General features: G+C 33.0%; 2 protein-coding genes, 1 long non-coding RNA gene and 1 pseudogene across 5 annotated transcripts; 2 read left to right on the plus strand and 2 right to left on the minus strand.

Moving 5' to 3' along the window:
* Positions 1-3,871: 3,871 nt before the first annotated feature.
* LOC145949977 (zinc finger BED domain-containing protein RICESLEEPER 1-like) lies at positions 3,872-6,161 on the minus strand (annotated as a pseudogene).
* A 95-nt stretch (positions 6,162-6,256) lies between these two features.
* On the plus strand, positions 6,257-9,412 carry LOC109796254 (aspartic proteinase-like). Its single transcript, XM_083060885.1, has 4 exons — positions 6,257-6,266; positions 8,607-8,755; positions 8,832-8,871; positions 8,996-9,412. The coding sequence occupies exons 1-4, from the start codon at positions 6,257-6,259 to the stop codon at positions 9,064-9,066; spliced, it is 270 nt and encodes an 89-aa protein (XP_082917011.1). The 3' UTR covers positions 9,067-9,412.
* A 21,601-nt stretch (positions 9,413-31,013) lies between these two features.
* On the plus strand, positions 31,014-32,623 carry LOC145949531 (uncharacterized). Its single transcript, XR_014427772.1, has 3 exons — positions 31,014-31,704; positions 31,992-32,048; positions 32,231-32,623. It is a non-coding gene; the product is annotated as an uncharacterized LOC145949531 (long non-coding RNA).
* Positions 31,923-36,541, minus strand: LOC109797599 (acyl-CoA-binding domain protein). Of its 3 annotated transcripts, none has more exons than XM_083059542.1 (6): positions 34,803-36,541; positions 34,080-34,191; positions 33,705-33,773; positions 33,297-33,355; positions 32,469-32,622; positions 31,923-32,332 (listed from the first exon to the last, which is right to left on the minus strand). In XM_083059542.1, the coding sequence occupies exons 1-6, from the start codon at positions 34,925-34,927 to the stop codon at positions 32,300-32,302; spliced, it is 552 nt and encodes a 183-aa protein (XP_082915668.1). In that variant the 5' UTR covers positions 34,928-36,541; the 3' UTR covers positions 31,923-32,299. The 3 variants fall into 3 exon arrangements, with proteins under 3 accessions (XP_082915668.1, XP_082915669.1, XP_020213283.2); XM_083059543.1 differs by having other exon boundaries at positions 32,523-32,622; positions 34,803-35,551; XM_020357694.3 differs by having other exon boundaries at positions 31,923-32,622.
* Positions 36,542-72,089: the final 35,548 nt, after the last annotated feature.

Genomic DNA, 72,089 nt, shown 5'->3' on the forward strand with positions numbered 1-72,089 from the left:
TTTAATTTTAATAATTTTTTATTTCTATTATTTATTAATTCTTTTCTTTTTTAATGTTTTATAACATTATTAAAATTTTATAATTTTATTTATAATTTTATCTTACTTTTTATTTTATAAATATAATTTGGATTATTCGTTTTATAATTAAATTAATTTTTTTAAAATTTTTTATGAGTTTACATTCCAAGAATGTATTAAAATCCCTCAATTTTTTATTATTAGATAGCAACAACATGGATATTCTGATTATTAGACATTATGTTATAATTCTACTGATCGTACTATATGTTATTTTTAAATTTGAACTCCTAAACTTTATTTGTTATGTATGACATTTTATTTTGTATGAATGAACTTGTTTTGATTTAAATAATTATAATTGATTTAATATCTTTAAATAGGATAATTATTTAATACAAATTTGAATTAAAAAAAAATTCACAAATTTCCCATGGATAAATCTGTGAGAAATTACCCACGAACAAATTCGTGGGAAATTCTGTGAAATTTTTTTAAATTCAAAATTATATTAAATAATTATCCTATTTAAAGATATTAAATCAATTATAATTATGTAAATCAAAACAAGTTCATTCATAAAGATTGAAGAGTTTCAATACATTTTTATAATGTAAATTCATAAAAAATTTAAAAAAAATAATTTAATTATAAAATGAATAATCCAAATTATATTTATAAAATAAAAAGTAAGATAAAATTAGAGAGATTAAAATTATAAAATTTTAATAATGTTATAAAACATTAAAAAAGAAAAGAATTAATAAATAATAGAAATAAAAATTTATTAAAATTACAATATAGAAATTCAAAAATTTAAGACAAAAAGACAAAAATATACTTAAAAAATAATTTAAATTAAAATATAGAAATTCAAATATTTTAAGTGAAAAGACAAAAATATACTTAAAAAATTATTAAAATTAAACTATTTAAATATATAACCATATTATTACAAATAAAATTAGAATATATATAAAAAAATCAGTTAAGGGTATGATTATCTATTATTTTTTAGACAAAATCAGTTACAAGATGACATATAACTTTATATTAAATGTGAATTTTATAAATTCAACCGTTAAATTAAAAATCTTTTACTCTTAAATCATATATACAAAATGTTATATTAATCGAAGATGATTTCTTATAAACCAAAATTAAATCTGTTGGAAAATTTATATTTTCGATGAGAAAATTTTTGTAGGAAAAACTATATTATTGATGAAATATTTCAGACAAATTTATATTTGTCGAAAAATGTAAGAATTGGTTTTAAATTTGATATGAAAATATTATTATATTATTAGATAAGATTTTAAGTTAGTATTTTATTAATGGTTGATAATTAAAAAATAAAACAAGGATAAATACATTTTTTGAGTTTTATATGTTTGATTTAAGATAACTTACAAAATAACTCTTGGTAAAGTTATTTCGTTCAATAACTCATGGTGTGTGTTGAATTTTATCGATCCAATTAATTGTTAAATTAAAAGTTATTAAATTTTACTAATAATTAATATAAAAAATTAATTAGTTTTGAAATAAATTATTTGCTAATTAACAATATAATTGAATCATTAATTATTTTAAATTATTTAACTAGAATCTTATTGACAATTTACTATATGATCTTAATATTTTTGTATAACTAATATCTTGTTTTAAAAATTGATATGAGAATATTATATATAATTACATAAGATTTTAAGTTAGTATTTTATTAATAGTTGATAATTAGAAAAGAAAAAAAAACAAGGATAAATACATTTTTTGAATTTTATATTTTTGATTTAAGGTAAATAAATATATTAAATTAATTAATAATTTATTTAAAATATTAAAATTTAATTTATAAGTATGTAATAAATAAATCTTTATAATTTTATAAATTATATTATCATTATAGATTATAAAATTAAATAATTTAAATTATAATTTTAAATAAAAATAAGTAGATATTACTTATAAAAGTAAGTAGATATAAATAAATAATAATTAAATATATCATTATTATTATTATTAATTATTATTATTTGTAATATAAAATTATATATTATTATTATAGTACAAATATGAGATTGTATATTTGAGGATGACTTAAATGAATTAATTTGTACAAGTTATACTGACAACATACATATACATTTCGGTAGCTTACTCATCAGAACTTCACAGTTAAGCGTGCTTGAGCTGGAGTAGTACTGTGATGGGTGACCTTCTGGGAAGTTTCCCAGAAATTGCACAAGTAAGGATAAAACACGCTAAACAATGAAATATCATGAAATATAACCCTTGAGAGGCCAAATATGAGGGTTGTTACATTAATAAATTTATTAAAATTAAAAAAAAAATTATAATTTTCGACGAAAAATTCCTTCAGGGTAATTTCCCACAGATAAACCCGTGGGAAATTTCTCACGGATATATCCGTGGGTAAATCCGTGGGTAATTACCCACGGATAAATCCGTGGGAAAATCCGTCGGAAAGTTACCCACGGATAAAAATCCGTCGGTAAATATTTCAGACGAGCAATTTACCGACGGATTAGTGTCCATCGGTAATCCGTCGAAAATGCACTATTACCCACGGATTTTTGACATTTCCCACGAATTTTGGCAGTCTGTAATAGCGAATTTTCTTGTAGTGAACACAATAGAATAATAGTGAAGCAATAAATTGTAATGAAGATTAATTAATAATAAAAGCAATCAGGAATTGCTACATTAACTATTCCTATATAAAATCTTATTATTTTTTATTCAACATTGTAAGTATACAGTTAATTTGAGAACCCACAATTGTATTTAAACCTTAATTCTTTATATGAGAAATAATGAGTTGTTTAATAAAAGCAGTCAGGAATCGATTCACTAACTATCCCTATGTAAAATCTTATTGTTTTTTATTCAACATTGCAAGTATACAATTAATTTAACAGACCACAATTGTATTTAAACCCTGATTTCTTAGGTGAGAAATTCTAGATTGTTTAAGAAAAATCTCAATTCCTTGGTAGTTTTTATTAAACAATCATGCATTAAGGTCAAGGATAAAAATAGATTGATGATGTTTATCACAATTCCTAGGTAATAAATGTTATTAGTGTTTTATCTAGATCATAATTTGAAAAGATTTTTTAACCTCAATTAAAAAAAATAAAATCATGACAAGGTTGATCAAGCCACAAGAATCATTAATATAAGACTAAAACAATGAACTAAATAACTATTTTATTTAATGAAAAAAAAGAGAAAATTACATAATTCAAAGTAACTACCTCAATTCCCAATAATGGAGAACTTAGTCACTCATGGAACATGATTAAGGATTACAACTCTAGATGAATCTTCGAGCAATTTGTAATTATAGTGTTGATCTTACAAAACTCTCTCTAATCTCTCTAGAATTATATTAAGAAGAATGTATTATAATTCATATTATTTATTTAGCTATAACAAAATTTATTGATTTAAAAAGATAACACAATTATTCAATACAATCAGTTTAATACTAACACCAAAATCAATAATTTAAAAGTAATTCAATAGAATCAATACTGACAATTTAATACTACCAAAAATAATAATTTAAAAGCTAACACAATTATAATATGACAACCAAAAAAAGTATATCAAGCAACACCAAAGTTGTGAAACCTTCAAGGTGATCTCTTCATGTCCTTCACCCACCTCCAAAATTATATATATATATATATATATATATATATATAGAAAATTAGAAAATACATTAAAAATAACTATTTTATTAAATGTAAGTAAAAATTCATGTAAAAATAACAAACTTTTACCTTTGACTTTCACTTTAAATTATATTTATATCAAGTCAATCCCCACCACAAATGAGTGTTTCAATAGATTCTTCATTTAATTTAGACCAAAATTCATTAATGATTCTCTCTATAGCACTAAATGTTGATTCTCATGCTATAGTTGAGATTGGAATGACAAGTATATCAGCAATCATCTTTAACAAAACCTGATATTTCATGTTGTTGTTCCTCCACTACTCCAAGGCACTAAATAAGTTATTATCACTAGTGGAAAACGAGGCTTTTACGTCACCTCTTTCTCATCGGACTTAACAAAAATTGACGTAAAAAAGATGCAGTGACATTTTTTGTAATTTTTGTGAACTTTTTTACGTCGGACCTGGTAGGGTCTGACGTAAAATGTAAAAAGAGTGCATGGGAGGCACACGCACGCACGCACTCACTCGGATCTCATCAGTTTTCTAGATTTTTCTCCGTATAAACCCTCTCTCTCTCCTTTGTTGCTAAATCATTTTTTCTATCTTCTGCAGAGTGGGGTGAACTCTTCGTTACTCATTCGCACATTGTTGCAGCTCAGGTATGAATCGCTAACACCTTTTATCTTCGCATTGCTATTGTGGCTATTTGTTCTATTCAGTCTTTATGTTGTTCTATTTGTTTAGGTTGTTGGCCTTTTCTTCTGGGATGTTCTATCAAGCAGAACGACCCGTTCTCCAAGCAGAATGGGTCGTTCTGCTTGCACTCATTATGTTTTTTTTGTTTACAACTTTTTTACGTTGGATCTTGGCAATGTCCGACGAATTTACGTCGAATTTCACAATCGACGTAAATTTACGTCTCCCGCTTTAACGTCAGACTTTTTTCTGACGTAAAAAGCTTAAAATAACCGACGTAAATGACCTCTTTTTGTACTAGTGTATGATCCCTTGGAATATAAACTCCGTCATCAAGATAAGTTTGTAATTTTGATTTCATTAGAAGAATAACTTCATTTTCATGCACCATGCTCATAATATGGTCAAATTCAATTATGATTGAAGAATTAACTCTAATAGAAGATGTTAAATTATTGTCACCATGACCTAAATTCAATTATGATTGAAGAATTAACTCCAATAAAAGATGTTAAATTATTGTCACCATGACCTATTTATACTGAAGATGATTCTCACAAACTCAAAATCATATACTCATCATATAATTGTTCCAATGACTTTTGAACCTTCACTACATTCTTTTTAGCAACATCCTTGGATTTATATATATATATATATATATATATATATATATATATATATATATATATATATATATATATATTATAAAGGGGATATATTTTGGTAACCACCCTTTTGGTCTCCATTTTTTAGTGGACGATTATACCTCTTGAATATAAAAAAAAAAACTTTCTTATATTTTTGCTAAATAATTATCCATAATTTATAATATTTATTTGTGTATAACTATTAGAGACACGAAATGTCTCGGCCCCTCTAGTATATATAAAGGGGAAACATATATCAACAATATGAAATTTGACCATAGGATCTAAAACACTTGTAATAGTCGTAAGTAAATTACATTACCCTCAATACTTGTCAAACTTCATTTTCATTGGAGCTATCATTTTTCTCATAAAAAGATCTTCAGCTGCCCATCAATAACCATTTTCACTCTCCGCACTTCTGTAAGATATAAATTTGTAGTAGGATACTCACTTCTTGAAATTATATGTGTAGCTAAATTAAATACTTCCAAAAGCTTACAAACTTTCTCAACTTTGTTCCAATCTTCAAGTGAAGGTGCATAATCATAACGTGGCTCCCTTTCCTTGTATGTTGCAAAAGCAATCTTAAACTTTAAAGTAGTTGATAACATTTGATATGTGGAATTCCATCTTGTTGGACAATCGATAATTAGTTTTCTATCTTTTAGATGCTTTTGTTAAACAACATCACAAAAAGCCTTCAACCTAGAATCATTATAATTGATATACTTAACACTTTCACGTACATTGAAAATAATAGCCTTAATCTTACCTAGTCCATCATGCACTAGTAGATTCAATATATGAGCACAACATTTAACATGAAATAATGAATCATCCAAAATTAACTTAGTACTTAATGATAAGTTCTCCTTTAGAGTTCTCAGGCATGAATCATTATAAAATGCATTATCGAAGGATATTGAAAAAACTTTACTTTCAATATCCCAAGCCTTTAAGCCTTTAAAAATTGCATCAGTCTCATCAATTCCACATCTTGGAGCAAGAACTTTCACAAAACTCAAATCTTTTTTGAATTTCCATGTCGCATCAATGAAATTACCGATGATAACCATACATTCAGTTATTAAATAGGTCAGGCTAGACCAAACTTTAAAGAGACCAAGCCATAAACCCTTATTTAAGGTCTAACCTATTCTCATTCCTAATCATGACATTAGGTAGCTTAACTAAACATCCTATGAGATTAGCCTACTGACTACCCTCCAAATACTATGTCCTTCTGATACTCAATTAGGAACTAAGTTATCGACTTTGTACTTTACTTGATCGGTCACTTATAATCAATATAGTTAACCTAGCCCTTATATTGTGGTTGCTTTATACACATGATTCTCGACCTTGTCCACACATGATACCAATAGTTCTAAAGGAGACTCAACATAACTATCCGTTTCAAGGGTCAAATTTATAAGAAAGGTTTTCAACAAATTCGACTCTCGATGCACCACTACACAATATCCACATGATATGCAACTTTCGAAGATATCCCCTCTAGTCCTTTGTTGGTCATCACAACTCAACAACATAATGCCAAGATGCTAGAAACATTCTCAGCATTCAACATCTCATCAACATAGTAACATCATACATATAACAATATTCAACACAATTACACAACTTACAACTCATTTCAACTTTCAAATAACAACTCACAAAAAAATTACACATACAACCACATCCATGCAACTCATTCATCCTTATATATCAATACACAAATTAAACAATAAGTAATTCAACAATTCAGCACATACATTAACAATTTTTCTTCAACTATCAGCGTTTCGTGCTGCACACTAATGTTTGACGCTATATAACCAAGAAACTCTCTACCTCACCCACGCCTAACGCTACACAATCCATAGTCGACGTGGCTAAGGTAGAGTCCTCTAAGACCTCACGTCTGGCATGGTGAAGTACCATGCCTAGCCATATCTTAGATATAGAGTCTTTTCTTAACATCATGCCCGATGTTGCCATACTAGCGCCCGACGTCACCTAGGCCGTAAGCTCTCTAGCTTGACCATGTTGGGCGCCACTCAACCTTAGGCTCAATGCCACCAAATTAGAGACCTCTCAACATTCTCATGCCCAGTGCCATTTAAACCATGCTCAGTGTCTTTCCAACCTGAGACAAATTCCTCTTCTCATGCTACCAATCTTATGCTCAACATAATCGAGATGTAAAGCCTCAAACTAGAACAACACTCAATGCCACAAAGTCATGTCGAACACAATACTATAATTTTGCATTTGTAGAACCTAGTTTTGAGCCACAACCTAAAACTCAACAAGGATCCAACATGCATCACTAACAACCAACTATATACATCATAACTAACACAAAAATGTACCCCATGCAACAACAAGAATTTAATTTGCCATATTCAAACCAACATGTTTCAAAAGCCCAAATCCCAACTTAGGTCATTGTACTTCAAATCATACAACTCAGTAGTAACTCGAATTAACATAATCCACAACAATGCAACAACTTTGCTATACTAACAAACTTTCAACTTTCCTTACCTCGAAACCGAAGAGAACCAGGGAAGGAGAAAAAAAATATTAAATGTGAAGACATATTGGTTTATTTTATCCTGTTATAGAAAGTTATCATGTCACACCAACTCCAACATTTGCTATTCTTTACACATTTATTAAAATAATATGTAAATATATAATAAATTAAAAAAGTTCATCCATATAATTCATGACAATCTATATTTATCAATATATTAAAGCAATGTTTTCATCAAAATAACGTGTTATTGGTTTCTTGTATCAATATTTTGTAGTGAAAACTTAAATATAGGGATTTTTTTCCCGAAAAATCTAAAATACTTTTCCTCCAAACAAAAATACAATTAAAAAATAAATAAAAATCAATAAAATCAAAGGATATGTACCGTATAAAAATGAAGATTGTAAAATGTATAAAATTCATATGCATGAAAAATATTGTTAATTATATTAAATTATTTAATTATAATTTATTTTGGTTTTGGTTTGAAACAAGATATGTCTATGAATAAAAAAACAAAACAAAAAACTTATCATAATTAAAGTTTTTCTTTAATAATATATATTTACATTTTTAATGTAAATTTCGATAATATAAATTTGCACATATTATCGAGATGTATTTGAAGAATAACACCGTAACTAAATTTTGTTCAGAAATATATGTTGTAGTTTAAAAATATTCTATATTTAATTTCAATTTGAATGGGCCTTCTTTTGGGTATAAATAGACACGAAGCCCAATCCATTGAAAAGTCAAAGTCCATCATTTAATGTAAGTCGGGGCTTTTTTTGGCAGATGATAAACACACCTCCACTCTCGTATAAATACACTCCCTTTTTAAAAAAAAATATATAAAATGTCTAAATTACCCTTAAAAAAAATTCCTAAATTTACACCCCCTTCCCCGCACTCTCTTTCCCCGCACCCCCTTCCCCGCACCCCACACCCCCCTTCCCCGCACCCCCGCAATAAGGTCTCATTAAGGAACCGGTATTTTCATTCTGGTTCAACCGCAACCCAGAGGAAGAGGAACGGGGTGAGATTATTTTTGGTGGTGTTGATCCTGCTCACTATAAGGGAAAGCACACTTACGTGCCTGTGACCAAAAAAGGATATTGGCAGGTTATACTTTTTTTTAATTCTTAATATTTTTTTTATTTACATTTTTCTCTTTGTTAATTTTCATTTTTGTTTTCAGTTTGATATGGGAGATGTACTTATTGCCGGTAAACCCACTGGTATGTGTAGAAAATGTGTTAGCAGAAGTGACAAGTTGTTCTTCCCATGATGTATTGTTGGCATTTTCATTAATGCGTTATAGTTTCAATTTATTTGGTCTGACCTGATCTAATTGTCTATCAGGATATTGTGCTGATGGTTGTTCAACCATTGCAGACTCAGGGACTTCTTTGTTGGCAAGTCCAACGGTATGAATGAATTCTTGTAGATATAGATTAATATTTATATAGTTTTCAATTTAACATGGTTATATTATATGCAGAACTGTCTCTGTCAGTTCATGATAATAATTTTTTTTAATAATTAGTGCATTGTTTATAATTTCCATATGAAAAAAGGTTAAACAAATGCTTCTGACTAACTTGTTTCTACGATCACATTTTTGGTTTTGTTCTTGAAGATTGTAATAACTATGATTAACCATGCAATTGGAGCATCTGGAGTTATAAGCCAAGAATGCAGGGTTCGGGGAAGGGGGGGTGCCGGGAAGGGGGTGCGGAGAAGGGGGTGTAAATTTAAGAATTTCATTTTTTTAAGGGTAATTTAGACATTTTATATATATTTTTTTTAAAAAGGGGGTGTGTTTATACGAGAGTGAATGTGTGTTTATCATCTACCGCTCTTTTTTATCCGTTACTCATGTCTAGGATTACTGCTAAAGACCGGTTGAACATCATGCAGAGAGAAACAAAGTAAGTTAAACAAGTCCAACTCAGGATATTATTTTATATAATAGTAATTCATGCATTTAAATTTGAATATTTAAACAAACCTTGCTTTGAATATTTTAAAAAAAGGATTGCAATAATTCATGCATTTAAATTTGTCAATGTGTAAAACAATTCAACCATCCTCAACCTATTGAAAAAATCTATCCAACACTAAAATAGTTCTACTACACAATCACAAATACATTTTGATAAATGAATAAAATATTATAACGGGTCAATTGGTTGAGTTGAACCCATTTTTACCCTATCTATATAAGAAAGAAATTGTGACAGTACCTTTTTTATTTTTACTTTTGTTGCATGTAGTTAGAATACACAGGGTCTAGAAAATAGTCCAACTATGTTTGTCACATGACCCTGGCCTTGTTTGTTATACCAAAAAGACACAAGGGTTTCTGTCACCGACCAAGAGGCAAGAGCACGCTTTGTCTGCATTTTTTTTTTCTCTGTCTTGTAGGATATGGTAGAGCTGTCAAACTGGGCTGGGTCTCAGTAAACCCGGACTATCACGGGTTTGAACTGGGTTGGGTTGAAAAAAAATGAAAATCTTAATATAGGTTAATTTTGAACCCAATTCATTAATAACTTGACTCATTCGGGTTAAACCTGTGGTGAATTAGACTAGCCTACCAACACATGATTAAAAAAAAATACAATAATTATTAGACTATAGTGCAGCCCAACACAAGACAATAATGATTTAATGTTGGATTATGATTTGTAATTTTTATGATTTTGGATTGTATTTGAAGTTTAAGATGATTTTAGATTATATTTATCTATTTGAGATTATTTAGATTTGATTTGATTGTATTTAAAATTAACGTTTAGGATGGATGATCCATTTATAAATGTCTTAATTAAGAATATCATATTTTAAAAATAGGTTTGAGTTTTTTTGGGTTTTAGTTGTATATTAAAAAAAAAAAAAGATGATGAAATTTTTTTTTTAATGTGAGCCAACCTGTTTAACTCACTAACTCATAGTGGGCCAGGTTGGGTTAATTTTTTTGAGCTCACTCATAAATGAGTCGGGTTGCGTTGGCCCACCAAATGATCAATCATGGTGGGTGTAGACACTTAATTTCGTCTAGACCAGTAAATTAAGAAACAAACATCTATTTTGTGAAGAAAAGGAACTCTTAAGTATGGAAATAACAGGATATGACACCAAGAAATCTAAAGCAAAACAAAAAGCTGACTAAGTAGCCCAAAACGGATGTTCCCAGGCCAGAACGGCCCGTTTCCACTCTGGAACGGCCCGTTTCAAATCTGGAACGGCCTGTTTCCAACCTGGAACGGGGTGTTTCCAATATGGAACGGCCTGTTCCCAATATGGAACGGCCTGTTCTCAAAGTGTAACGGGCCGTTCTAATACTGAAACGGCCCGTTCCAAGCTACTGAAAATGGTCTAAAATCCTCCTATGGAACGGGCCGTTCCAGAATAAACATTTATGTCTAAATCTAGACTCTAGAACGGGCCGTTCTACATTTAGAACGGCCCGTTTCAAATACGAAACTAATGCATAACTGAAGAGTCCAGAACGGCCGTTCCGGATCTGGAACGGGCCGTTCTGGTCACATCTGATGTCTATAAATAGCGGGCTCTGCCTCTTTCTCAGGGTCGAAAAAATTGCTTCAGAATTCCTTATAACTCGAAATTTTTCTCTCTTTTTTGTATTTCTGGAGATCTGTGAGCTATCTGTGTACTGTGCAAGGTTGTTATAAAGCACTTATCTCCTTATTTATTTGAAGATTTAATACAGTTCATCTAAAAGGTATTTCAATTAATTTTCTTCTTTCTCTTCTTTTATTTTCTCATTTCTAATAACATCATCATGCTAAAAGCAATCATGTAGATGCCTTAGGAACATTCGTGCAATTTAAATTTCAAATATGTAAATAACCATTCATAAAGGGGATTAAATATTTAAATTTTTAATTCTTATTATGTTATTTTCATCTTAGGATGCTAATTTAGAACGTTGTAGGAGTGCTTAATATTTTGCGTACATGTAATTGACCCTCAAATCCAATTTTGGGTTATTAAGGTCATTATTGAATATTTGAAAACCTTTTTTTTTTTTAATGTTAAGAGTAATGAACTTATTTTTAAAATTATTAATTAAGGATTAGTTTAGTTTCCGGGAATTCTCTAATTAATGAGATTTTCAAACGGTAGTCTAAAACATTAGTTGTAAGATTAAATAGCTTTCTAGCCGAAATAAAAAAATAAAATAAAAAAATATACAAAATAATTATAAAAAATAACTATTTACCATAATAGGTGATTTTTTCCACGTAGGGGTCATGCTGGCACAGAAGGCACACCTACTCCTGCGCCATCTGTTGTGTGTCAGTTTTGTATTAAATGTACAAGGGAGATGTGCGTTTTTAATGCGCAGCAGATGGTGCACGTAAATCCTGCGCCTTCTTCCTGTCACAATAAGTGTGGTTATAATAAATGTGCAGAGATATTATCCTAAATAAGCATAATCATAATTCAAATTTACTTGTTGATTAAGTTAATTTAAAATAGAATATTTAGTCTATTTGTTTACTGGTATAGTTGCCGCAGTACATGTTTTCATGAAAGGAAAAGGTAGGATAAAAGGAAAAACATAGTACATGTAATTAATTTGGTTTGGATGGTTATCTATACACATTTTGAACATGATGGATAAAAGGAAAAATCTTTCTCTTTCCCTCCACGTCTTTTCTCAACCATAAATCAAAACTAATCTTCCGTAGCTTCAAAATGGTTGTAAATATTTGGTTTAAATAATTTTTAAACCAAAAATTGTTATTTATACTATCTAATATAATATTTTATTTTTAACATTTTGAATTTATTTTATAATATAAAAATTAATATCATTATTCATTCCAAATTAATATCATTATTCATTCCAAATTAATATCAGCAACATTTAGGAACTTTTGATAATGTTTAAATTCATTATGACTTTGACAAGAAATATCTAATTTTATCGAGTGTAAATAAACGTAATATTTGACTTTTTTTTTTAAGAAACTTAATTTATTTTTTTAGAATTTATTTGATATTTATATAATTTGTATTCTATTTTAAATTTATTTCAAATAAACCTCAATTAATGTACTTTTATAATTGTCACTTCACAGTGAAAGTTTTTTTTTTAATATTTTTTGTAAAAAGTATTTAATTAATTTTTTTAGTGATATGAGTATACTTGGTACTTGACAAAGACGAAAATAAGACACATTTATTTTCATGAGGTGTGGGGACAAAAAAAGTGTATAGAATATGAGAACAAAAATGAGGACAAAGTAAAACTTGTACTCGTCACACTTTATTGCTATCCCTATTGATATTAATGATATTGAAAATAAAGAAATAATATTTAACATTCTTTTAAAATTAGAAATCTAAATTAAATAATTTAAAAATAGAAGAGTCAAATTAAATTATATAATTTTTCCTATCTTTATCAAAAAATTATGTAAATTTAAAAGTACTAAATTGAATAATTATTGATAAAATATTTTGTTTCTATATATATGTAACATTTATTTATTTTAAATTGTTTTAAATGTTTTTAATTACTGTAACTTTTTTTATTGGTTTTTGATTAATTTGATTGATTAATTACTTAGATGAAAGAAATGGTAACAAATAAGAAATAAAATGACACTTTTGATTTTTTTATATATGTAAAATGGTTTTTCTATTTTAAAATTATTTAACTTGGTCTTTTAATTTTAACAAAATGTTTCATCAACTTCACTAACGCGTTAATTTAAAAGAATATGACAATATTATTTTTTTATAAATTAGAAAAATAAATTAAATATTTTAAAAATAGTAAAAGGAAATCAAATAATATATAAATGAAAAGAGGGGAACTATAATTTAACCTAAATTTTTATCAGTATGCCACCATGACATGCTAAATCCCACTCTGTCTTTTCTTTTGTGAGCCACCAAACTGCTATCCCTGAGCATTTATTATAACCACACTTATTGTGATAGGTGAAGAAGGCGCAAGGTGTACATGCGCCATCTTCTGTGCATTAAACACGCACGTTCCCCTTACGCATTTAATACAAAACTGATGCACAATAGAAGATGCAGGGGGTAGGTGCGCCTTCTGTGCCAGTGTGGCCCCTACGTGGCAAAAATCACCTATTTTGGTAAATAGATATTTTTTATATTTATTTCGTGTATTTTTTATTTCGGCTAAAAAGTCCATAATTTTTCGAGTTACGACAGATGACAACTCCACTAGAGAAGCTCTAAAGAGAGTTAGACTGATATAAATGATGAAGGTAGTAAAATAAGAATTAATGATTTAAACATTTTTCCCTTTACCTTGTTTATTTTACTTGTTTGGCCTCAATATCTGTTTGTTTGAATTTTATGCATCTTTGAAATAATAATTGTACACAAACTATAGCACACAACAGTTCCCCCTACACCCGGGGGCATGAGAGTATAAACATAAGGAGTGGTTGACGTACGACCGGCTCAAGAACGACTGTAGAGCTTGCAAGTCTTGTCGAAAATTATACTCAAGGTGATAACTGGTTACTCTAGCCCGAAAAATTACGACAAACCTTAGAGTTTGCCAAGTTAAGGCGACAGAGACACTAGGTCCATTAATAGGGGCACCTTGGGAGCCTTTAATGACCAAGTGAAAGATATAGAACCATCATATACAACACACTTTCTTTGACAGGGACCTTAGACCATGGACTTTCACTACTCACGAAATTATTTGTTTGAGCATATGTTTGTTGCATTTGTTGTTTCACTTTCCGAATGAATGAGGATTAAAGGGACGGTAAAAAAAACAAAAAAAAAAGGTTACCCTTCCGTATACCTCGTTTTAAGTATCATGTGAGTTAGCCAACACGCGATCCCGTTAAAAAGAAATAATAAGCTAATGCAAAATTGATTTTCTCGTTTTAAATATGCTTGTTCATCAGCCTATACACTAGCCTACCTTAACTAGCCTTTCTTCTAAAGACCATTTTTGAAAATCCATTCTAATAAACCTTTTGCAAAGAAAATGTAAATATCCCCTCCTTTTCTCCCAAACCTACATGGCATTAAGATAAGTTGAGAGATACACAGAGTATGCACAGTAAATATTCACATGGAATGGTTAAAACCTCTTTGAAAATGAGGGTTAAGCGACATCTGAAACAACGTTGTTCACAACCAACAAGGAACGGTGAGACAAGGAACAAGGAATATCCCCTAGTAAATAAAAAGCAAAGGCACAAACAAGCGGTGATTTGTCCGATACATGGACAAATTAGATTTTTTGAGAGTAAAAATGAGGTTGCATTTAAAAAATTGCATGCATATTGCACGAAAATATGGAAAGGTATTCATTAAAAAAAATGGGAATGAGCCATTTTGAACCAGAATGCCCCGTTCCCATAAAAGTAAGAGCCAAAATGGGTCGTTCCAAACTGGAACAGGTCGTTCTCAATGAATGTCAACCTGAACGACCTGTTCCCAAATCGGAACGGGACGTTCTAGTTGAAGCACAGAGTAGAATGACCCGTTCTCCATCCAGAACGGTTCGTTCCAGAGGGAGAACGGGTTGTTGTAGGACCAGAACAACCGTTTTACTTGTGATGCCTATAAATAGCGCCGTTTCCCCTTCATAATCCTCATTCATTTTCCAAAGCCCTCTCACTCACTCTAGAGAATTTTTAGCATTTTCAGCATACATACCCATCACCATGCATAGAGGTGGCTCTTCCCATGGTCGAGGCAAGAGGCTTCGATTATCACCTTTACCACAGACGCCGATTGCATCGTTGCCACCGCCGGTCCCTAGATTGCCCTCTATGAGTGACGCTCAGCTCAGGCGGAGACAGCGCTTGCGCAACTTTGAGTTCAAGTTTGCACAACAGATTGACCTACCCATCCTCGAGCAGGTAGGCCTCTTGGAGAGAGTTCGAGACTACCTAGTGGCCATTGGATGGGAGTTCCTTTTGGAGCCACTCGGTCCAGCTTACCAGGCTGCCACCATCGACTTCTTGGCATCCGCTAGGATGTATACGGCCCTAGCACCAGAGGGACCGGACGTACAGATGGTCTTGTTTTGGATGGGTGGAGTTTTCCATAACATCACCTTGGCGGAGTTCAACCGGATAGCCGGCTTTGTTCTGGAGGATCAGTTGGCGACCCCGGAGTACACAAGGATGCTTCTTTTCCCCACATCCAAGATCTTTATTGAAGACATGTGGCAAGAGATCACAGGCCAGGCGGTCATGCCAAGGATCGCCAAGGCCTCAAGGATTAGAGACCCAGCGCTCCGTGTGGTCCACAAGCTGATGACGGGGACCATCCACGGACGGTACCAGAGTGTAAGCTTTGTCACACAGAGGGATCTCTTCCCTCTATACTGCATGACCCAGGGGATTCGATGTAATCCCGGAGCTTTCTTCCTTCGTCATGTGCATGACTACAAAGAGAGATCAGGCACAATGAATCGCATTGGATACATAGTGGTCGGCTCAATGCTCGCCCGAGTCGCTGAGCACTATAGAGTTGTTGACGTTGACTCAGAGATTGGTCCGCCCCCTCGCTCCATTGATGCACTCATCCTCAGTTCCATGGGCATCATCAAGCCCATTCCTGGAGGGTACACAGTCATAGAGAAGCTCAACATCGATGATATACTATTCGACGACATACCGACGTTGCAGCCACAACAACCGAAACCTCAACCACAACCTCAGCTGCAGCTGGGTCAGCCAACACATCCATCATCGCACGTAAGGGCAGATATCGAGGCCCTCCGCCAGCAGATCAAGAGCTTTGATAGCCGTCTCACGAACATGCATGAGGAGATGCGCCAGCAGCATCAACATCAACAGCAATGGCACGAGCAAATGATGGCTTGGCTTCAAAGGCGATTCCCAGATCCCCCTACCGAGGATTAGGCTAGTGATAGGATATTTATATTTTGTATTATATGTTTATCTCAGTGTTGTACCCCAAAATGCATATCTTATAAATGAGATTATCCTTTTTATGGACCCATATATCTATCCTTTTCAAATACATACATACAAAAAAGATAAAAAGCAAAACAAAAAAAAGACAACAAGATGAGAAAAAGGCAAAGCTTCCACACCCAGAAAAAAAGCCAAAGCTATAAGATAAAAAAGAGCACTAAAAAAATCTTCAGCACAGAGAACCAACTACAAGCAGGGGGAGAATTACTCATAACAATGATCTAGTCAGACCACACCCAAGCACCACGCTTGGAGAGGCATCATAATACTCGCCGGGTGAGAAAAACATGATTCTCACCACACATGCACTAATGGACCATGGGTCAAGGGCCCAACTACTAGAGCTATGGCCAGGAGCATACATGAGGGATTGGATAGCTTGAAGGTTAATGGGCTTTCTAAGCCCAAGGTAATCTTCATGTGGACCACCATATTTTGAAGAGAAGGCATAGTTCTTTTGTACATAGTTTTCCTTGTATAGGTTACTTTTTGTCTTTGTATTTGTGAGGTACTTTGTTTTCTTTTTATAGACTATTCTATTGTGTATTTAGAGTAGGTTCTTTGGAGACTTTTGTTCCATTTGACCTTGTATTAAAAGTCTCTCATTTTACATTTTTCAGTAATAGAAGTGGGGTGACAATTAGTAAGACTTGAGGGTGTAACTAGCAAATGGGCAGAGTTGAGCCTAGGCCAAATTTTACATATTAAACTTGTTTTACTCCATATTTTTTAAGAAATTGATTTAGCTAGGTCTCAACATCATTGAGTGAACCTAACTAAACCAATTCCAAATTATTTGGATTGAATTAAATAGACAAAACAAGCCAAGGCCGCCCCTTCCTAACCATGGTCGGATTTGCTTCTTACTCTTGAAGCCTTTGGGAAGCTTGTGCTACAAGCTTCTAACTTAGCTTGCTTTCCAAGCTACTAAGTTAGAAGCTTGCTCCACAAGCCTCCTAAACTAAGGTGGACGGTCTAGCTAAGCCAACCATGGTTCTCTTGAACCATGGTTAAGCTTAGCTTGCTTCACAAGCTACCTACTTCTATAAAAGTCTACTTCTTTCATTTGTCATCACTTTTGGATTATAATGGAAACATGTCAAGGCCAAGGAATCCAAGAGGTGATACATTAAACGAACCAAGAGGAATGGGATGATTTTGAAGACCTTTCAAATGTTTGTAAATATAGTAGTTACTTGTATAAGTTTATTTTGCCTTGGTATTTGTGAGACACTTTATTTCAGTTTTATAAATCATTGTATAATGAATTTAGAGTAGATTCTTTGGAGACTTTTACTCCTTTTGACCTTGTATTAAAGATCATTCATTTTTACTTTTTCAGTAATAGAAGTGGGGAGACAATTAGCAAGGCTTGAGGGTGTGTTTAGCAATTGGGCTAGAAATGGACCTAGGCAAAATTTTACATATTCGACTTGTTTTGCTCCATATTTTTCAAGGATTTGATTTAGCTAGGTCTCACCAGTTTTGGATGGACCTAACTAAATCAAATCAACAATTTTTGAAATGGACTACATGAGCAAACAAGCCCAAGGTCGCCTAGCCTATTTCCTTGGTCGAACTTGCTTCTACCTTTGGAGTCTTTGGGAAGCTTGTGCTACAAGCTTCTAACTTAGCTTGCTTTCCAAGCAAGCTAAGATAGAAGCTTGCTCCACAAGCCTCCTAAACTAGGGTGGTCGGTCAAGCAAACCAAACCATGGTTCTCTTGAACCATGGTTAAGGTTAGCTTCCTCCACAAGCTACCTACTTCTATAAATTCTTAAATCCTTCTTTTGTAAACATTTTTGACATTTATAAGAAGAAATTTTTTGAAAATTGTCTCTTCCTCAAGAGTCACAATCCGTGGAGAATTCCATTCTCCTTAAGAACACCACAAAGGAATTCGTCCTTTGTGCTTGGTTCCTTAAGTTTCTCCACTTTCAAGGAGAAACTGAACCACCTTGCATTGCTTCTCCAAGCTTTGAAGCTTGGTTCATTGCTTCTGCCATTGGTGTTCAAGACCTCAAGAGAAGAAAGGACGTCTCAAGGTGGAGCTTGGAGAGGAACATCAATCATCTCCTTCAAGTTCTTCCATCAGAATATATGAATCGGAATTTTCTCTCAAAATTCTCTCTTCCAAGAGCCTAGAATTGGTGGAGAATCACTCTTCCCTAGTAACCTTCACAAAGGAGTTCCTCCTTTGTGCCTTGGTTCAACCTTCTTCCTACTTCTCAAGGAAGAAACCAAGCACATCCTAGTTGCTTCTACAAGTTTTGGAGCTTGTGTTTGCTTCATCAAAGTCACCATTGAAGACCTCAAGAGAACGATTGGACTTGAAGATGGTGATTAGAGGAGAACAACCATCACTCCTTCTACTTTCTTCCATCATTTTTGGTATTAGAGCTTCTATGCTCTTAAGGTTATGTTTTCTTGTCTCTTGAATTGATTCAATCATGTCTCATAATTCCTTTACATGTCTTGTTTGGTTTGCTGTATGGATCTAGTTTTTCTACATATTTTGATGGATCCTTATGTCTCAATAGTTGATTGGTTCATGATTTTTCTTGTTTCCTAATTCCTTGAACCAAATTCGTGTGCTATAAGTTCCTTTAACTTGTGCGTTTTGATTTTATTGAGTCTTGCCTATTCGTAATTATTTTCGTGAATGAACAATGATGTGTAACATGTGTTTTGATTTTTAAATCCTAAATGTTTTGTCTAGAGTCATGTTTAGTCCTTTGTAGTCATTAAATCTTTAGACTAGCTTGTTGAACTTTTGTTGTTATTTGGTTTTGTGGCTGATTCGGTTTGTGTCTAATATACTATTGTGCCTGACCTATATGTGCTTTTATTTTACATATTTGAGCTCTGATTTGCTATTAGTTCTAGCAAATTCTTAGAGTTAGGTTTTCATGATGTCTTCTAAAAAGTTTGTCAAAAATTTGTCTAAAACAATATTTGCTTCCTAGGATTTCTTGTGTCCTCTATTGTGGCTGAACTGTGTGAACGTTTTTAGTCTTTTAAAATAGAGATAAAACAGAGGTATAAGTGTACTAAAGGCATTAGAAAAGTAAGAGAAAAGAGTACTTGAAATTTACCTAAAGTTTGTGCAAAAAAATTGTGAGCACTTGAAAAACAAATACACTTGTATACCTCTTGTTTTTGCTTCTTGTTTGGCATCATTTTCTACATTAAATCCGAGACTAGTAATTTTTGTAAAAGGCATTAAAACTCCTGAGTACAATAAAAAGAAAGTGAAAAATAATTTACAAAAAAAAAAGAATAAAGAAAGAACAAAAGAAAAAGCCAAAAGTAGTAGAAAATAGTGGAAAGATTGCTCTCGATTTTGTATTTTTGTTTTTTTTTCTAAATCTGTCCAGCCATGAACACTTGCTAATTGCTTCTTGTTTTACTTTTATAATCTTAGATTTTTTTTTTAATCCACTCTAGAGCCATTAGTAGGAGTCACTTTGATGTGCTAGCCTTCTTTGGTGCTTTAATTTTTGCTTGTCTTTTATTGGCAATCTTTCTTGTCTTGTCTCATTTAACTCTACCACTTGGTGTAGCTCTCCTTAATTGTTCATTTTCAGTTTTTACCAAATCATTCCAGCAACTTAAGGTGTGTTGAGTGCTTCTTTGAAGGTGTAGAAGACCAAGTTACAAAGGTAGCCTATTGGAATGTTTGTGGAGGCCTAGGAGATTTTTCTTCTCCTTGGAGGAAAATTCTTGGTGGAGTCCAAACACCTAGGAGCAATCAAAATAGGAGATAAACACTTGTGAGGTTTCTGCAAAGGAGTGGAGGCTGAACAAGAATTGAAGGAGCAAAAGATTTTGGACAAAACAATTTGAAAAAGGAATTAGTGATCAAAACTAGAGACGAAAATTTTGATTTCACAAAATTTATTCACCAAATCCGTCTCTAAATTTAGTCTCTAATTAGTGGCTGATTTTGTTTTCTAACTTTGGTGCAGCCACTTCATTTCATTTCTTGTGAATTTACATCATTTTTGTACAAGGCCTTTAGGAGTGTCTTGGGAGTGCCTTTGGGGCATTTTCATCTATCCTTAGTGTTTTCATTAGGTAATAACGTTTAGTAGTATTGGTGAGGGTGGTCCTTGGAAGCCTTTGGTGTTTTCCAAGCTCTCACATAGGTTTAAAGCTTTACATGCCTAGTTATGTTTTAAGCACTTAATGTTATCAACAATTTAGGTTTTCAAGTTATTTAAGTTTTCAAGCAATTTATGTTTTAAGCAATTTATGTTTTCAAGTCTTTATATTTTGATTGCATACACATAGGCACTTGCTTGTTATTTTCTTTTTTGAAAAATACTTTGTGAAAACCTTTTGTGCAAGACAAGGTACAACGGGGTTTAGAAATTTTTACTTGAAGAGGCTTGGTTATTAAGTGGTTCCTTGTAGCTCACCTCCCTCCAAACTTCAATTTGTATTCTTAGACCTCTAAGTGTCAAGTCTAAGTACTTCAAAAATATTATTTTCTTAAAAACTATTTTTGTTTGAAAAAAACTTTTTGTCTAAAATGTCTTAACATTCTGACTATAGTGGAAGTGATGACTCTCCAAAAAGTATTTCTTATCTTGCAAAAGAGCTTAAATCACTTAAACTATGGAGAAAGCAAGAGGTTATCCAAAAAGAGAAGGATAAAATTGAAAGGGAAACCCACCTTGCTCTTATAGAAGAAGAAATGGGACTTCTTAGACAAGAAGAAAATAAACTCGAAGAAGAAATGAAAAAGAAAAGGAGAAGTAAGAGCTCGCATTCCTAATACTCTTCTCTCAATGAGAGCCTAAACATGGGCGACTATTATCAACCCACACTTAGAAGAACAATTAGGCCAAGGGAATCCAAGGTGTTTCTCCCTCAATATGTGACATAAGTGATGCGTGTTAATTGACTCACTCATCCCACACCATGTCAGGGGCACGCTCGTCCTTGAAGCATCACTACTCAAGGTTCGTCTCATCCCTGGTCATTAGTGTGAGGTACCACAATCACAATCATAATCATATCCACACAACATCTCATCTCATATCTAAATTCCATATTACATGCACAACAGATAAGTCGAACAAAATAAAGGTTTACACACCCCTCAAGCAATTCACATCTAGATCATCAATTCTTATCAATTAATATAACAATAACATTCATAAATTAATAAAATAATCAATAGAATTATCAATTTAATATAATTTTAACATAAACGGTAAAACCTCCAATTATTCCAAAACCTAGCTCACAGGCACTTTTCTACAATTTCGTTCTCTCTCCCAAATTAAATATATATATTTCTAATCCTCAACACATACAGAATCTAATGGGATCATCAATTTCTTAAACAGAAATAATCCAATTTTTCCAAAACCTAATTTACAGACACTTTTCTATAATTTCGTTCTCTCTCCCAGAGCATCATTTTTACACATAAAATATATATTCATAATCTTAAATTCATACAGAATCACATAAAATCAATAATTCTCCAAACAGAAATAATTATAAAATTACTCATAATCTTAAGGGTTCTTCCTCTACCCAATTCCCTCATGTAACTCTACATATAAATAATTCCCTTTTCCCCCATACCTGGATAAACAGCAGTTGAAACCAAAACATAGATCTCTTGGTCTCCTCCTCTAAGTGCCCCTCAATCTTCAGAGAGTGTAGAAGGGAAAGAAGAGAATGTAGAAGAAAGAATTCAGAACTGAAAAAATATGATTTTAGGAGTGCTAGAGCACTCAATTTATAGGCATCAGGATTCACAGAACGGCCCATTTCAAATCCGGAACGGCCCGTTCTGAAATTTCACGTCATGTGTAAAATTCACATCCAGAACGGCCCGTTCTCAAATCAGAACGGCCCGTTTTGGGGTTTGCATTAACACTCTCAATGGTCATATTTTGGAACGACCCGTTCCGAAACTGGAACGACCCGTTCTCAAATAAGGTTCAAAGGCCATTTCTGAAATCTGGAACGGTCCGTTCCAGCTGGGAACGGCCCATTCCCAACTAAGAATCCTAGACAAATTTTATGGTTTGGAACAGCCCGTTCCAAATCCGGAACGGCCCGTTACGGGCTCCCAAAAGTAGGTCTATTTAGTAATTTGGAACGGCCCGTTCCAATTTTGGAACAGCCCGTTCCGGGCTACTAAACCACCTTAATTAGGCTCTTGGCCCAGTGAAAATTGGGCTATTACAATTCTCCCCTCCTTTTAGAAATTTCGTCCCCGAAATTCACCTGAAAACAGAAATAGGTAGGCTCCTCGCATTTTGTTTCCTAATTCCCAAGCAACCTCCCTACCTTATTGATATGCAACTCTATCAATTTTTCCAAGGAATATCTATTATCAACAAGGATAAGGCAAGTATACTTGATGAGTCTATCCACTATAACTCAAAAAGAATTAATTCTTTAAGCACCTCAGACAAACCTACAACTAAGGCCTATCCACACATTGTCTCGTTTCCAAAATGAGACGTCTAAAGGCTACAAAATTTCTAAAGACTTCGAGCATACTAAACACAAGTACACAAATTACTTTATTACTCTCTTTTTCGAAGGCCACTACACTTTCGCTGCACTACTCTGATATATCCTCCTAAGGTCCTGATACATCTTAGTAGCTCCTAAATGAATGTTAAGAGTACTCTCATGTCTTTCCTCTAAGATCATCTTCCTAGAATCAACATTACTAAGCACCCAAGTTTTATTCTTGAATTTCAAAACAACATCAACTCCTACTCGAAAAGGGTTATTTATACTCCTAGTAAACTTCTCCACTTGGTTCACCAAGAAAGGATCTAACTCCTGGTATTCTTTAATCTCATCTATTAATCTATTAGTCCTTTCCAACATACTCAATCCAATGCTCTTAAGGCTAATTTTACGCACCAAGCTTAAGTCTCTAAACTCTTCAATCAAATCCAACCTTAAAATCATCAAAGACGATAGGGGAATGGTCATCCTACTCAAGATATCTACTACAATATCAGACCCTCTCCAAAGATCAAACACGTAAGCGTAAGTTCACTAGGTATACATACCAGATCTCTAATTTCACCACTCCATCTACACCCAAGTCAAACTCTTATCCATCACCTTATCCTATCCTATAGCCTCATATCTTGTCACTAAAATGAATCAATTAATTATACGTTTCCAATTTCCTTCAACAATTCACTCGTTACTCAAGTTATACCTGTTTCATACTACTCGGAGTAATCTCAAAGTCAAACTTAAATCTTTAATTTCAGCCAAAAAGATCCATCTCTCTAATCATAAGGAAAAAATAATGTAGAGGGTTCCTACTCAAAGCATCAACCATCACATTGACTTTATGTAAATAACAACTAAGATTGAAATCCTAGTCCACAAAAATTCCAACTATCTCTTTTGTCTCATATTCAAGTCCTTCGGGTCAAACAAAATTTTAGGCTCTAATGATCACTAAATACCTCCAGCTTAGAATCATATAGGTAGTGTCTCCAAATCTTAGTGTAAATATCACGATTGCTCACTCAATGTCATGGGTAAAGTAATTCCTCTCATGAATTTTTAATTGCTTAGAAACATAAGCTATTACCCTTCCTTCTTGTATCTACACTACCTCCAAATTCATCTTAGAAGCATCATTATATACCACATAAGACTTACTAAAATCCGGTAACATTATCCAATTTTTCCTTAAGAGTTTGAAACCTACTCTCACATTTATTATCCCATACAAAGGCAACTCTTTCCTAGTCAATCTAGTCAAATAGTAAGAAACCTAGAGAAGTAAGCGACGAAATGCTTTGGGGAGTTGAAAATAAGCATAGATTCGGGGATCCTCGATATAGGTTAACCTTTCGAACTACTGTCGAATTCATGGGTAGGCAAAAGACAACTTAGTGAACTGAAACATCTTAGTAGCTAGAGGAAAAGAAAGCAAAAGCGATTCCTGTAGTAGAGGCGAGTAAAAATGAGAGCAGCCTAAACCTCGAATTGCTATCTTAGAAATTTACTCAGTAAATCTCCTATAAATTACCTACGAAAACTCTTAACCTCACTAATTGACTTTTAGTATCTCCCACTTAAGCACAACTTTTACCTTAAGTAGATCTACGTTATACCTCCGCTAGAAATTACAGGGCCAAGAACACTCACCTCATACAATCAAAAATCACACTTAGATAACTAGCATAAAATTGTCTAGCATCCTCAACTCTAATTTGATGATATCACATCCTAAGGTCAATCTTACTAAACACACAAACACCCACTAATTGATATATAAGATCATCTATCCTCATATCAATATACATGCATATCAAATCATATTAAAACACCTAATTCAAACATTCATGTATATACTATACCTAATCATGTACGAATCCATCATCGTTTACTCCATACAGCATGTACATGAACCAACTTTACCACATAGCATCATACAACCTTAAACTACCTCTCAATCTACATGAAAACACCTCAAAACATCATAACCAAATCAATTTATTTTTTTATCCTTGCATTGCCTAACGACTCAAAACATCATGACACGTACATATCCCTTCAACAACTGGCAAGAAATGATACCTAGAGAGTTACACTCGTCCAATGATCTCAATCCTATCTCAAAAGAAAGATAAAAGAATAAGCTATAACTCTTATGAAGACATGAGATTCTGAATAGATCCTCTTCTCAGCTAACAATTCAAAAATCACAACAGATATATTTAACGCTTACAACTAGCCTCTGATTACCAAAACAACTATAACTGGAGTTCTAAACCTTCATTTTACCTGATTCCAGTGCCATTGAAAAGATCGCATCCAAGACTACAACTTTCATGCAGACCACAAAATCTAAATCTTTCAATACAGTACTCCTACTGTCATAACAAAACTACAACGACTCCTACACTAGACAACAATAGTGCACTAACATCCCACAAAATACCTCAACCCTTCCAAACTTACTTCTTTCTACCTTAAACTCATATCCAAGCTTCCAACTACAATCCCTAAACGAAAATAACTCACCTATTCCACAAAAGACTTAGAGCTGAAATAAAATCCTCATGCAACCTAACCCCAAACAAGATTAATATGCAAGCATCAAAACTTAAGGAAATCCCCAACACTTTGATCTTTCATCAAGAACACTCAAAGCTCTAATGCTCGACACATAACCTCTTGGATTCAATCACTACAACTATAGCTTTCAGAAACGCCACCAATTGTAAACTCTTAATACCTTCGATAAGTCAATTTCTCACCCACATCCAAGGTTTCACTAGTTCTAGTTAGTTAGCAAGATACCTTGTCTTCTACCACCTATGCTCGCAACACGAGCGATGCCACCTAACCACTACTTCTTACATAAGCAAGAAGTACAAAAACAATTAAGCAATCATGAGAATAACAAAGAGCAATCAAAAATAGCATCATCAAGTTATATCATGACTATCAGACAAATCCTGAGAACACAATCCACACAAATAAACAAAAAACAACATAATCAATCATCACATTAGCACATCAATAAGTTCAACAATCAATTCATCACATTATTAATCTACCAAACAAGCATAGTAGACTCATAACTCACGGCCGATTGGATCGACCTGCTCTGATACCACTAAATGTGACACCCTTACTACCTCAACACATATATAAATAAATCTTGTAATAAGCTAAAGAATAAAATATTCAACAATGGTAAAAAGGGTTCACATAAAACCTTCATAAATAACCAAAATAATTAAAAATGAAATTTAGAAAGTAAAACTTGAGAGTTTACAAATTGTTTTCAAAATAGAAGGTATAACTCTAAATACATATAAAAATTTATCCTAGAATCCTCTGCCCCGATGTCACAATATCATAGCACACCCATAACTCAATGGTTGGCATTCTAGATGCCACTCAAAGCCGGATCTTCCTCACGTAAAACATCCACAAATTATACAGTAAGAAAAGAAAACATCTATATGGAAAGCACACAAGGAAAAACACAACATAATCCATCATAACTCCTTACTGAATGAAATATTCACAAGCATTTATATATATCATAATTTAACAATCATTAATCATCTTCACATCTCAATTACACCAATCCATCACAATCCACACAAATCTTATAATTAACACTATGCCAAGGCCACGCCACATCTGACACAAGTGATACGGGTTAATTGCCTCACTCATCCCACACCATGCCAGGGGCACGCTCGTCCTTGTAGCATCACTTACTCAAGGTTCGTCTCATCCCTGGTCATTAGTGTGAGGAACCACAATCACATTACAATCCACACAATCTCTTGCAATTAACCCTATGTCAGGGCTGCCATATGTGACATAGGTGATGCGTGTTAATTGACTCACTCATCCCACACCATGCTAGGGGCACGCTTGTCTTTGAAGCATCACTACTCATGGTTCGTCTCATCCCTGGTCATTAGTGTGAGGTACCACAATCACAATCATAATCATATCCACACAACATCTCATCTCATATCTCAATTCCATATTACATGCACAACAGATAAGTCGAACAAAATAAGGGTTTACACACCCCTCAAGCAATTCACATCTAGATCATCAATTATTATCAATTAATATAACAATAAAATTCATAAATTAATAAAATAATCAATAGAATTATCAATTTAATATAATTTTAACATAAACGGTAAAACCCCCAATTATTCCAAAACCTAGCTCACAGACATTTTTCTACAATTTCGTTCTCTCTCCCAGATCATCATTCTTACAAATTAAATATATATTTATAATCCTCAACACATACAGAATCTAATGGGATCATCAATTTCTCAAACAGAAATAATCCAATTTTTCCAAAACCTAACTTACAGGCACTTTTCTATAATTTCGTTCTCTCTCCTAGAGCATCATTTTTACACAAAATATATATTCATAATCCTAAATTCATACAGAATCACATAAAACCAATAATTCTCCAAACATAAATAATTATAAAATTACTCATAATCTTAAGGGCTCTTCCTCTACCCAATTCCCTCATGTAACTCTACATATAAATAATTCCCTTTTACCCTCGTACCTGGATAAACAGCAGTTGAAACCAAATCAGAGATCTCTTGGTCTCCTCCTCTAAGTGCCCCTCAATCTGGATAAATAGCAGTTGAAACCAAAACAGAGATCTCTTGGTCTCTTCCTCTAAGTGCCCCTCAATCTTCAGAGAGTGTAGAAGGAAAAGAAGAGAATGTAGAAGAAATAAGTCAGAACTAAAAGAAGTTAGAACTGAAAAAATATGATTTTAGGAGTGCCAGAGCACTCAATTTATAGGCATCGGGATTCGCGAAACGGCCCGTTTCAAATCCGGAACGACCCGTTCTGAAATCTCACATCATGTGTAAAATTCACATCCAGAACGGCCTGTTCTCAAACCAGAACGGCCTGTTCTCAAACCAGAACGGCCCGTTTTGGGGTTTGCATTAACACCCTCAACGGTCATATTTTGGAACGGCCCGTTCTCAAATAAGGTTCAAAGGCCATTTCTGAAATTCGGAACGGCCCGTTCCCAGGTAAGAATCCTAGACAAATTTTATGGTTTGGAACGGCCCGTTCCAAATTCGGAACGTCCCGTTCCGGGCTCCCAAAAGTAGGTCTATTTAGTAATTTGAAACGGTCCGTTCCAATTTTGGAACGGCCCGTTCCGGGCTACTAAACCACCTCAATTTGGCTCTTGGCCCAGTGAAAATTGGACTGTTACAATATAAGTAAAAGAAACTTTTAATTTAATAGTTAGATTGACAAAATTATTATTTTCATATAAAAAATATAAATAAGTTATTATTATTTCTAATTAAAAATAAAAAGATAAAAATATAAATAGAAAAGAACTTAAATTGTAATTTAGAAGAAAAAAAATTAGTTATAGTATATCACACATCTTGTATTACAAATTTATCACACATCTTTAACTGATAAAACTATTATTTATGTTTTAAAGAATATTAACAGATCTAATTTTATCGGTTAAATAAAAAAGTAGATTGTTTAAATTAAAAATAGTAAACAATTATATATATATATATATATAATTTAATTGATTTATAAAATATTTTAATTAATTATGAAATTTATTAGCGTGTATCTTTAATTTTTATATTTTGTGAACAAAAGCATGTAACATTGATTTTTATACATAAAAAAAAAAAAAGTGTGTCAGTCATATTTTTTTATTTATTCGCTTCCTTCCGAACAAAATGTACACGATTTTTAATATCTATCGATTTTGTTGTTCTTCATCGTATTTCGCCATTATCAGTAAAAGTGATAGAGTGATTTGACCCAAAAATTATAATATCTAAAAAAAAGTGAAAAGAAATAAATATTTAACAACAGATTTATCATTTATACAAAATTTCATGAGAGAAAAACATGATGACTACATTATAACAGTTTAAAAGTAGAAAATAAAATAAAATATAAATAAACTATAAATTTAATTTCTAAAGTATTTACAACTATATAGTTCATACAGTAAACAAATTAAATAAGTATCCTATCAAATTTTAGAAATCAAACTAAATAGTTTTCAAGTATTAGAAAATCCTTTAAAAAAATTGGTGAATAAAAAATCTTTCAACATAATTAATAAACATTAACAAAATATATGAACATAAGAATTAAATTCATTGATACTTAATACTTTAAAAAATGCTATATAATTTAATTATTTTAAAAACTATTTAAAGAGAAAATAATATTTGAGAGACTGAATTCACATAATATTTTAAGAAACCAAAATTTCAATTTAGTTGAGAATAAAACCTTATGAAAGGACAAAATGAAAATTTGAAATAAATTACTCCCCAATCAAAATATCTTTAGTAAAAAGAAGAAAAAATATAAAAGGATATATATAACTAAAGATAAGAATAGGTTAAATCTTAAATAGGGATCTATAATTTGACATCAAGTCTTATTAATTTAATAAAAAATATTAGGTTTAAGTTTTTAAAAAAAGTCTATTTATTTAAAAAAAGTTGGACTTAGAGTATAAAAAATCTATTAAACTTAATAGGTCAACCTATTTACATGTATAATATGATAATAAAAAAATACATATATTATTAAAATAAATAAATAAATATATTTATAAAACAAAAATAAAATTATCGATATTTTTTTATCACTCCACTTAAACGTTTTACGTATCTTATTTATACAAAATCAAGAAATCGCAAATAAAAACTCTAGCAGTCACATCTGTTGTAATTATTGTACATGAGTGCACGACATTGTACATGAGTGTACATGAACTATCCCTTTAATAAAAAATGATTCCATTTATTTCCTATTTGTGACATTATATATGTATCATTAAGATCACCTCATGTACAATATGTATTTTTTTTTAATTTGTTATCATAACTATTTTAATTTGTTAAAATAACAATTAGTTATTTAGAATATGTCAAATGAAATATAAGAAATATTTTTTTAAAATTTATCAAAATAAGATTAGCCTTTTTCATTAAATGCTTACCGTCTATGCATGAGTTTACATCAAAACATAAGTTGGTGTACATGAATTGTCCCTGTATCAATTTTTTTCTTTATGAATTTGTATATATTTCTTTTAAAATATAAATTTTAATAATATTGAGTAAATTATTTTTTATCACGTAAATTAAAAAATAACTCATAATAACATATTTAAAAATAGATTTGTTGATTTTTAAAAATTATGTTTATTAGTTTAATTAACTTTGTTAATATAAAATAGATTTTTAAATAAGCTATTAAACAACTCTAAGTGTGTGGTTCGGCGGTAGGGGTTGATCCATGTTTAAGTAAGATCAGGGATTCGAATCCTGTTTTGTGAATGGAGCCACGTTAAATCTTGAGACTATCTATCTCACTCTTTCAAGTGACTCCCTCGTAACAAGGGGATTAGTCACTACTATCGACCCTAGATACTCCAAAGATAAAAAAAAAAAAAAAAACTATTAAACTATAATAGACTTTTAAAATGATCAGGTTAAACATATAAAAAGACATGATAGATTAGACTTATATTTTAATTTTGAAGAACATCTATGAGCAGTGTTCTTAGTGAAAAAAGAAAAAAGAAAGGAAAGGAAAAAGTTATATCTAACATGATCTTCATAAAATACAAATAAATACATTGTACATTGTAACACAATATTCTCGATAAAAAAAAATAATAATAAGACAAAGCATGTGAATAATATAGAAATATTTAACTTTTCTAAAAGTTAAAATTTTATGAGAAAAATTCAATTTAATTTACTTTATTATTTTTTTAACAAATATTTATGGAAAAAATTATTTAAATAAAGTCTTACCACTTTTTTACTTATTTTATTTTAGCAAAAGAATTGTTTACGTTTATAAATTTTTAAAAATATTTTAAAATAAATTATTTTTTCATTTCAAGTTTACGAATCTTTCACTGGAAAGATACAGTGATTTGAAAAGTAAAGGCTATTCGAAAATTAATTCACAGTTGTCTGTACTCTGACAAAGTCATAGCACATTCTTCAAAGTTTATAAATTACAACATACTTTTAGTCTTAAAAAATAATATTAAAAAAAAAATATCCCAACATAACTTGTATCAGTAAATTTGTTTGTTAGATCATAAAGGGTTAGCTGAGCTCAGAATGTGGAGGTAAATACACCGACCATTTAATATGGTTTGAGTGAATGAGAAGCTATTGACAAGGTCCTTATTTTTTCACGAAAACAGCAAAGGTCGGTCACAAAAATAACGGATTGTCTTTTGAGACATTTTGTAACAAACGCGCTCCAAGTTTCAACTTCCCAAGTGATCCTTTAGCCAATTAACTGGTCTTCTTTATCTCCTTTGTACTATAAATATACTATAATACAAGACGTGTTAATGATATACTACAAACTCGAATACCCATCTTTTCATATACTACAAACTCGAATAACATGGCTAACCGAGAGAACCAAGTTGCAGGGATCATATATGAGGATGTTAATGATGAAAGAAGGTTGTATGAGTGCACAAGGAAGTATGAAGCCATAGTGAAACAGGTATCATCTTAATGCTTGATGTACAACTCTAGGGAAGAACATTTTTTTCTTCATTGTCATGAATTTGTTTTATCTTAAGAGTTAATACACATTGTCAGTATAACATTTTTTTATATTAATAATTAATTATATTTTTTAATTATATCATGTCATTATAAATACATTTAATTTTAACAGTAACCTGACACAATTAAAAGATATAATTAATTACCAATATAAAAAAAAATTTAGACTAAGTGATTTACTTTTATTAATGGTATACAAATGGACACTCATTATGCTTTCAGTTTGACGAGCTGATGGGACTAATGAACAATGACACTACTGCACCAAAGTGGCGAAAGGTACCAAACTTTTCTATAAAATCTTATTTTATAAGAAAGAAATATAGGGTCCTCCAATGCTGCTATTGTGAAATGCAAGTTAAACAATTTTAATGTTTTCATTAGTCTAATAAATTCATCTAAATCATGTCTCTTATATCTGTATTGAGTTTCCCTCCCTTTCTTTCACTCGCTCCAAATAGAATCGAAGAGGGCATGCTTCTAATGGAAGAGCAAATGTTTCCTCAAGCCAGCCAAACAACAATGAAGCACTAGTACAGACAGTGACCAGGTTTTTGCATGAACTGGGAACAAGTCCAACAGATTCAGAGTGACCAAGGAGCACATGAGGTTAAAAGTAACTATATATTGTGTGAAAGATCAAAATTAATCATTATATTATATTCACTTAGCGTAAGTCTTGATACAAAAAAATGATACCAATTGTTGTAGTTGGTGGTTAAAGCCAGCATGCAATGTAAGTGAGTAACTTACTCGCCTCCAATTAGGTGATAGAAAATTATTGCTCCCCATCCCTTTTATAAAACAGTGAGCTACTATAATTTTAGCCGCAGTGTAAAAGCTTTTGAGGTTTCTGCAACAGTATCAACAACATTTATCAGCACTTTTCACAAACATGCAAGTCTTTTGCCTTAAAATAAAATAGAAATACTAAAAGTGCTGCATGTTCTGGATCTTATTATATGACACCACAGTATTGAATAACATACAAATTAAAAATATTTTTGAAAGCTTCTATAATGAAAAAAGCTTTTTATTTTCAATAGAGAAACTCTCCAAAAAAAAAAAAAAAATTTCCATCTTGTATTCAATAGACTTTAAATAGAGGCTGGATTAATTAGATACTAGCCCTTAATACACAATCAAGCATTCACAGGATACCTCTTTAAAGAAAGTAAAACAACTTAACTATCAGGTACATCTAACATCCAAAGATTCCAAAAAGAAAAATGCAAATAATAAAGTACAAAGGAGAATATAACCCCCCACAAAAAGGGAGAAAATGAGAAATGATTAGTGACTCATATATTTGCATATTCCCTGAATGGTCTCTGTCTCTATAAGGTGAAAAGTTGAGACCAGAAATCATACTGCCAAGATTTCTATGGTTGAATACTAGTTGTTGGCTGCAAATGTCTTTGAAACGCTTGTGCTCAAGAATAAACATCTTATGGACAAAATGACAAAAAATTGAATTCTCGTCAATGTTCTCATGATTAGTTCATGTTTCGTGAACTGCACTTCAACCTTTCCTCTTCAAGCTCTCTTTTCAATGTTTCCAACCTTTCAAGCAAGACTGCATTCTCCTGGTAGGTTAGAAGGTTATTAGAACACCAACAATATGAAAAACAAACTATGCATACAGAAAGAGAGCTGAAACTAATGTCATCCAACATTACCTTAATAAGAAATGGTATCATCATAGTTTATAGATAGTTATAGCATTTGACATGAATAAAATCAGCATCACTGGAAAAAAATTTTGAAAATTGAAATTTGGGGACTGATTATGTTAGCTCTGCATTGTATCTCTGGCACAATTAGCAGAGCAAATTGTGGCTAATGGTTATCTTTACCGATTTTACTATTGTTTCCCTAAGATGGATAATCGAAAAGAAGGATTATTCATAGAAAGTAGAATGAAGTTTGACATACCTTCTGTAGTATTGCCAATTTATGGTTAATACCAGACGCAACATCCCCCTTCTGAGAGGAATCCCGCAGCTGCACACACACGATTATACAGTCATTACAGGAAAAATAAAGAAAATGTTTGTTACTTTAATGGTTGAAAAAATAAATTCTGATTTCTACAAGTCTGTTTCATTCAGTGCCAACTCTATTATCTTGGTGCTAAGATATATGATAACCCTGTTCCTACTTACTGAAATTAAGAAGACTGAGGTTTGTACGGTGTAGTGTGTAGTAATAGCAACCAAATAATAACACAACTTGAAGCTAAATCTTTCTTTTAAGTTTTAATCCTATTTGGAAGGTGGAATGTGAAGATCGAAATAAAAGAATGCATACCACTTGAAGCTCGTGTAAACACTTTTTTGTCCTATCTACCTCCTTATCGTACCTCAGCCTCCACTCAGCAGATTCATCCATTGCCTCCCTGTTAGCAATATCAAACTGCTGCCTGCAAACAAACAGATGAGTGAACCAAACAGATGAGTGAACCAAACATCAGTATAATGCTCCAAGGACATGTTTGGATAAACTTCTCCAGAAAAACACACTTCTACTAGAAAAAAATAAAAAGGAAAAATAAAATATATTTTTTCATAAACTAAAATTAGCTTATATATAAACTAATTTGCAGAAGCTTTTTCATGTAACTTCTCCAAAAACTTACAAATAAACTTATGCATAAGTTAGTTTCGGCTGAAGAAGTTTATTTTATTTTTCTTTCATATTTTTTCCTCCCAGTAGTGTTTCTATAGAAGTCTATGCAAACACGCCTAAGCATGCCAAAATAATGGTAAAGTCACAAACAGAAAAAAATTTCTTTTAGCAGTGTCAATTCAAATTTCAAACCAAGAGCATTACTAATTGTAACTAGTGCAAGAGCTTTCGTTGGAGAATGAGAGTCCCCAAGAGAAATATGACAAGTGATTAATATTATCATGTATCACTTTATAAAGAACAATTTGTGGTTCATATGATTGGTATAGTAACACAGCAGCAGCAATTGAATATGAAAATAGAAGGCCCAAATGAAGATAACAAGGGGATTGGAAGAATATGAACCTTAAGAGGTGAGTGTCATCAGAAGAAATGTTGTAGTGAATAGCCCAGAGTCTGAAATAGACGGCAATGCCCATTAACATTAGAAAAGCAAGAATGGCTAAGATCGACCTTCTCCTCGCTCCCATCGTTCCTCCTTTCTTTGTTCCTCACTCACTCCATTTCATTCTTTTCTTCTCTTCGCCCAATAACGTTGTTGGGGTTTCAATCCAATAACCAACGTTGCTGGTGTCTGTCACCTACCTTCCACCTTGCTTCGCATTCAATTCGATCTAACCTTTATTACTTTTTTTTTTTCCATTTTGAGGAATTAATTAATAATTACTAATTGTCATTTTTTTTGGGCTTGGGTTCATGTTTCAGTGGCACTGTATTGGGCTTGTCTGAGTGATGATGATTCTGACTCGGTTCATATATATACACCTTTTTTTTCTATAAGTACACATTCTTTTTGAAAAAAAATAATTAAAATTTTAAAATATTTTTTATTTTTTAATTTTATATTTACAATATTTAATTTAGTATTTTTTTTTCACATATCTTCCTTTTTTTTTCTTCTTTTTTTTCAATTTTTACATGCACTCCCTTACCTTTCTTTCACCCCACCTATTTTAGTAGCATGTGAAAATTAAAAGAAAAAAAAAAGTGTGTGAAAAAGAAGAAGAAAGTAGCAAATTAAAAATTAAAGGTGTAAAATTAGAAAATTAAAAAAAAACTACAATATTTTATAATTTAAAAAAAAAATAAAGGAGGTGTACTTAAAAAATAAAGGAGGTGTATATATCATGAGCCTTTTTATAAGTGCACCTCCTTTATTTTTTAAAAAATTATAAAATATTGTCATTTTTATTTTATTTTTTTAATTTTACACCTTTAATTTTTAATTTGCTACTTTTTTTTTATTCACACACTTTTTTTCTCTTTCAATTTTTACATGCTACTAAAATAAGTGGGGTAAAGGAAAGGTAATAAGGGAGTATATGTAAAAATTGAAAAAAGAAAAAAAAAAGATGTGTAAAAATTTACTAAATAAAATATTGTGGGTGTAAAATTAAAAAATAAAAAAAATTATTTTAAAAATTTAATTATTTTTTTAAAAAAAGAGGTGTACTTATACACAAAAAAAGGAGGTGTATATAGCATGAGTCTTCTAACTCACATGAAAAAATGAGGCCTATACTAAGTACGGCCCGTTCAATTAAATAGAAGAGCCTGCCAATGACGAATAATTTCTGACCAAAAACATGCTGAAAAATTTGTGGACCCAAAAAATTTTGAAGGATAGCCTATTTTCAGCAAGAAAAAACAAAATCTACTGTAATTCATAATTTGGGCTCCATTAGTTTTAGTTTTTTATTAAAAAAATTAAGAATAAGAAATTCTTTAAGAATGTATAGTAATACCCCCTGGAAGCAACTGATCAACAACAGTGCTAAAAGGGAATTTTGAGTTGAATTAGAATAAGGAGCTTTTAATTTTGCAAGTAAACTTTTCTCTTTTTGAAAAAAATATAGGTATCTTTTAGATAAAATGATAAAACTCTCTCTTTGAGAATTTAATATAATATAGTTGCACGAAAATTCAAATTTTAGATTATTGATTAAATAAAACAATTTTGTACTGGTTGAGATGTTAATTTTTGTTTTGCCAGTGAATGATTACGTCTATCAAACGAGTTTTTTTATATATAATTTTCATGTCATAATATTTCACAGAAAGAATTTTCTTTCATTTTTTATTAGGACTCTTTCTAATAATGAGAGATTGAAGTATTATAATTATAATTTTGGGATGAAAATTTATTATAATTATTGTAATTCTTACTGATAAAAAAATAATTATTATTTCTTGATATCTTAATAAAAGTTAATTTTAAAATTTTTAATTTTTTTATTAAATTATTTTATATTGAAAAATGAGCTATATCCTGTGTATAAAGATATTTCTTTTTTGACTAAATTAAAATTTTTTAATTAATAATAAGAGAGTGTTAGTATTATTCCATTTTTGAACAAATATACGCATTTATATTTTTTTTAAAACTATAAAAATAAAATTTGATGACAATAACATGAACATTGTTATATACCAGCCCAAGGAAACTAATATTATTCCACTTGTTAAAGGAATATCCTTCGGTAGAGATCTTTTTAGAATTTTTCTTGACATGCTCTAGTGTAGCGTCATCTGTAAGAAATTTTGAAACTCAAATTAGTGTTTGATGTGTCATGAAGAAGTGGGGTGATTAACAAGAACTGTTTATGTGTCTACTTTATGCTTTTGTGTTTGTTTTATTATCTGTCGCTTCTAACCATATCCATATGAGTATTTTTTTAGCAGAACTATTAAAGTAGTTTTAAGATTATCAAAAATATTATTTATTATTAATTTTAATAAAACAAAAGGCAAGATATATAATCTATCTTCTTTATTCGAGAAGAGGCTTACCTTGATTTCTTTGTCACAACACCTGCACAGAGCTGAACTGTGTCAACAATATTTATTAGCAGATGATAGTAATTAAAAATATTTTGTAAGCTTAGCAACAATGTCTATTTCTTGCTTTGACAAAGGAAATTCTATCACTACTACATTTAAATTCTTTATCAACATTTTCTTCACTATATTTATTAAAATATTACTATATATTAAATAAATAAGTTATTTTATAACATTCTTTTAAAAAATATTATAATAAATATAGTAACATTTTTTATTTGCATATTATTCTTTTTAATTATTTTCAAAATCAAAGTCTCATATCAAATAAGAAAAATGTCATATAGGTTATTTTGTAATATTTTTTTAAAAAATGTTACTATATATAAGTAACACTTTTTTATTTCAACATTATTCTTTTTTATTGCTTCTAAAATTAAAATCTCACATCAAGTAGAAAGAAGTATACTTCTTTCATCTCTAATTATTATCCATAATTATAGTTTCACGTCGAATAAATGAGTGATTCATAAATAATATATAATCATATAGTTATATTTAAGATAAATAAATTTTGATATTTGATATAATTAGTGATAATTAATTAAGATGTCTTCAACCTTCTCTTGAAGATCTCTTAGGAGTGTAAGAGACATAAAAATATAATAATTGATAACAATATTTAAATTAAAATTAATTATTATTTTATAAAGTTAACAAAAACTTATCAACATCATTAAAATATTATAAAAATATCACTTTAATAACATTTAAAAAGATATTGTTTAATTGTGTAAAAATAATATTAAAAGTCTATAATAACATAAATTATATAAATTTTTGATAATATATTACAAAAGCAAATAGTAACATCTATATACAATTATGTAACATTTTTTAAATATTATTAAAAACTCTTGTGTTGTAATATATACAGAAAAGCAAGATAGATTCACCCTACAAACAAACTTGAAAATAGTAGATTTAGAAATTAGATTTTTTTTAAAATATAACAGTAATAATGAAAATCAGATCATTAAATCCCTGTATATCTATCACAACTCTTATTATTAAGTCGACTATATATAATAGTTGAGAAATTAGAATTATATATATTAGAGTCACAGAACAAGGTATCCTAAATTAGAAACAATCTATAAATGATATATAAATAAAAATATTATGATGTTAAACTTTAAAGTGTGAAATATTTTTTTAATAATAAATATATGAGTCAAAGTAAAAGATGAAACAAACTTGTAGTCCTGGATATGCACCACACAAAAATTCTATATTAAGTATAAAGTTTAATTCTCATACCCAGCAAGAAATGAAAAAACCTGTCCCAGAGAGCACCACGTCCCTATTTGATATGCACAAGTTTTGGTGCTTAATTTCAATAACCTATTGAAACCACCATGATACTTTCTTTTTTCAGTTACGACTCTAGTCCAAAACGACAAATTTATATGCCAAACGACAAGAAACTCCAGTTGGTTCAGACAAAGATAGAGTTGTACCCAAAGAAAAAGGTATATTCTCTTATCTTGTCCAATGAGTCATGCTTATCCATGACCTGATAGACTGTTTGTTGAATGGTAGCGGATACCCAAAATAAAATAGGCTATATGTGGTCTAACTAAAGGGATGAATCATAATGTTTGGATTTTTTAATTTAGATCCTTTCTTTTTCAACAAACTTATCTTTTTATCTGTAAGGGCTGTATGAATTTTGAACTAAAATAATTAAGAAAGTTAGTATAATTTCCAAAGAGATTCAATCATTTAAAATAATATTTTTTAAACAACTAAAAGAATTGTACGTGCATGTTTGAGTTTCAACCCTAACGTGAATTTTCATGTTTAGTTGAAGTAAAAAAATTTTGCTTTCACGTAAAATTCATCTTTAACGTGGAGAAAAAGTGTAAAATCAAGTTTCAAAATCCAATCCAAAAATGCACTACGTAATTTCACAAAATTAGCTTAAAAGGATGTTTGTATAATTTACTATAAAATGATTGTCTCCTAACCCTTAGGTATATGGGCGTCCATATCTTTCTAACTTATCGTATCTAGATATTCATATATGAACTTATTAGTTATATTATAGTCAAACAAAACTATTGTTTCATATCTTTTCATATCTAGGACATTTTAAAGCGGGATTTTTCTTTCCTATGAACATAAGGTTCAAACTTATAATTTTATTTAAAGAAAATAACGCTACTGCTACAAGGACATTCCCACCAATACAAGAACATGTTTGCATGTGTTAAACTTTAAAATGTGATTTTTCAAATCCAATTGAAGCTAGTCTAACTCCTTTTTGACATAAAAATATAGGAAAATGTAGATCAAAGATGTGTAAGTAAACCCGCACTAAAATGAAAACGCTGTCGGCATCGCTTAACATGACAACTGTTATATGAAAGTGCCATGTTTTAACATCGAGTGTTAACACCACATCTCGTCAACCTCTATAAAAAACATTCGTAGTCGTTGACAAAGCAATTGAAACTCTAACAAAAAAAAACCACAAAAAGGAACCTTGCCGCTTGTGTTTTAGCATATTTTTAAGCTTTAATATGGCATTGATGTTAATAATAATTAAATTAAAATATATTTTGTAACAAAATTTTCAATTAGAGTACGTATTTGTATGAACATACTTAATGTCCTCACTTCTCTTCACATTCCAAGCCGATTGTTATGCAAAACTTAAGGAAAAGTACATATAAACACTAGTACATAATACACATTTTACGTCGGTCATTTTAGGAGTTTTTACGTTAGAAAAACATCCGACGTAGAAGCGGGAGACGTAAATTTACGTCGGGGCACGAAAATCGACGTAAATTTACGTCGGACATGCCTAGGTCCGACGTAAAAAAGTTATAAAAATTTTATAAAAAAAAATTTAAGTGCAAGCAGAACGGGTCGTTCTGCTTGATAGACCCAGGACTACGTCTCCAAACCCAGACTTGGTCACTTCTCCAGCTTAAAAAACATGCGCGAAATGCAACAGAAACATTATTACGAAAAAAAACATCTCAGAAAACACAAACTTGATAGAAGATACTACCTCATAGAAGAAAAACGCAACTCTCCGAAGAAGAAAAACGCAACCCTCCGAAGAAGAAAAACGCAACCCTCCGAAGAAGAAAAACATCATCACGCGAAGAAAAACAGCCACGATTTGAGGAGGAGGCGGAGGGATGAGGAAGAAAAACAGATAGAAGAAAGTGGACGATTTGAGGAGGAGGCGGGAGAAGGAAGCCATGAAATTTTTGAACTAGCTAGTGCGCGCAAGACACCTTCTTTTAAGCATCATGTGGGTTATTTACGTCAGCCCTGTTTGGGTCCGACGTAAATTTTAACATCTACGTCGGACACAATGAATAGCCGACGTAGATGTTAAAATTTACGTCGGACCACGTGCCACCGCGCTTTTATTACATCGGTTCTTTGTATATCCGACGTAAAATGGGTGACGTAGTATCCTATTTTTCCACTAGTGAAAAGACACTATAGTACTCAAATAAGTAACCTACTCGATATAATAAATGCAAATATATTATAAATAATAACTTTATTTCCATATAAAATATTATTTATACTAACTGTGATGGGCCCAAATTCCAATGAATCTCAATTTGGGATTACCAATTACATAATACATTGATAATCTTGCTTCGTACTATGGTTAAGTTTTAATCACCTTAATTACTTTTATACAAAGTCGAAAGTTGCCTAATATGTTCAACAATACATGCCATCGACAACCAAGGGTGCCAAACGAGTATTCTTAAGCATCTAGTTGAGACTTTGTTCGGTAACACAAAACCATCGACAACCGAGGGTGCCAAAAGGATGTGGGGTGGTGAACCGAAATCCCTTAGTATTCAATTTAAACCTCATTTGGTGACATGGAGCCATTGGCAACCGAGGGTGTCGAGTAAGATGTTTCTAGATATGCAGTTGAAGTTATTTGTCAACACAAAGTCATCAATGGTCGAGACTATCAAAAAGATACGCATAATTTAGTTGTGTATTCAAAAGGGGAGAATGTAAACTTTTGAAGGTACCTCATTGTCCAATATTGCTGAGCAGACATCATCGATTGCCAATGGTCAAATAGCCTAGCTATCCAATATAGAGTATTGTTACTCGAAAAAGTGGGATTATGTTGAAGGTCGAATGATGATTCGAGCCTAATGGCAGTATAAGAAATCGTGACCCTTCCAGGCAAATCAAAAAATCTTAGATACCACCTGTTACTCGAAGAAAAAACAAAACTTGCTTCGATGATACTTGAAATATGTGTCAGGATTTGTAGGGCCTAGAACAGGGAATAGAATTCTTGAGATGAACTCGAACAAGGGTCCTAAATGAACTAGAAGACTCCAGGGCGAAACAATAAGAAAATACGAAGCTAGGACAATCAAGAGGACCTCGAAAAGCAGTTCGAAGAATCGGAGAAGCAGTTACAAGGAGTCTGGAATCAAAATGGTTAGGAGCAGTTCTAAGAGGTTATCTAGCAACGACCCCGAAAACCACTCGAAAGAATATTAGAACATGGGAATAGCGGTTATCGGGAGTTGAAAACGGTTGAGGGAAGTTACGAGCCATGTAAATACCTCAACAAGCGTAAATGCACTTAACTACCCACATTAAACCTCTATAAATATCACATGTGGCCTCACTCACAAGGGTCAAAAATCCATACTTAAGAACTCTCATAAGCACTCACTACCTACGCATATGACTCCCGTGTACGAGATTCTATTCGATTTTTTTTATAAAGGGGCAACGATTTCATTTGGCACAACCCAAATTGGCGAGCAAAAATCTGAGGCTGGTAAGGATAAACCCTCACATCCTTTTGCTTCATCCCCGAAAATATAATATCCCAAGAGAGAAATCCAAACCAAACTTCAAGCATCTCAGGAGAGATATTGCCAACTTGGTTATTTCCAATAAGCCAAGAAGGCCCAGCGATGTCAAAGTGAATGAAAGGGGCTAAGTCAATCAAAAATTCATCGAAATCGAGAATAGCCTTTATTTAACGAGCAAAACACTCCATAGATCTCTTCTTGGGAGTTAATGTTGTGAGTCTCGTCCCCTCGAAGGAATATTGAATAGAAGCTTGAAGAGGAAGAAGTTTCAATTTCTTTTTGAAGATAGCAGTCAGCCACAGTTGCAATAGCCAAAGAGGCCTTGAGAGGTTTCGAGGACCATTCTCTCGAGACAAATTTATGGAAGCTTCATCGAGACAGGCGTAAAGAGAGGCAAGGAGGAGTTTGCTCAAACATACTTTTTTCTTGAGATGAAGGGCTTGAGCGAGTACGAAGTAATATTTTGGCACCTGAAGAGAAGCAATACAAAAGACACAAGCAGATAACCAGTAGAGCAAGAAGGTAATTTGTTCTGAATTTGTAATAGGAGTACCCTCTCGACCATGATGTGCAGTGATGAAGGCAGAGTAAGTTTTCTTGTCCCAAACAATCGAAGTTTCCTTCATCGAAATAGTTTCCTCGAAGGCTTCGGGATGAAACCTATCCCCTATGGGTTTCAGACCTGTGACAGTCACGACATCAAGTAGGGTGGGGCATACGAAGCCACAAGTCGAGTTTCTCTATTCCAAAAAAACATAGCAGAAAGCAATATTTGAGGGTCAAAGATATTCATATCATACTTTGCTAGTTGGATAAAATCAAAAATACCAATTTCATGCCACATAGATTGCATAGAGTTTTCAATATGTTCAAGCCATTGGATATGTCTATCTTTAGGTGGGGGAAAAGCATGAAATATCTTAGCAGTATTAGAAAACAAAGAGAGGTCTATACGGGGAGAGTATATGTAAGGAAAAGAAGAATCATCCTCTAGAAGTAAGGTGTTGGGATATTTTTTCTTGTTCTGACCAGAAAAAGGACGAGCCATTAGCAATAGATAGAGAATAGGGACGAAGGGGTTACTACCATCGTCCAGGGTAGTAACTGGTACATTCTCCAGGAGCAAAGGCGTGGGGAAACCAGATTGAATAGAGGTTGGAGCCAAAGAGAGCTTAGGTATGGCAGTAAAGGCAGAAGTAGCAGAGGTGGCCACGGAAGAGAAGAATAGGGATGCACCAAAGATAGAGAAATGTAAAGAAAATTAAGGAAAGAAAAGTAATCTTGTGCTCAAATGGTAAGAGTGAAAGATAAAGGTAAAAATGCCTATATATTAAGAGAAGAATGGGCCTAAGACACAAACGGGCCCGCGTTTAAAAAACAAATTCAAAAAATTAAACGTTTGAGAAAAAATGTGATCTGGGCCACTAAAACAATGCCAAGTTTGAGAAAACGGTAAATAGAAATTAAATATGTCTAAAATATTTAATGGGAAGAAACAGCAGTGTCAGAGCATTTAATAGACATAAAAGAAAGAGAAGATGTAGGGTTTCATCGAAAAAGGCATATAGAAAAATATATTGTTCTTACACTCCGAGACAAAAAAAATTTAGGGGTCATTTGTTACTCAAAAAAGTGGTATTACGTTGAAGGTCGAATGATGATTCGAGCCTAATGGCAGTATAAGAAATCGTGACCCTTCCAGGCAAATCAACAAATCTTAGATACCACCTGTTACTCGAAAAAAACAAAACTTGCTTCAATGATACTCGAAATATGTGCCAGGATTGGTAGGGCCTAAAACAGGGAATAGAATTCTCGAGATGAACTCGAACAAGGGTCATAAACGAACTAGAAGACTTCAAGGCGAAATAATAAGAAAATACAAAGCTAGGACAATCAAGAGGACCTCAAAAAACAATTCGAAGAATCAAAGAAGTAGTTACAAAGGAGTCTAGAATCAAAACAGTTGGGAGCAGTTCTGAGAGGTTATCTAGCAATGACCCCGAAAACCACTCAAATGAATATTAGAACATGGGAATAGTGATTATCGGGAGTGGAAAATAGTTGAGGGAAGTTACGAGCCACATAAATACCACGACGAGCGTAAATGCACTTAACTTCCCACATTAAACCTCTATAAATATCACATGTGGCCTCACTCACAGGGGTCGGAAATTCATGCTTAAGAACTCTCACGAGCACTCACTACCTGTGCATATGGCTCTCGTGTACGAAATTGCTGAGTATGACTTCTTGGCCTCTTTTCCTTTCTTTTCATAGTGTAGTTTATGGTAGAATAGTGTATTCTAATTTCATAGTTCAACTTGTTTACGAATTATCACGCATTGTAATTTTCAATTTATATGAAGCAAATAGTTATGATTTCTGTTGTCAATGTACATATTATACACTCAATCTATTTGAAAGTTTGCGTGCATGATACGTACTTGGTAATAATCATTGATGAATATCTAGAAATTGGCACCTGTTAATTGTTCTATCTTATTTTCATCTTCGTTCTTAAAAAGCTTAATTATACATACCTAAATTAAAAAATTATGTGCTAGTTCGAATAAAAAGAATCCACATACGAAATTCACCACAAACAAGTATAAATTTAACATTTAATAATCTTATATATTTCATTTTTTATATATGTCAACAACTTCATATTTAAAATGAGTAAATATATATAATTTTAATACATTATAACAAATTGATGTAATAATAAATATTTGTTTATTTTTATTTAAACTCTTCATCTAATATGTTTTTTAAATGACCTAATTAAAACTTAACATTTTTAGCTGAATAGACTTTAACACGTTTGTGTAACATTAATTTCTTATTTTAAATTTATTATATGAAATAATATGTGGATATGAGATTGGATAATAAAATTTTCAGATCCACACCTATATCTATATAAACTTTGCATCCATGTTTAGGTTTAGAAAAATTTAGAGTATGGTGAGATAAATTTCTTCAAAGAAAAAATATTTTTAGGAAAAAAAATGAGATGAATAATGAAAATGAGTTTTTCTGTAAATTGAAACTAATTTATGTATAAGTTAAAAATAAGAGTTTAGAGAAACGGACAAAAAATAACTTCTACAAATTAATATATGCTTAAGCTAATTTTAGTTTATGAAGAAACTCATTTCATTTTTTTCTCCCTAGTTTTGTCTCCTAAAAGTGTTTTTGGAGAAATTTACCAAATAGACTATAATAGTACATTTAAAAACTGTGAAAATTAGATTATTTCAGTAATTGATTATATGTGTAACTGATTATAATTGGAATGAATTTTTGTTTAAATAAATTTAATGAAAAATATTTTAGGATATTTAATTTTATTTACATAAAAAAGCTTTTAAATTCAATAGTCAGTCCTTACTTACTGTCATTAAAATTAAAATTAAAAAAATTAATAAAAAATAAAAGGAAAGCATGGGTAATATCTTAAAATATTTTGTTATGACTTTTAGGTATATAACCTTGGATTTGAAAGTCCACTGCCCTACGCAAAGAAAGTTTCAACAGTTCTGAGTGCAATTTTGTGACTTTTCATTATTAATTATAACATGACATAATCGTGTTATTAAACAAATTAGATTATTCAACTTGGTAATATTTTATGTGGCAACTAGGTGGAATAAAAGGGAGTTATGTAGAGTAAAGACTAAAGACCATGCATGTACGAAAGCAAAACCGTAGGAACACACAAATCAAGCAACTGCGTGCGCCCCTTGTTTGATGCCTCAAGAATAGGGATGGCAAATAAACCCGTACCCGTGGGTAATACCCGAACCCGTCCCGACTTTGACGGGGAATACCCGCTTTGACCGGGTACGGGTACGGGTACGGGTAAAACCCGATAAATTAAACCGGGTACGGGTACGGGTACGGGTATATACTTACCCGCCCCGTCCCCGTCCCCGTCCCCGGTTAAATACCCGTCCCCGGTTTAATTATTTAAAAAAAATTAAAATTTTAAAAATAATGTCTCTAGTCTAAAGTGACTCACTCCAGCAACACGATTATAGCAAGTTTAGCAACACGAATCACACGATTACACTCCAGCCTCCACGAGTTAGGGTTTCACACTGCGCACTCCAGCCTCCGACGGACGAGCCACTCCAGCCTCCGACGGACCAGCCACTCCAACCTCCGACGGACCAGCCACTCCAGCCTACATTTTCTCCCTCCGAGCGGCTCCCTCACCACACTGGTACGTCTCTCTCTCGCTCAATCTCTCTAGGATCTCCTTTCGCACAAGCACTCCGTAGTTGGTATCTTGAGCCTTCCGACTCAAGTATATAATCTGATTATCTGGGTTTCTCTCTGTTTAAATAGGGGAACTGGAAAGAAGTGTACTTTTGTTTCCCTCTCTTTCTTCAGTTTGTCTTGCCCTTTCATGTGAACTGTTAAGTGATATAACCTGTTTCACAATTTCTCACTTGGACAGTGAGAAGGATATGGTTCCAGTTTGGTTTGGTTAAAATGAAATATCAAATTCGAACTAAACTGACCTTTGTAGTTTGGTTTGGATTGGTTATCTCGGTGTTTTGAATTTTAAAATATATTTTATATGACTTTTAATTTTTTAAATAACTAAGGAAATAAATTGACACAATGCTGAATCTAATAAACACATGAAAGTTTTGATTAGTTTTTGAAAATGACATTTACTAAAGGAGCAATTTGGGTTAAGAAAATAATTTGATTTTACATGAGTATAATAGGAAAGGCAATGTAAGTATATTAAATGCATGCTTCAGTTCGGTTTGGTTCTGTTTTAACAATAGAACCGAAAATTTAATCTATTTGAAATAAAAGAAAACATGTTTTTGGTTTTCTGGATTATCAGTTTGATCAATTGTTGGTTTTCAGTTTGGTTCAGTTTAACCTCTCTAGTTTTGGATTATCTCTTGTTTTGTTCTGCTCATCCCCACTTTTACTCACCAATACATCTTATTCTCTAAAATCTAAATCTGAGTAAACCACCATTTTATTTCTGAAACTGTATCTACTGTTACATTAGTTTCTAAAACTAAAAGAAAATTCAAATATGTCCCTGAATTTTCAGTTGTTTCATCTAAGAAATCAAAGACCAATGATGATAGAATGGAGATTGCCCATCAATATAATTATCATCTTGATTAAGAAAAAATAAAGAAATTAGAAAATAAAAATTTATATGTAAATAAAATTAAATATAAACTATATACAAATATATATGTTGATTATTTTAATTATATTTAATTATATGTTGGGTTTTAACTATCAACTGAAATGTTCTTTTTCGTATTTTATGTTTGCTTTTGGTATTTTAACCATTTTTTGTGTGAACTTGCATGCTTGTAGAGAAAATGAACAATGAAGATCAACCTTCACAAGAACCAACCCCACAATCTTTACATCAACCAATTCCATGTCAAGGTTCTACTGGTACTGGTCAAGCATTGATGAATGAACTACTACAAGCACCTTCAGAAGCATCTGATCAAGTAGAGTCAACAACACAAACAGAGAATAGGAGGCTAAAAAGTGTTGTGTGGCAACATTTTGAAAAGATTAGAATTGATGGAAAGGATAAAGGTAAATGTAACTATTGTAACAAATTGCTTGGAGGAGAAGCGAGGAATGGAACAAAGCACTTGCACCACCATTTAGATATATGTGTTTTAAAGAAGGTTTCTACAAGTGGGAAGGGGGGACAAACAATGCTTTTTTCTAAGGTTTTAGGACGTGGGAAAAAGGAATTGGCATGTGGTAGTTATAATGAAGAAAATGCAAGGAGGGAGCTTGCATTGATGATTATATTGCACGAATATCCACTTTCAATAGTGGACCATATTGGGTTTATACGATTTGTAGCAGCAATTCAACCATTATTTCAACTTCCTTCAAGAAATACAATGAAGAAAGAGATACTTGATATCTATGCAGATGAAAAACAAGTTGTCATGAAGCTGATAGATACAAATGAAGGAAGAGTGGCAATTACATCAGATATGTGGACTGCAAGCAACCAAAAAAAAGGGTATATGGCTATCACAGCTCACTATATTGATGGCAATTGGACCTTACAGAGTATCATTTTGAGGTACAAAGTTTCTTTATTTTATAGCTTTTTTTACTAATTGGTTTTGCATTTTTTTTATCTTTTTATATGACAATGTGATTATATATATAGGTTCATTTATGTTCCTGCACCTCACACAGCTGATAGACTTTGCAATGTATTGATTGATTGTTTGTTGGATTGGAATATTGATACAAAATTATCCACTATTACTCTGGACAATTGTAGCACAAATGATAGCATGGTTGAGAAAATTAAGGATAAGTTGCAGTTAGATAAACTAATTCATAATGGAAAATTATCCTCAATTTGATTGTGAAAGAAGGGTTGGGAGTTGTAAAAGAAGGCGTGGAAAAAATTCGGGAAAGTGTAGCATATTGGACAGCAACACCTAAGAGGGTAGAAAAATTTGAAGAAACAACTAAACAATTGAGAATTCCTTTCAACAAAAAATTAACTTTAGATTGTCCAACAAGATGGAATTCCACTTTTAAGATGCTTGATATTGCTTTGTGTTATAAGGATGTGTTTTTTCGATTAAAGCAGCGTGAATCTCAATGGGAGTTTGCAAAAGATGTTTGTGGGAGATTGAGAATGTTTAATGATATCACAGAAATAATTTCTGGATCCAAATATCCAACAGCCAACATTTTTTTCCCAAAGATTTGTGAGATCAAACTTGCAATAGATGAATGGGTAAAGTCTCCTAATCAAATCATTCACAATATGGCAGAACAAATGTTAAAGAAATTTGAAAGTTATTGGAGTTTCATTCATGATATCATGGGAGTAGCTTCTGTTTTAGATCCAAGGTACAAAATGGATTTGCTTGAATATTATTTTGATAAATTGTATGACATTGATTGTGATTTGGAAATTAGTAGAATTCGTCAATTGTGTTATGATTTGGTTTCTGAATATCAAGCAAAGAAGAATGATGGGTCTTCTTCTGGGTTTTCATCATTTGAGGAGGGAAATGTTGGTGATAGTGGCATGAGTGATTTTGTGAAGTTCATGGCAAAAAAGAAAAAAGCTAGAACTTCATCTATGAAAACAGAGTTGGATTATTACTTGGAGGAAGATAATTTACCTATTACATCGGATTTTGATATCTTATCATGGTGGAAAACAAATGGGTTGAAGTATCCAACACTTCAAGCAATTGCAAGGGATGTTTTAGCCATTCCAATCACTACTGTAGCTTCTGAATCTGCTTTTAGTGCTGGCGGTCAAATATTAAGTCCTAATCGTAGTCGACTTAATCATACTACCGTAGAAGCTTTGATGTGTACTAAAAGTTGGCTATGGAACTCAGACTATCTAGGTAAATTAATAAAAAATAAATTAGCATTAATGGTCAATTAGTAATTTTGTATCAATTCTAATTAATATTCTATATTTGATGTTTGTAGGTGCTAAAGCCACTAAAGAAAAAATTACTTTAATGAGTGAAAGTGAATCTGATGATGAAGGTATATTATATTTTAATATTACAAATTTTCAATTTGATTTATCATATCTAAAGTTTATCTTTTTTGTATGCAGGTGGATTGCATGCAAGTGGAATTACTGAACATGTGCAAAATTAATATATGTTGTAAGTGGATTTCAATTTCATTAGTCCAATCTAATTTTTCAATTCTAATTTTTAAAATTTTCATTCATAACTCAATTCTAATTTTTTATAAATTGTCTTATGATAGGTGGATTGAAGCTTAATGACACTCAACATTTTCCACTTGCAAGATGAATTTTAATTTTTATTTGAGAAATTTCAATTTATTTTGTTATTTGAACTCAACATTGTGGTTGTTTATTTGTGACAATACTCAACATTTGTGGTTGTTTAATTTATAATATTTTAATTATGTGTAGTTATTTATTATGATGTGAAATATTTGTAGTTGTTTAATTATTAAGAAGTCTCTTGATTAAAATATGAGATAGACAAACAACCCAATTATCATTGTAATATAACATAAAAATAAGTTAAAAAAATTTTTGTAAAAAAAAATTTTTTTTTTTACGGGTACGGGTACGGGTACGGGTATACCCGATACCCGACGGGGACGGGGATGGGACAAAAATCCCATACCCGACGGGTATGGGGACGGAGACGGGTATGGGTTTTAGTCGCGGGGACGGGGACGGGTATCATCAAACCCGTACCCGCCCCGCCCCGTTGCCATGCCTACTCAAGAATCCCCGATTCATCAATAGTCAATTCTCAAGTCCGAATATTACCTTTGCTTCCATCTTAGCTTCCTTCATTTTCGATTATCAAACTCGAATATGGACGCGGAACATAAGCCTTTGGAATTGTTCCTCTTTTTAACATTATCTCAAAGTGTGCTTTATATGTAGGGAGATGCAATGTTATGTTACGTAGGTTAGTAGGTTACAACTTGAAAATGGAAATTTCATGGTAAGAATACTAGTAACACTCTCTTTTATTTATTAGAATTTATTAAAAGTCACAAAATTTAAAAAGATGATAATTAAATAGAGTGAGAGACTTATAAATTTCTTCATTCTTCAATCAATCTCAACTAATTAAAATTAGTATGTTTAAAATATTGCATCTAAAAATGTGTTATAACATTTTTCTTCAAAATAATATACAATATACAATAGAAATGTAAATATATCGTTGTAACCGTATAAAAAAAAAGAAGAACAAAGACAGAGCAAGAATAGAATGTCAAATACAATTGAAAAAAGAAGTCAGAGAGGATGAAAGAGAAGAATCACACAGAGAAATTAACGTGATTCACCCGTTCTTGAGATTGGACTATGCCACGGGGCAACAAATAAGAATTTTTATTATCAATAGTACCAACTCCCTTTTACAGTATGATAAGTCCTCTTATATAAGGAACCAGAAAAACAAATATGATATCTATTAATTATTGTAAACACCAATTTTGTTCCATTAATCTTCTCACTAATTTCTTTCTCAAAGTTTTCAAGTTAATGATTCAATAATAAAAATATTTTACAAACCAGATTTAAATTCTAATAATATATACAAGAAAGAATCAAAAAGACAAAAAATAGGGAAGCCAAATCTTTCTCTGTATATCAACAAATATGTTTTGTAGCCAGTATGACTTTTTTTCCTTATCTTTTATGGTTTTTATGTTAGTGTAAAAATCTTGCTTTGGTGCCATGCGTAAAGTAATTCTTGGAACTGCAAACTAAGCAAGCTGTCATTTTTTGGCAGCATGCTTTGGCCTTGTATACTTTCTTCTATAAAGGGGAGAAAGAAAAAGAAGGAAAACGGGACCTCAGTTCTTTCTTCTTACCACTTCTTGACTGAAGAATAGTGAGTATATTGAACTCTCCATGAGCCCAACGGTGCAATATTGAACTGACATTGGAGCTGCTTGTTTTTTTTGCCATCTCACTTCAACATTCTTCAAGTTCACCCAGATGAGAGCATAGTGATGAGTCATTATTTTCCCTTATTTTCTTACCTTTCTGTGCTTATCTTAACCTCTGATTTGTGCTTAATTGTTTATATTCTGCACTGTTTTCTATTTGGGCTTTAATTGGACCAGTAATTCATATTTTAACTAAATTGAATTTTCTGGATCTTATTATCCCAATTTTTATTTTCAGGGCAATTTAATAATTATTTGGGCTTGGAATAAATTTTTGGACTTCAAGAAGAGCTGCCACGTCATCTGCCACATCACATGCCATGTCACCATTGCACCACTTATGCCATATCAGCATTTTATTTTCTTTTTCGTTTATTTTTATTGTATTTTCGGGTTAGACCAGTGGGGGCCCATTTTTACACTCTATTAGGGTTTTTCTAGGGAAAGGAGCAGCCACCCACATGCAGACTTGATGTGACCACGTTGCTGTCTCTCTTCGAACTTTGTTTTTTTTCATTTTCTGCTGGTGGCTCTTTGTTCTTCACGTTTTCTGGTTGATCTTCCTCTTGTATCTGAACATTCACGTTTTGCTATTGTTATTCACGTTTTGTATTCTGTTCCTGCTTCCATTTTCGTTTTCTTCTTCCTCTTCTCTGTTACGTTTTGCTTGCATTGTTGTTGCCACTTTCATGTTTTCTTCTATTTTCGTTTCTGTTGCTATTTTAATGGAGGGCTAAACCCCAGGGTTTGGGCCATTGGACAGAATGCAATCCTCTGAAAGAGGTTCTCTGTGCGTTGCATTTCTACCCCGCTTGATCCTCCCTTGTGGGATCTCTGTTCTGAGGCGTTCAACATCTGAGCCATGCTTAATGACTCTGGGTTGTTCACGTTCAGTATCTCAGGTTGCTTAATCCTGGGGAAGGAGGTCTTGCAAGGTTCACGTTTGCTTAATTCGTGTAGTGAGGTCTCATGTTAGTCTTCGCTTAGTTGATTAATCATGGACTGAACAGGATTATGTTTGGACAGATTATTTGTTGTGAACCAAGGAAATCAGAGGTGCATTATGTTCAGGGGTCTGACCTATTTTAATTACTGCAAGTAATCCATACTTCTGCTCGTTTTGTTTAACTCGATAATCTGAACCAACCCCCCCCCCACTGTGTGTTTGAACCTTTGACTGAGACAATTGGTCCTTGGGAGACGACCTAGGAGTCACTTCCTAGTACTACATTAATTGTTTTTTATTTGACCGGGTACGGCCTCGATCAAATTTGGCGCCGTTGCCGGGGACCATCGGTTCTTGTCAAAGGTTTTGTGTTAGTTGTGTGTTTTGTGTTTTTGTTAGTAGTTTTAAGTTTCTGTTGTGTTCTGTTTGTTCTTGGTGTTCTTGGTGTTCTTGGTGGTGTGTTAGAGTGTGTCAGTCTCATATCAGTTTCATATCAGTTTTGTGAGTTAGTTTGATGCTTGCATTTTCGTGTCATATTGCATGTTATGTTGTGTAATTTTGTGTGTTATTAGTCCCTAAGGTCATGCAATTAGAGAACCAATTCAACAGTAAATCAATGGAACAGTAACTTAGTCTGATATTTGGTTCAATTTTTGGTTCGAAATCTGGTTTGGTTTCTGGTGCATTTTGGTTCAAATTCTGGTGCATGTTGGTTAGAAATCTGGTGCATGTTGGTTAGAATTCTGGTCCGGTTTTTGGTTTGATTTCTGGCTCATGTGGTGAAAAATCTGGTCTAGTCTGGTGCCAAATCTGGTGCGTTTTGTGGCTTGAATTCTGGTCCGTTTTGTAGCTTGTTTGCTCTGTTTTTGGTCCGAATTTTGGTGCATGCTCTGTTCCGGTTGTGCATACTCTGTTTTCTCTCCCTACTACTACTCTGTTCGGGTTCCAATTTGGTGGGAAAGGGTGTGAAAATTGGCTCAAAAGCTGGTGCATCAAGTGGCTGTGAATAGTGCTGAATAGTGCCAGAATTTTCCAATTAATTGTGATTTTTGGTTTCCATAGCTAGACTTGTTATTTTTGTCTGATTTTTTTTGTGGTAACTTCTTTCAACCTATATTTTGTGTAAAAAAATAGCTAGGGCACATAGTTTGGTCAAAATTTGGAGATACAAATTTTTTTAAAAACTTTTTCAGCAAAACTTCAAACGACCATAACTTTTGCTCTGGTTATCGGAATTAGGCAAACTTTTTTTTCATTTTGTGTAGAAAAAAAAGATCTATCCAACCCACACTGCTATGCCGTGTGGCCCCAGCCAGATCTTCAAAAAAACGTCATTTACTATTTCTTTTGTATTTTTGAAGTTTTATTTCACTATTTTTCCAAACTTTTATAATTTTTAAAAAATAGTTTGGTTTGGAATTTTGTTCTCAACTTTTTTGTGGTAGTGTCTTATGATTTTAGGATGATGTTGGTGCATTAGTTTTGATATTTTCTGAGCTTTCATGGAAATTCCCAGTTTACCCCTACTGTTCACGTGTCCTGATGCATGTGTTGCATGTAGTGCATGACTAGGAGCAACCCTGGATTTTTGTATCCATTTGATCCTGAGATTGATAGGACATTCCATAGATTAATTAGAGAGCATATCATTCCATCTTTAGATAGTGATAGTGATAGTGATAGTGTTAGTGATAGTATAAGTGTTGCATCTGAACTTCATTCAAGTCAACAACAAAACATGGGTGAACATAATCGACCTCGTGAGAGGACTCTTAGGGAGATGGCTGCACCTGATTTCACTTATGAGAGTTTGTGCATCCAATATCCCGAAGAAGATGTTCCTTTCGTGCTTAAAACTGGACTAATTCATTTGTTGCCCAAGTTTCATGGTCATGCAGGTGAGGATCCACACAAACATATAAAGGAGTTTCATATTGTATGTTCTACCATGAAGCCTCCTGATGTTCAAGAGGATCACATCTACCTGAAGGCATTTCCACATTCATTGGAGGGAGTTGCTAAGGACTGGCTGTATTATTTGGCTCCCAGGTCCATCACTAGCTGGGATGATCTCAAAAGAATGTTTCTGGAGAAATTCTTCCCTGCCTCACGGACCACTGCAATTAGGAAGGATATATCAGGGATCAGACAACTCAGTGGAGAAACCTTGTATAAGTACTGGGAAAGATTCAAGAAATTATGTGCAAGCTGTCCTCACCACCAGATTTCAGAGCATTTGTTGCTGCAATATTTCTATGAGGGGCTGAATAACATGGAGCGGAGTATGATAGATGCAGCAAGTGGTGGAGCACTTGGTGACATGACCCCAGCTGAAGCCAGGAACTTAATAGAAACGATGGCCTCCAACTCTCAACAATTCAGTACCAGAAACGACAATGCAATTGTTGTTAGAGGAGTTCATGATGTGGCCACTGATACAGATGAAAAGCTGGAGAGTAAACTTGATGCCTTGGTCAGCCTGGTGACTCAACTTGCTGCGAATCAAAAGTCAGCATCTGTGGCAAGAGTTTGCGGCCTTTGCACATCAAATGATCATCATACAGATTCGTGTCCATCATTGCAGCAGTCTTCTGATGTTAATGCTCCTCAAGCCTATGCTGCAAATATCTACAATAACAGACCAATGCAGCAGCAGCAACAACAACAAAATTGTGATTTGTCCAGCAACAGATATAATCCAAGATGGAGGAATCATCCTAATCTTAGATGGTCTTCGCAGCAGCAGCAACAACCTTCACCACCATTTCAGAGTTCTGCTGGTCCAAGCAGACCTTATGTGCCTCCACCAGTTCAGCAGCAGCAACAGCAACAATATCACAGGCAGCAGAATGAAGCTCCTGCACCATCAGCTCCTCAACCTTCTACTTCCGAACCTTCATTGGAGGAGTTAGTGAGGCAGATGACAATTCAAAATATGCAATTCCAGCAAGAGACCAGAGCTTCCATTCAGAGCTTGACCAATCAGATGGGACAGATGGCTACTCAACTTAATCAGGCACAGTCACAAAATTCAGATAAGTTGCCTTCACAGACTGTGCAGAATCCAAAAAATGTGAGTGCCATCACATTGAGGTCCGGGAAACAGATTGACATGCCCACTGTAGTACCTCCACCGCCATCTGCACCTGTACCAGTTCCAGTTCCAACATCTGCATCTGAGCAAAATGATCAACCAGTTGGTGTCAAAAATTTTCATGCAGGTGGACCTTCTTCCAGCACCAGTTCGGATTTGCAGCCTCCTATCCCTCTTCCATTTCCTCCTAAGGTGATTCCAAGCAAAAAAATGGAAGAGGTGGATAAGGAAATCTTGGAGACCTTCAGGAAAGTAGAGGTGAACATACCTTTGCTTAATGCCATAAAGCAAATCCCGAGATATGCAAAATTCCTCAAGGAGTTGTGCACTCATAAAAGGAAGATGAAGGGAAATGAGAGAATCAACATGGGCAGAAATGTGTCTGCTTTGATAGGTAAATCTGTTCCTCACATTCCTGAAAAATGTAAGGACCTAGGTACTTTCTGCATACCTTGTATTATTGGGAATAGCAAATTTGAAAATGCCATGCTTGATCTGGGTGCTTCTATAAATGTCATGCCTCTGTCCATTTTTAAATCTTTGTCTCTTGGTCCTATGCAACCTACGGGTGTGGTGATACAGTTGGCAAATAGAAGTGTTGCCCACCCTACAGGTTTGATTGAGGATGTTTTAGTTCGGGTTGGTGAACTGATTTTCCCTGCCGATTTTTATGTGCTTGATATGGAGGAGGGATTCTCCCATGGATCTGCCCCAATCATTTTAGGCAGACCATTTTTGAAAACAGCCCGAACTAAGATTAATGTGTATGCTGGTACATTATCCATGGAATTTGGTGATAGTATTGTCCATTTTAACATTCTTGATGCCATGAAACATCCATCTGAAAACCATTCTGTTTTTCGTGCTGAGATACTTGATGATATTGTTGATGAGTATTCTTCTAATTTTCATTCTCTGCATGATAAGAAACATTGTTTTCTGTCTGATCTATATACTTCTCTTGCATGCACTGATTCTGATTCTGTTTTTGATTTTGAATCTGTTTCTGTATCAGATTTTGATTCCTGTCCCAAGAATAATTGTGATTTTGTAACTGATTGTGCATATGATGTTTTGGGTGCTGTACCTCTGGATATTATTTCTTTAGAGTCAGAATGCACTAACCATGTTTCAGGAAGTACACGTGAGTCTGACTTGCAGGTTGAGGTACATGCTGTGGAACCCTTAGTTCCTTCCACTGTTCAGCCAGCACCCATTCCAGAATTAAAGCCTCTACCAGAAAACCTCAAGTATGCCTACTTGGAGGATGGTGAGAAGTTTCCAGTTATCATTTCCACCTCCCTTGATGCTGTTCAAGAGGAGAAACTGTTGCACGTTCTGAAAAAGCATAAGAAAGCCATCGGTTGGACCCTGGCGGACATCCCTGGTATCAGCCCATCCACTTGCATGCATAGGATACTCTTAGAGGATGGAGCTAAACCAGTCAAACAACCCCAGAGGCGACTCAACCCTGTCATTTTGGATGTAGTGAAGAAGGAGGTGACCAAGCTTCTTCAAGCTGGGATCATTTATCCTATATCAGATAGTCAATGGGTGAGTCCGGTCCAGGTTGTCCCCAAGAAGACAGGTCTCACTGTTGTGAAAAATGAGAGGGATGAGCTCATTCCCACTAGAGTGCAAAACAGTTGGAGGGTCTGCATCGACTACCGGAGGCTGAATCAAGCAACTAGGAAGGATCACTTTCCTCTGCCCTTCATTGATCAGATGCTTGAGCGTCTGGCAGGTAAATCTCACTACTGTTTTCTTGATGGTTTTTCTGGTTACTTTCAAATCCACATTGCTCCTGAGGATCAAGAGAAAACCACATTCACCTGCCCCTTTGGCACTTTTGCCTATAAGAGGATGCCCTTTGGCCTATGCAATGCCCCTGGTACCTTCCAGCGGTGCATGCTTAGTATCTTTTCTGATTTTCTTGAAAATTGCATAGAGGTGTTTATGGATGATTTCACTGTGTATGGATCCTCTTTTGATACATGTTTGGATAGTCTGGATAAAGTTTTGAATAGATGCATTGAGACTAACCTTGTTCTTAATTTTGAGAAATGTCATTTCATGGTTGAGCAGGGTATAGTTTTAGGGCATATCATCTCTAGTAGGGGCATTGAGGTAGATCCTGCAAAGATATCTGTTATTTCAGAATTGCCTTACCCCTCTTGCGTGCGAGAGGTGCGATCTTTTCTTGGCCATGCAGGTTTCTACAGGCGCTTCATTAAAGACTTCAGCAAGAAGGCCCTTCCACTATCCAATCTACTGCAGAAGGAGGTTGATTTTGTTTTTGATGACAGGTGTAAACAGGCATTTGACTGCCTCAAGGAAGCACTGACCACCACTCCAATCATTCAGGCAACTGATTGGACAGTCCCATTTGAGCTGATGTGTGATGCATCCAATTATGCATTGGGAGCTGTCCTAGCACAGAGAGTTGACAGGTTGCCTCGAGTGATATATTATGCTTCCAGGACTTTGGATGCTGCCCAAGCAAACTACACTACCACAGAGAAAGAGCTTCTTGCCATTGTTTTTGCTCTTGATAAATTTAGATCTTATTTGCTTGGTTCTCGTGTTATTATCTATACTGACCATGCAGCTCTGAAGTGCCTGCTGAAAAAGGCTGAGTCAAAGCCTAGATTGATCAGGTGGATGCTTTGGCTCCAGGAGTTTGACTTGGATATCCGGGACAGGAGTGGAGCTCAAAATTTGGTGGCAGACCATCTCAGCAGAATTAAAAGACCTGAGGATAGTGCTGACATCTTGCCCATCCAGGATAATTTTCCTGATGAAAATTTGTTTATTATTTCTTCTGTTTCTGCTTCTTCTACCCCTTGGTTTGCAAACATTGTTAATTTTTTAGTTGCTTCTGTTTTTCCTCCCTTAGCATCACGAGCTCAAATTGATAAAATTAAGAGTGATGCTAAGCATTATATTTGGGATGACCCCTATTTGTGGAAGTTTTGCAGTGACCAGGTGATTAGGAGATGCATACCAGATAATGAGATTGATTCGGTCCTGCAGTTTTGTCATTCTTCCCCACCAGGTGGCCATCTAGGCATTCAGAGGACAGCTCGCAAGGTGCTTGACTGTGGTTTCTACTGGCCCACGATCTTCAGAGATGCGTGGAAGATTTGTAGCACTTGTGAGCAGTGTCAGCGAGCAGGAGGATCCCTTACATGGAGACAGCAGATGCCTCAGCAGCCCATGCTATTCTGTGAGGTGTTTGATGTCTGGGGTATTGATTTCATAGGTCCCTTTTCCTGTTTCTTTTGGATTTTCCTACATTCTTTTAGCTGTTGATTATGTTTCAAAATGGGTGGAAGCCAAACCCACCAGAACTAATGATGCTCGGGTTGTAGTGGATTTTGTTAGATCTCACCTATTTTGCAGGTTTGGAGTACCCAGAGCCATTGTTAGTGATCAAGGAACCCATTTTTGCAACAGATCTATGCAGGCTTTGCTCAAGAAATATGGGGTAGTGCACAGAATTTCCACACCTTACCACCCCCAAACTAATGGGCAAGCTGAGATTTCAAATAGGGAGATCAAGAGAATCTTAGAGAAGATTGTACAGCCCAACAGAAAAGATTGGAGTAACAGGTTGGATGATGCTCTTTGGGCACATAGGACTGCCTACAAAGCACCTATAGGGATGTCTCCTTATCGAGTTGTCTTTGGCAAGGCATGTCATTTACCTGTTGAGATTGAGCATCGGGCCTACTGGGCTGTGAAGACCTGCAACTTCTCCATTGATCAGGCTGGTGAGGAAAGAAAGTTGCAACTGAGTGAGCTGGATGAGATTCGCCTGGAAGCCTATGAGAACTCTAAGTTCTACAAGGAGAAAACCAAGAAGTTCCATGATAGTTTGATAGCTAGAAAGGACTTCACGGTTGGGCAGAAAGTTTTACTGTATAATTCAAGGCTTGGTCTCATGGGTGGTAAGTTGCGTTCTAAGTGGATTGGACCTTTTGTTGTTACTAATGTTTTTCCTTATGGTACAGTTGAGATCAAAAGTGAATCCACAGACAAGAGCTTCAAAGTTAACGGGCACCGTCTGAAACCTTTCCTCAGCAATCCTTCCCTGTTGAATGCAGTTGTAGAGGAGATGTCTCTGCTCGACCCCACTTCCTTTCCACCATCTCCATGACTTAGGGAGTTCTCTTTTCCCCCTCTTTGCACATGTCCCATTCTGTTGATTATTTTAATTGCTTTGATCTTATGATGTGAGCCACATTGGGACAATGTGTGATTTAAGTGTGGGGGGGTGTCTTGTTTACACTGTCTTGTTTAGATGCTTTTAGGGTTTATTTGTCAATTTTGGTTTAGGTTCTATGTTTAGGTGTCATGTACAGTTTTGCATGTTTCTCTTTGGTTTCTGGGTTTTGATAGTTTGTGGGCACTTGCTTCACTCTTGGATATGAGTTACTTGATATTCTATGGATTGAAATCCCTGTCTTTCTCTGCTTGGCAATTTGATTATGAGGTTTGAGAGGTTGAATTGAATGTGACAGATTTACCCTATGTGAGGTTTGACCCTTTCTCTGCTCTTTCTTGTGTGTTTTGCCTCTTGATTGCTTGCACAATATCCTTGGCTTGACTCTGTTTGATATTTCTTGGTCCACATGCATGTTTGGAAAGGATTAAGGCATTTTTATTCTGATAAGCCTCTAGCCAAATAAGCCTACCTTGAATTAACTCCTCTGATAACCCCTGCTGAGCCTATTTCCCCTTCTTTGTTCGAACCTCATTACAAGCCTTAAGTGAAAAACCATGATTACCTTAACCTTAGGGAGTTTTGGAGCTTTGGAATTGTTTTGGGAATAAGTTCTTGAATAAGTGTGGGTGTGTGTGTGTATGTTTCATTGGATGATATATATTGGCTAGTTAGTTCTTCATGCTGTATATTTATTTCTCTGCACATCTTATATTAGATTATCTCAAAATTTCGTGTGTACTGTTCATGCTTCCAAAAATCAAAAAAAAAAAAACGAAAAAAGAGAAATTGTATGAGGCAAAGGGGAAGAGGATTGGTTATTTTAGAGGTCATTAGAGGTTTTGGGTTTGCTTATTATGTTTATTCTTGACTTATTCCCCATTGCTCCTCTGCTTCCTCTGGTTTGTAGTTACTTATCCCATATATTATCTTCTACCCTGTCCTTGGCCTCATTACAACCCTAAAAAGACCTTTTGATCCTCATGTGCATGTGTGTTGAGTGTTGATTTTAGAGGCTTGCCAAGTCTATCTGTTGCTTGTTTTTCATGAGTGCTTTGAGAGTATACAGTTGCCTAGACACTTGAGAGATACAGTGATACAGTGCATCTTGTGAGGTTCTGTTATTTTTGATTCACCTCTTAAGTTGATTGATTGTCTTGCCATGTTTTGAAATGCTTGGATGATTTTCATAAGTATCTGGTTTCTTTGACTCTTTGTGTGTTGCATGTTGCCTATTCCTCTCTTTTCTCAGGATTCAATGAGGATTATGTAACTCTGTCTGTTTGTGTGTTGTTGTTTTTGTTTTCGTTTTTCTCCATGTGGCTCTCTTTGCTATCTTTGGTATCTTTTAAATTGTTCCTTGCTCTGCTTTTTGATTTTGCCCAGGAGTGCAAAAGGCTAAGTGTGGGGGAATTTGATGACTCATTATTTTCCCTTATTTTCTTACCTTTCTGTGCTTATCTTAATCTCTGATTTGTGCTTAATTGTTTATATTCTGCACTGTTTTCTATTTGGGCTTTAATTGGACCGGTAATTCATATTTTAACTAAATTGAATTTTCTGGATCTTATTATCCCAATTTTTATTTTCAGGGCAATTTAATAATTATTTGGGCTTGGAATAAATTTTTGGACTTCAAGAAGAGTTGCCACGTCATCTGCCACATCACATGCCATGTCACCATTGCACCACTTATGCCATATCAGCATTTTATTTTCTTTTTCGTTTATTTTTATTGTATTTTCGGGTCAGACCAGTGGGGGCCCATTTTTACACTCTATTAGGGTTTTTCTAGGGAAAGGAGCAGCCACCCACATGCAGACTTGATGTGACCACGTTGCTGTCTCTCTTCGAACTTTGTTTTTTTTCGTTTTCTGCTGGTGGCTCTTTGTTCTTCACGTTTTCTGGTTGATCTTCCTCTTGTATCTGAACATTCACGTTTTGCTATTGTTATTCACGTTTTGTATTCTGTTCCTGCTTCCATTTTCGTTTTCTTCTTCCTCTTCTCTGTTACGTTTTGCTTGCATTGCTGTTGCCACTTTCATGTTTTCTTCTATTTTCGTTTCTGTTGCTATTTTAATGGAGGGCTAAACCCCAGGGTTTGGGCCCTTGGACAGAATGCAATCCTCTGAAAGAGGTTCTCTATGCGTTGCATTTCTGCTCCGCTTGATCCTCCCTTGTGGGATCTCTGTTCTGAGGCGTTCAACATCTGAGCCATGCTTAATGACTCTGGGTTGTTCACGTTCAGTATCTCAGGTTGCTTAATCCTGGGGAAGGAGGTCTTGCAAGGTTCACGTTTGCTTAATTCGTGTAGTGAGGTCTCATGTTAGTCTTCGCTTAGTTGATTAATCATGGACTGAACAGGATTATGTTTGGACAGATTATTTGTTGTGAACCAAGGAAATCAGAGGTGCATTATGTTCAGGGGTCTGACCTATTTTAATTACTGCAAGTAATCCATACTTCTGCTCGTTTTGTTTAACTCGATAATCTGAACCAACCCCCCCCCACTGTGTGTTTGAACCTTTGACTGAGACAATTGGTCCTTGGGAGACGACCTAGGAGTCACTTCCTAGTACTACATTAATTGTTTTTTATTTGACCGGGTACGGCCTCGATCACATAGAAAAGGAACCCAACACATTTTTCTCTCCCGGAGAAGCTCTACGGTAAATTTCACGATTGATCTTTCTTTTCTTCTTTTATATTTTGCATTTTCACTTTCCCACGAAGCATCCTAGAAGTTTCGTGCATGATCTCCTTTTTCTCCTTTATCCTCTACTGCATCGTTTTCTTTATTTATCTTTTCGTACGAGATCCATATTTTCCCCCTTTATTCTTTGTTGCGTCACTTCCTTTTTATTATCTTTTCCTTTCGTGCGCTGCCATAGAAGAGACCCTCTTTTTGTTCTTCTCTGTTGCTTCACTTCTTTTTTTTATTATTTGTTTTCCCTTTGTACGTTGCTGCTTCACTTCTTTTTATCATTTTTTTCCCTTTGTATGTTGCTGCTTCACTTTTTTTTCCCCTTTGTACGTTGTCGCTGATGAGACCCCTCATTTTCTCCTTCTCTACTGCATCATTTTCTATTTTCCTTTCCGTACATTCATTTCCTTTTTTCTTTTTTCTCTTGGTATTTAAATATTGTTATCTCTCATTTGTTAACCAAATCACTAATTTACAAAAGTGAGTAGTCATATAAAAAGAGTCAAGCCTTATGAAAAGGAAATTAGGATTACGTAAGAATAAATAATAATAATAATAATAATAATAATAATAAATATAATAATAATAATAATAATAAATATAATACTTATAATTATAATCATAACAATAGTGATAATAGTAATAGTTACTATAATAACAATAATAATAATAATAATAATAATAATAATAACTATGAGATTTTTTCATCAATATTTATATTAATATTATCTATCATTTAAAAAAAAAGAATTATTTGAATGTAACATTCTCTTGATTCTAGAGCTTAAAGTTGCAAGTTGTGACAATTTGTTACCTTAAAATCTTTATTTAAATTCAAAATATAATTAAACATCAAAAAAAGTATTATCACAATATTCAATATAAATATTTGAAATCATTATATCGAATATTTTATTGGAGGAATATATAATTAGATGTGACATCTTTTTAACCTTTGAATTTAAGATACAAGTTGTGACAACTTGATATCTTTAAATTACTTCTCCAAAATAAAAATATCCAACCAAAAATCTTTTAAGTATATACCATAGTAATAATAATACCTATAACAATAATTATAATTGAAATTAAATATTTTATTGAGTAGACTTTGATGTACACCTTAGTCAATTTTATATTTTAGTTGAATGAACTGAGATAGTTCAAGAATCTTAAATTTAATAAAAATAAAATTTAATTAAAAATATCTACACACAAATATTTTCGATAAAGAACTACGTGACTCTGATTCTTCATTACACATGAAGATACGTAGGAGTAAGAAATAAATCTTGTCGAGCCAAAAAAATTTAAAAAAAAATAAAATTATCTTCTTTTTTATATAACAATAATAATTTTAACTCTTTCTTACAATGCATTAGTTAAATTACTTAAAATACATTTGATCATTATAGTTAATTAATTTAGGGTGAGATAAAAATTTTATAAGTTATAAATAATTTGTTTAATTAATTAAAAGCAATCGTCTTAGGACAAATATTGTGAAATGCTAATACTTTCCATACACGTAATCGACTCCCAAACTCAAAAATATAATTTTTGTTGGCCATTTTCTATTTCAAGGTTTTTTTCTAATGTTTTTCCATAAAATTAAACATTAGTGGCGACTTCATTATTTTAAATTTTATATTCGTCATCCCGTTGCGATCTCGGTTGCAACAATTATAATAGCTAGCATTTTGAAAGAATTAGGAATGGTTCAAAGGCAGCTTCAACAAATCTCCACCTTGCGTTTGAACCTTCTTTTGACAGATATCTACATGATCTTAGAATTAAAATCTATTGCCACCTGCCACAATGGGCTATTTCCAACAATCAATATTAAGCAAGTCAAGGTAGTGCAAGGACTTGCTTTTAGGGACAAGTTTTGTAAACATGTCAGCAAGATTATGTATAGAACCTCTCACAACACTGACTGCGTAAGCAAGGTCAGGTTTTGTGCATACCATGGCATACATTAGACTTCCTGCAACACTTGCATAAGGTACCCGTGACACATATTCCAAGTCAGATTGAGATTGAGTCTGAAAAGTAGTTGATAATCTCTCTTTGGTTGACAATGGAGTGCTTAGGGGTTTTGCATTGCTCATTCCAAAACGAAACAAGATTTTTTGTATGTATTCTTTTTGTGACAAGAAAACCTTCTTTTAAGTCTTATCTCGATAGATTTCCATCCCTAGGATCTTTTTGGCAGCTCCTAAGTCCTTCATATCAAATTCTCCATTTAGGAGAGTCTTCAAATTATGTATACCATTTGTGTCTTGGGCAGCTATAAGCATATCATCTACATAGAGTAAAAGATATATCATAGAACCATCCTCCACCTTGTTGTGATAAATGCAACAAGCATAGGGACTCCTTTTGAACCCTTTGCTGATCATAAAGCTGTTAAACCTTTTGTACCATTGTCTTGGTGATTGCTTTAACCCATATAGAGACCTTTGTAGTTGACAGACATAGTCCTCTTTTCCTTGAATCACGAAACCCTCTGGTTTTTTCATTAATATATCTTCTTCTAGCTTTCCATCTAAGAAAGTTGTCTTCACATCTAATTGCTCAAGTTCTAGGTCTTGACAAGCTACAAGAGCTGATAAGACCTTTATGGAGGTATGTCTCACAACTGGTGAGGAAATTTCATTGCAGTCCACACTTTCCTTTTGGCTGAACCCTTTAGCTACTAAACGTGCTTTGTACCTTACTATTTCAATACCAGGAATTTCATATTTCCTTTTGAATATCTATTTGCATCCTACAACATGTCTTCCCTTAGGTGGCTTGATAAGCTTCCAGGTTTGATTCTTCAAAAGTGATTCCATTTCCTCACCCATGGTAAGGATCCACTTGTCTGATTCTTCATGATTTAGTGCTTCCTTGTAGGTGGTAGGCTTAGGTGAGTCCACTTCTTCTGCTACATGTAGTGCATAGGAAGCCATGTCTTCAAAACCATATCTTAGAGGGGGTTTGTATGTCTTCGAGATCTTTGACTAGGCTCAGTTTCAGATTGAGTCCGCAAAGTTACCTCTTGCTTATCAGCATTATTATCTTTGTCTTGTTCTTCTTGAGAATTTTCAAATGCTTCATCCTTAAACTCCTTGTTCTAAGTTATACTTGAAGTGGTTTCAACCTCTACCTGTTTGAGTGCATTTTTTATCTTTCCTAAAATAGAAAACTCCAATCTCATGTGAAACATGTGGGATTCATCAAAAACAACATCCCTACTAAGAATAATCTTCTTTTCAGAAGGTGACCAGATTTTATACCCTTTCACTCCATCTCTATAACCCATGAACAAACCTTTCCTAGATCTAGGTTCAAGCTTCCCTTCATTTACATGATAGTATGCATAACCAAATACTCTAAGAATTGAATAGTTTGCACGTTTAGTGGACCATACCTCAATAGGTGTCTTACAACCTATAGCAGTGGAGGGTGATCTATTTACCAGGTAGCATGTTCTGTTCACGGCCTCAGCCCAAAAACTTTTGGTCAAACCAACATTGGACAACAGACATCTTTCTTTTTCTAGTAAGGTTCTATTGATACGTTTAGCTACTCCATTCTATTGAGAATGTTCCTAACAGTGTATTGCCTTACAATCCCTTCCTTCTTGCAATAGTCATTAAAATCAGTAGAACAAAACTTCAAATCATTATTAGTTCTAAGCCTTTATATCCTTTTACCAGTTTGATTTTCAACCAAAATCTTCCATTCTTTGAAGTATTTGAATGCTTGGATTTTGTGCTTCATAATGAATATCTAAGTCATCCTAGAATAGTCATCTATGATAGAGAGAAAATATCTACCTCCTCCAAGTGAAGGTACTCGAGAAGGCCCCCAATAATTTGAGTGGACATAATCCAAGGTGGACTTGGTGGTGTGTTGAGCCTTTGGAAATTTAATCCTATGATGTTTCCCGAAAACACAATGTTCACAAAACTTGAGTTCTTTTACTGTATGATCACCCAACAGCTGATGTTTGCTTAGCAGCATCATTCCTCTCTCACTCGTGTGACCAAGACGCATATGCCATAGATGTGTTAAATCTGGTGTATGTTTATCAACCACAGATATTGATTTAGAGATTGAATTGGTTGATCCTTGAAGCATGTATAACTTTCCTTTCTTGATACCTTATAACGATAGTTGAACCCTTGCTGATTTCCATCACTCCACCTTCAACATTGCATTTGAAGTCTTTTGTATCTAGAACTCCAACTGAAATTAGATTCTTCTTCAAATATGGTACATGCCTGACTTCAGTAAGGGTTCTTATCACACCATCATGCATCTTAATCTGAATTGTTCCAATACCAATTGTTTTGCATGCCATATCATTTACCATGAAGACATCACCTCCAGATTTCTTCTCATATGTTAAAAACCAGCTCCTATTAGGACACGTGTGATAAGAACAACCCGAGTCAAGTACCCATTGTTCTGCAGAATGTTGATGACTGTCAACAATAGACAGTACAAGCTTATTTTCAAATGAGGAGCCTTCTTGGACAGCAGTAACAACCAATTTCTAATTTCTTTTCTTTGGGCAATCTTTCTTCCAATGACTCGATTCTTTGAAGTAGTTGCAAATGTCTTTTGGATTGACTTTAGTTTTCTTCTTCCCTTATTCTTTCTTCTTCTTACCATTCTTGGTAGAATTAAAAACAAACAGTCTTGCTCCATTTACCCCCTCAGAGTTTGCAAATGCCTTGAACCGAAGCTCCCTTGAATGCAGACTTGATTTTACCTCTTCCATCGTGATGCATTCCTTCCAAACACTAAAAGAATTTACAAAACTCTCATTTGAGGGTGGAAGTGAGGCTAACAGAATCATTGTTGCATCCTCATCTTCAATCTTGACATCTATGTCTCTTAGCTCCATCAAGATTGAATTGAGTTCATCCAAATGATCCTTTAGAGGTGTGTCTTCTTTCATGTGAATACCAAACAGTCGACGAATTAATAATAACTTGTTACAGATTGACTTCGTCATGTAAAGCTTCTCTAGCTTCAACCATAGTCCACTAGCCGTTTCTTGATCAACTACCTCATAAAGAACTTCATTTGATAAAGAAAGCAAGATCAATGAGTGAGCTTTCTCCTTTTCTTGTTCTACAAGATCCTCCTTTTTCACAAAAGTTGGTTTCTCCTCTAATTTTGCAATGTTCTCCTTCTTCGCGGAAACAGAAGCTAGAGGACCCCAAACCCTCTATTCCTTCAATAGAGCTCGCATCTTAATGCGCCACAGATTGAAACTTTTCTTTCCATTAAACTTCTCGATCCTGATGGTGTTTGACATATTTCTTGAATGTTCTTTCACAGATGCAGCAGAAGACTAGATTTTTCGAATCAGAACCACAGTGTAGGAGAAAGAAATGAGTTCCCTTGATCGTATCATAAGTTTTGGTGCCAGTTTGTTGTAACTGTACAGAACAAAAAGAACAAAGATAGAGCAAGAATAGAATGTCAAACACAATTGAAAAAAGAAGTTAGAGAGGATGAAAGAGAAGAATCACACAAAGAGATTAACGTGGTTCACCCTTCTTGAGATTGAGCTATGTCCACAGGGGCAACAGATCATAATTTTTATTATCAATAGTACCAACTCCCTTTTACAGTATGATAGGTCCTCTTATATAAAGAGCTAGAAAAACAAATATGATATCCGTTAATTATAATAGCTAGCATCCTGAAAGAATTAGCAATGGTTCAAAGGCAGCTTCAACATATATAAATGAGAGCTTCAAACCTTTGTCCAAAACTCAAAGCCTCGTTGGGTACTATTAGGTTATCAACTTATCATGGAGAGGAAAGCTATTTGAAAGAATGATGGAAATATGTCAAGGCTAAGAAGACCAAGAGGTGATACATTAAAAGAACCAAGAGGAATGGGATGGTTTTGAAGACCTTTCATATGATTGTGTACATAGTAGTTACTTGTATAGGTTTATTTTTCCTTTGTATTTGTAAGACACTTTTTTTACTTTTTAAAGACCATTGTATTGTGAATTTAGAGTAGGTTCTTTCGAGACTTTTGCTCCATTTGACCTTGTATTAGAGTAGGCTTCGTTTCAGTAGTAGAAGTGGGGTGACAAATAGCAAGGCATGAGGGTTTTGCTCCATATTTTTCAAGGAATTGATTTAGCTAAGCCAAATTTTACATATTGGACTTGTTTTGCTCCATATTTTTCAAGGAATTAATTTAGCTAGGTCTCACCATCATTGGGTGAACCTAACCAAACCAATTCCAAAATATTTGGATTGGACAAATGGAGGAAACAAGCCCAAGGCCGCCTACTCCTTCCTTTGGCCGAATTGGCTTCTTAGCTTTGGTGCTTTGGAAACTTGTGCTACAAGCTTCTAACTTACCTTGCTTCCCAAGCAAGTTAAGATAGAAGCTTGCTCCACAAGCCTCCTAAACTAAGGTGGACGGTCAAGCTAAGCCAACCATGGTTCACTTGAACCATGGTTAAGCTTAGCTTGTTCCACAAGCTACCTACTTCTATATAAGTCTAAATCCCTCATTTGTAATCACTTTTGACATATATGAGATTGAATTTTCAAAATTTCTATCTCTCTCAAAGGTCCCAAAACCGTGGAGAAACCACTCTCCATTCTAGGAACCTTCACAATGGAATCCTTACTTTATGTCTTGGTTTCTTAACTTTTCTTCTTCTTCAAGAAGAACCGAACCTCCTTGGTTGTTTCTCAAGCTTTGAAGTTTGGTTCCTTGCTTCCGCGTTCGAGTCTCAACTTCAAGAGAAGATTAGACAAAGGATATGAAGCTTGGAGGAGATCATCAACCACTCATACAAGCCATTTCCATCAAAGAAAAACCAATTTGGATTTTTTTTATAATGTCTTTAGGTAAATCATATTTAAGATTATTATAGATTAATAACGAAATTCTTCTTTTAAGTATTTAACACAATTAAATATCCATAACACAAAATGATCAAGATCAGTAATTAAGTTAAAACAGTCTTAATCAACTTAAATTTTTTTTTTTGTTAATCCATAAGAATTATAATGATGACAAGACAATTTTTGAATTTATCAATTATCTCAACCTTTTACCACTAAGTTAGTTATAATGCTAAGTTAGTTATAATGATACATTCTATTTAGATTTAAGAAACTATATATAAATAGATTTTTGAAATATGACACATATTTTATTTACCAAACACTTGAGCATTAATAAATTTGAACATTAGTAAGCAGATGGGTTCATCAACCATATGTTTTTAGGGATTCAAGTTATGACTATATGTGAAGAAAAACTTGGTTGGGAGATAAAAACTTGTTTTAATGATCTTTATGCATTAAAATAAATTAGTCTCAGACTATAAATTAGAAGATATCTTTGGTGAAAATAAAATGAATATATAATAAAAATTCTTCTTTAATTCATATTATTATGTTATATATCTCAATATAATAAAAAGATCTTCAAGTTTTAAATAAGGAATTTTTCATTATACTTTTTCAAAATATTTATTTTTAGGAAAGTGTATTGCATTAGGATTTCAAAAAGACAATTTTAACATGAAAAAGTCTCGTAGATTTTAATGGATTTTGCATAAATGTCATGACTTTTAGGAATTTTTAAAAGACTTTTAAAATTTAGATTTTAATCAAGACTTTGTAATCCAAATTTTAATAGATTTTGATAAATTTATATTATAAGATTTTAAAGGATTTGATGGGTTTCACATAAACACATAAATTTGCAATAATACAATATTTAATAAAAAAAATATATAACATAAATAATAAAGAAAAGTAAAGCCAATACAATTTTTCTATCTTTTAACAAATAATTCACTTTAATGTTCTTCTAACTAATATTTCTTAATATATCTAAAGTTATATTAATTCTCCATGCATTGACATGTTCTCTTGCATGCACTTAAGACTGCATAATATGTTTAAAATTATGATCTTCATTAACTAGTATCATTGAAGATGAACTAATTCAATTGAAAACTCATCAAAATAACATTCTTTGTGAATAAAATTATGTAGATAAGTTACATGTTAATACAAATTCAGCTTGTATCTTAAATAGAAATAGAGGTTCTAGCTTAAAAATTGTAAAGCATGATTTAAAAATACTAATAAATATCCTCTCAATCACACTTCCTAAGGATGTATGATGTAAATTTAAAACTTCATTTTCATTTTGAGGGTTATAAATACTTCATTATTAAATTTTATTAAAACTAAATAGTTAAATTTTAATAATTTAAAAATTTTAACAACAGATAATATTTAATAATACAAAAAGAATTTAAATATTTAATAATTAAAAAAAATAAATATTGATAAATTATACCTCATTTGATAGATAAAAAAGAATATAGGAGAAGAAGAAAAATAAGAAGAGACAAATGAGAGAAATGAATAAAAAGAGAAAGGGAAAAGAGATGGATAAAAGAGAGAAAGAGATAAAGGGAAAGAGAAAAAGAAGTGAGCAGAAAGAAAGAGAGAGAAAAAAAATTATGAGATGAAGAGGAAGAAGAGATATATAGGAGGTGAATAAAAAGAGAAAAAAATGAGATAAAGAACAAAAGAAGAGAGAGAAACAAAAATGGCAAGAGAAAATGAGAGTAAAAAAAATAATATGAGAGAGAAGTAAAAAAGGCGAGATAAAAACTTTAAAAGAGAGAAGAAAGAAAAAAAGAATAAAAATAGAAAAAGGAAAAAGTCATGCGAAATCTCATATTTTAATGAGATTGTTTGATGAGTGAATTACATGTAAATTATACTAAAAAGTTTCACAAAATCCAGTATTCAAAATAATCTATTGAAAATTCTACATTGTTGAACACCAACAGACTTTTTTAAGTAAAAAAAGTCTTAATTAAATACTAACTGATTTTGATGAACTCTTAAAAAAAATTGATTATTTTAATTGAATATTACCATATTTTGATGGACTCTTAAAAAAAATCACGATTGTCTTAATTGAATATCACATAACTTTTTATATTAAAAAATTCTTGATTGGATACCACATAACTTTTTTATAATAAAAAAGTCTTTTAAATATCATTCAAATCCTAATCTAATACACTCCCTTATATCACTTTAACATTCTTTTTTATAATTTTAATCTTTAAATTATTAATTACTTTTAATTTTAGTTATTTGAAATCATTTGAATTAATTTTTCATCTTAAATATTAATAACTATTTATATTTATATAAATTATTTTTCAAATTCTTCAACAACAAAAAAACCTTTATTTTTTCTCTTAAAAAATGATTTATTCACATTTTTATTCATTTACTTGATTTTATTAAATATATTTTATATTATAAATACTTTTATTTTTAATGATGAGTTTTATCTAGATTAAAAAACATATTTTCATATCAATCATATTATTTTAAGAAAAATATTAGTAACACCTATTTAATACCCCCTTTCTAATTTTCTTTTGTAAAAATAAATGCACATTTTTTTAAAATATATAAAAAAAAATTGAATAG

The sequence above is a fragment of the Cajanus cajan genome, chromosome 7 (genome assembly GCF_000230855.2).
Source record: "Cajanus cajan strain Asha chromosome 7, NIPB_CcT2T_4, whole genome shotgun sequence".
NCBI classification, from domain to species: domain Eukaryota; kingdom Viridiplantae; phylum Streptophyta; class Magnoliopsida; order Fabales; family Fabaceae; genus Cajanus; species Cajanus cajan.

Coding starts and splice junctions, on each gene's coding strand:
- LOC109796254 (XM_083060885.1), top strand. Junction 8,756..8,831: donor CCAAAAAAGGATATTGGCAG/GTTATACTTTTT, acceptor TTTTGTTTTCAG/TTTGATATGGGAGATGTACT. Junction 8,872..8,995: donor TATTGCCGGTAAACCCACTG/GTATGTGTAGAA, acceptor ATTGTCTATCAG/GATATTGTGCTGATGGTTGT.
- LOC109797599 (XM_020357694.3), bottom strand. CDS start 34,927: ATGGGAGCGAGGAGAAGGTCGATCTTAGCCATTCTTGCTTTTCTAATG. Junction 33,356..33,704: donor AATTGGCAATACTACAGAAG/GTATGTCAAACT, acceptor CTAACCTACCAG/GAGAATGCAGTCTTGCTTGA. Junction 32,623..33,296: donor AGAGAGCTTGAAGAGGAAAG/GTTGAAGTGCAG, acceptor ATACTGTTGCAG/AAACCTCAAAAGCTTTTACA.